This window comes from Schistosoma mansoni, chromosome 2 (assembly GCF_000237925.1).
Source record: "Schistosoma mansoni strain Puerto Rico chromosome 2, complete genome".
NCBI classification, from domain to species: domain Eukaryota; kingdom Metazoa; phylum Platyhelminthes; class Trematoda; order Strigeidida; family Schistosomatidae; genus Schistosoma; species Schistosoma mansoni.
In genome coordinates this window covers 17,428,508-17,500,596 of record NC_031496.1, presented here as the reverse complement: position 1 = coordinate 17,500,596, position 72,089 = coordinate 17,428,508, and the positions used below count along the sequence as shown (strand labels likewise).

At 35.8% G+C, this 72,089-nt stretch overlaps 4 protein-coding genes across 4 annotated transcripts in view; all 4 read right to left on the bottom strand.

Annotated features, from left to right (window-relative positions):
- Window positions 1–7,401, bottom strand: part of Smp_169020 (hypothetical protein) — a gene marked incomplete at both ends in the record, with an annotated part of 8,068 nt that extends 667 nt beyond the window's left edge. Inside the window, 3 exons of the mRNA XM_018795927.1 lie at window positions 699–861; window positions 3,402–3,535; window positions 7,341–7,401. Coding sequence (XP_018650191.1) covers window positions 699–861; window positions 3,402–3,535; window positions 7,341–7,401 — 358 coding nt within the window. The remainder of the gene's footprint in view (window positions 1–698; window positions 862–3,401; window positions 3,536–7,340) is intronic.
- An 11,361-nt stretch (window positions 7,402–18,762) lies between these two features.
- Smp_169030 (putative aspartyl-tRNA synthetase) lies at window positions 18,763–43,020 on the bottom strand (the record flags this gene model as incomplete). Its single annotated transcript, XM_018795925.1, has 4 exons — window positions 18,763–19,365; window positions 31,907–32,071; window positions 40,903–41,337; window positions 43,018–43,020. 4 exons carry the CDS (start codon window positions 43,018–43,020, stop codon window positions 18,763–18,765), a joined length of 1,206 nt encoding a protein of 401 aa, XP_018650189.1.
- Window positions 25,610–25,756, bottom strand: Smp_172760 (putative aspartyl-tRNA synthetase; the record flags this gene model as incomplete). The annotated part of the gene is made up of 1 exon (XM_018795926.1): window positions 25,610–25,756. One exon carries the CDS (start codon window positions 25,754–25,756, stop codon window positions 25,610–25,612), a length of 147 nt encoding a protein of 48 aa, XP_018650190.1.
- Window positions 43,021–48,376: 5,356 nt separating the features above from the next.
- Smp_086190 (putative progestin and adipoq receptor family member VI) lies at window positions 48,377–49,858 on the bottom strand. Its single transcript, XM_018795924.1, has one exon. The coding sequence runs from the start codon at window positions 49,744–49,746 to the stop codon at window positions 48,682–48,684; it is 1,065 nt and encodes a 354-aa protein (XP_018650188.1). The 5' UTR covers window positions 49,747–49,858; the 3' UTR covers window positions 48,377–48,681.
- Window positions 49,859–72,089: the final 22,231 nt, after the last annotated feature.

The following is a 72,089-nucleotide window of genomic DNA, read 5'->3' as shown; positions in this document are numbered from 1 at the left end:
AAACCAAAACATGTCATCAGAGTATGAAGTCACTAACTTCTAGTCTAAGCCATGTTGGTAGATGCAGACTACTTGGTTGGGGTCCGCGTGACTATCGTAAGCAATGGTTGGAGACTCTGAGTGACATGGCACAGAATCGATCACAATAGCGTAGGTGTATACACTCTTTATCTTCCCTTAACCCTTGAGATTAAAACTGCCTCACATTTGTCTTTCCTCTTATACTATATCCTTATATACAACCTTTCTTTTATATATTACCACCACTAAACTAACTACTTCTATGAGTTCGGTGTTGTGCTAACGAGGTATGGCAACTTGAACCGATGGATATATGTGCCTGGTCCTACGTTGCAGCTGACTGACTGACTGATTTTACTTCGATTTGATTACTTAGTCATTCTTGTTTAGCAACACTTCATCTTTGATGTGTTCAAAGTTAAATAGTGATTATTTAACAATAGAATTATGCAACTTTCTTAAGAAAGTGAAAAGAATTTATTTCGCTTTTTAAAAACGGCTAGTTATTTAACTATTATTTATTATTTTCTGTCACTTCCTAAATTAGCTCTATCTTTTTACTTTCGATGTTATTTATCCTAAAATTAATCACTATATATAGATGGTATCACAAGTAACGTGTAAAAAATATACTGCACATTATGTTAACTAACTAATAAATAGTAACAATAGCTTACCGTCGTCTTTGTCAGTAATACTGTTGATAAAGCAATGATAACTGTTATAATTGTCAATGTCATTTGATAAAACTTTATATGCGATGTTTTGTAGGGCATGATAAGCTGTATCGTTGATAGTAGACAATCCAATGTGTGGCGGAGACATTAAAGAAGAAGAATCCTGGAAATGCATGAAAAAGAAGGAAATTTAAAGTGAATATTTGTAAGTATTGAAGTAACCATTTAAAATGTAAAATTGGAAAGCTTTGTAACTATTAAAATATGAAATCATCATATAGTCGGTTGGGTAATATTTCTTTTCAATTTTTGATAGTAAAAATCATAACTTAAACAAAATATAAGATTATTCACCATAAAGACAGATATATGCTAAATAATAATAATGCATAATCCAAATTATTAATACAATAAGACTATCGGATGATCTTAATAGTAACACGTTCGTGTTCGTAAACATTAATCGCTGGTTAAATTCAAAAGTAAATTAAAAGTAAATGTTATGTAATGATTTTATAAAAGTATAGATAATACTTCAACATTACTTTCTATATAACATTTATTAGATTGAATTCAATTCACTTTCCATGAGTTCATTATGAAAAGGCTATACTATGCAACTTGAGAGTATTACATATTACATAAACAATAAATATGATAAATTTAACAGCGTTATCAGTCAATTATGAAGTGTAACGCTCTATATAGTGTTATAATAAAACTTGTCATATGCATTACAGCTCTCGGAATTAAAACAAAAAAAGTAAATCTAATTAGTTGGAAAACAAATTAGATGGTAGGTTTAATACAAAAATCAAAAGTACATTGAATATTATCTCAAATATAATTGCAAAATAATGTTTTCATTTTTTAATTTAAAACAAAAATATAATAAACCTACAATACCGTTTGTAAAACTCTACTAATCAAAATTTAATATCTAAACATGAACACTGAAAGAATTAAATAAGTCTTAGCTACATTCAATCTAAGTTAATTATGAATGGTAGTTTTTTTCATATTTAAAAAAATAATTCTTGACAACTGATGTATATTTTTTGTATATAGTTGAGGTCATGAGTCAATTGAAGCTAGACCACCATGAAAAACCTGGAAGCACTAGACGGTCGTTTCGTCCTATTGTGGGGCTCCTCAGCAGTGCGCGTCCACGATCCCGCCTCGCGAGATTCGAACTCAGGAATGATGTATATGTTAGATTGCTTTTTCAATAAATAGGTATAGCAAGTAAAATGATGCATATAAACATATGAGAACAATAACAGTATAAGATTAACTCAAGAAAATAATTTACTTAGTATAGATTAAGTTAGTAACGTACAAAAGTTCTAATGTTATGAAAAGAGAGCGTTAGCAGAAGTGAAAGTTCTTTTCTTTTGAAATAAAAATCAACAAAAGCAGACAATTTTAAAAAGCCTTTGGTCGTACAGCTATGATGTAATGACACAGTGGAATACCGAAATTCTGTGGTATGTAGTACAAAAAGTGTAAGGGACAATGATAAAAGTTTTAAAAATGAACTTGAAAAGTGTTCAACATATTCGATTGCGTAGATCACCCAATACTTGTAGTGTCTGTTTCTACGTCAAGCCTACATAGCTTATTCAAACTTCCGGACAGGCCAATTCATCCATTCTTCTTGGGTCATATTTCGACCTTGTTGATTATTCGCTTCGCCTCGCCTTCGCCTTCCTTCGCCTTAATTCGATTTGGCAAACATACCTTCTCCAGTCCGTTTCGCTTTGCTCTCTCTTCTTTGCTTCGTTTCTTCAATCGTCTGTTCTGATCAACGATTGTACAAAATAAACGTATTCAAAACTTTACTCTCGTACTTGACTTATATAATTCCGTTATTCACTAGCGCGAGTTAAGTCGATAATCATATGTGAGAACTGACTATATGCATATTTTGATAGCAATCAAAAACGATCCATTTAGAGTCAGATAAAGGGCAATTAAGTGCTCACTAATTTTCACGTATAAAAACAATAATATGACATGATTATTTAGAAGTAAAACCGGTGCTATTCTTTCACCCCGAAGTACTCTTCTTGAAGTTTTGTGACATAAAAATCGCTGTCAGAACATTTGATTTACATAATGTGAATCGGCTGTGGACCCACAATAATCAGCTCTTAAGTAAATTGGGGAGAGATGAGATCATTTACACGATCACATCACAGATGCGAATATATTATTAATTTTCACCACCTTGTAAAAGTGGATTCCACACTCAAAAGTTGGAACTTTGAAAGAAACACCTATTCATGGTTCCGAATGCGAATGAACGTCCAACTCTAAAGACTTATGTATATTGTTAAAAGTATACAAATCATATATGTTGGAGGCTGGTCGTCACAAAAGAGTAGAAATCAACCTAAAGTTTTAAGTTTACTCAATTTAATTTAATTCCTGTAGTTTAATTATTAGGATCTGTTTTTGTATAAATTATAACATCATTTACATAATGGTCAAACAGTAGTTGGGTAACCATTGCAGACTGAGAAAAGGGAAATAAAACACCAGTCTAGTTAAATGGTTGACCAACGAAGATTGTTTTGTACTGTAGATTACGGAAGTACAGCGATATCTGCAAGTCCCGTATATTGGCAAATTACATGAGTTCAAAAACCCTTTTTCAATGTTATTTATAAACTAAAAAAATTAATAAATACGAATTCTTACATGTTTTGAGTTGAAAATATAAAATCTTTGTTCATTCTCAAGAATAATGCAAAATTTTTTCACCCAAACAGGACTAGGAAGATTGTAAGCAAAGTACTTCCATTCAGAGTAACAGTTCTCAATTGAGTCAACATCTGTTAGAAAATTTCAAAATCATATTTATTAATAATATTACCCCAAACGTCTAGCCATGATTCAAGACGTGTAGGAAAATCCTTAAGACACGACATTGGATAGCTTTAGATACTTCTGCACTTTCTGTTAGCTTTGTCCGCAATCCTTTATACGAATTGAAACCTGATATGCCTACACAAGAAAAATTGAAAGTGAAAGGCAATGTGTAAAACTGATTCAGTTAAAACCACCAAACTATAATTGTGGCAGAGTGAAAAGCAAGACATTAAACTACTCATAATGTTAATTTCAGGTTCAGACTACATGCTTGATATTGTCTCTGTAAAAATCAGCAAGGCAAAACTAAATTGTTTACCAATCACTTTAAATATACAAATTATGTCCAATTTGGACTTTGTTTGTCATAGGTTTCAGTTAGACTGCGAAAACCGATTTGTTATCTAAAACCTGGAATCTGTATAATTTTAAACATCCTACAAGGGGTAAATAAATTAAAGAGACATATAGGCCTGAAGGTTTTGTTGGACATGTTTCTGAGGACCTAAGCCTAAGAAGATAGAACAAACATTTGAATTCTGGTGCGCGTTAGTCGCCGCTGATAATGTGATATAGATATGGTAGTTTAGCTTGACATTATTTAGACCTATATGAGCCATACAGGGCAAAAAATAATCATCTCCTATCAATGATTATGTATGCTTGACATTATTTCTTTTTGCTGATAAGGTACATAATTGTTAATCAAATATTCATCTAGCTGTCATTTGATTAAAACTAAACAGCTTAAGTGATACCAAATTCTTATGAAAAACATTCAGAATAGCCATATACGTTTGTCATCAATAGAAATTGGTTCAAAATATTTCTGTCAACATTGCTAAACGTAGCTGACGTTCAACTAACCCAAAAATACAAAATAACCACCCATTTAAAGTCGTAACAGGATGAACTTTTATTTATATCACCGATACTGTACAAATACTCCATAGTTAAATATCCTATAGGAATATGATAAAAAAAATGCATTGAAGGTTTTGATAGCATTTCGCCGAACACTGTTAATCTCTCTTTGAATTTGACATGGTTAGTAAGCTGCACAAATAATATTCAAGTACTGCAAGATACAGCTAACCTTTAAAGCAAGATGCTTTCAAAGGCTTTTCACTCAATATACCAACCAAAGACTTTCACCAACTGATGTACAACAGTGTTATGTGGGCTAAAATGTAATCGAATTCTAGTGAACATTCGGACTTGTAAGTCTTTGGCTCAATAAACATTTTGAGGATAGTCACCAACACTATCATGCAGCGTTGTGATATGAAAGCTAATGATAACGTTGTGCCTAGGTTGCCTTAGTCTGATAAGGCTCTGAGCAAACGTTAACAACAAAGTTTTTCGAATAAAGGCTGACTCCGTAATTTTTCGTCCTAAAAAAGTTGAGACACTTCAAATCTTCGCTGAAAAATAAACAGATCAACCTTGCAAAATATCAGTTTATTTTCAAAATACAAATGCTTTCATATATCTACCACCAAACTGTTTATAGGAGATAGCAATGCAATTTTGTTCTCATTGACTAAACATAGTTATATGAGGTGATAACAAATAAGAAACAATCAAACGCCTTCCACTAGCTGTCCATAAAAATGTACAAGTTAAACATCACAAGTAAGATTACGTTTAATTCTAAAATGTCTCAGCATGTGTTATCTCAGGTGAGAACAACTTGACCCCAACACGAAATCTTAGGGAGCAAAGTCGTTATAAATCACTGTTTCGAGAGAAAACTTGACACACGATGCGAACTGACGTTTCAAGAGTTAGCTATCCCGAGGAAAAGGTACTTGAGTATGTAACATTCCACTTTACTCTAAGGATAAACTGAACTCCATCTAAAGGAAACGCACCGGCAAGAGCAAAAACTGAGCGGGCGAAAGTATTTGAGTATTACTCTTAGTTGAAATAATCTTTATGGTACACCTTGTGGATACATTTTGAAACAAGTTCTACTACCGGTTGATTAAAAAGGGTTGACAATCAAAAACGTTCCCACTGCAAACAAATTATATGCATAATTTGATACAATTCGTAAGTAGTACGACAATATACCAACAGCGTCATATTATACAATTTGTCGGGATAGGAGAAACATTTAAAAATCATGGTTTTTGTCATGACATTTCAAAAGTTTATTGTCTACCGACAACGCGCCTGTATTTTCGACATAATCACACTGAAATAAAATAGGAAAATACTCAGTTACAGAAATGATTTCGGTATAAACACGGTTTCTACAACCAAATAACGCTTCACATTATATGACTCAGTTACCGTGATAGTTGTATCATTGAACGACCCTTTCAAGGTCACCAACATCAGGAATATGATAGACAATTACTTTAAAATCTACGTTTATCATGGTAATTTTTCGCCTTTCATTACTTGTTTCTTTGAACATTTACAGAAAAGACAACTGTCATTTTGTACGTGGTGATTGAATTCAAACTTATTACTAGCACATAAACCAAAATACCCTATAATTGTGTACACTGGAACATTAAATACCAATAATTTTTGATTAAATTTGGTCTGCTTCACACAAAATTCAAAGAGCTCATAGTTGAAATTTCTCAAGACAATATTTCTTGTTTCATTATCATCACTGTACTGTTTTTTTCAATTTTAATGACATGGTCTTTCGGAGATAAATATGTAGTTCATTTGTAAGAATTCGCCTTTAAGTCGGAACGTCCATAAGCCGATCGTTTCACTATTTGTGTTCAGGTTTTCTCTCTAATGAGAATCCATTAATGCATATAGACCATGGTAAATGCCACCAGTAAATTAACAACAAAAGTACCACCACAGGATCTGAAACGTAATGACGTACCTACTTACATACGCCTGTTACCCTTCGTGAGGGATTTTAGGCTGCCCACCAGTATTCTTCATCAAACTCCGTACTGAGCAATCCCTCTAAGTTGTTCCCAGTTGCTATTTGCTCTTTTGATATGTCCTCTAGATTTCAGACGCAATATAATCTTTTCAATCCTATGTCCTCTGTTTCCTTCAGGATTCTTAGTCAGAGCTTGCAGTTTGATCATTTCCACAATGCACGTCCTACCCACCACCAGTATTTTTTTGCTAACTTACTCTTCAGATGGAAGCTGGTTTGTTCTCTGTCGCACTAGGTTGTTGCTGTTGGTATCCGACCAACAGACATTGAGTATTTTGCGTTGAAGACTGTCTATAAATACTTGTGCCTTCGTGACAATGGTTGGATTGGTCCCTAAAGTTTCAGCTCAGTACAACAGAACTTTCTTGACGTTCGCATTAAAGATTCTGACTTTTGTGTCGACCGACAGTTGTTTTGAGTTCCATATTTTCTTCAGTTTTAAGGATGCTATCCTGGCTTTACCAATCCTAACCTTCAAATGTGCATATATTGTTTGTAGTTCTGAATATTAGAAGAGAGCATCGGCCTCTTTACTTCCGAAGAATATAGGCTTTCACCATGAGGAGTCATAATGCCTCTGAATGAAGTTCTTTCAACTCTCAGGTCAGAATTTAAATGATTTAAATAGTTTACTGTAGTTAGCTTTCCTTTAGCAAGGTTGTCTTCTACAAGACATGGTTAGTAACCTTATGCTCAGCCCTCCTCTTCTATCCGGGCTTTCAACCAGTAGTGTACCTGAGAGTGTTACAGGTGAACTAGGAACAATATGACCTGTCAGTAAATTCCAACTATGATTTTCAAAACGATCACCATTATCAAAGTTTGGATTTTTTTAACGAACTGACCAGTTACAGTCAAGGATTTGTAGCGAACTTTCCCTCCAGCAGGAGATTTTAAATCATCCATTTAGAGTAAACAAACTATCCTGGAGATTAACATGACTAGTTTCACCCTCATTAAACTGAGCAAATTAGATACCCGTTTGAGCTACGAGTACACAGACAAATTCATAAATAGAAGAAGTGACTTCTAATTACTGATATTAAACCACATAAACAACTAACGAAGTGAATTCGATTAGAAACACCTGAATATGTAGATCATAGAAATCCTCAGGTGTACAAGATATTCTGAAAACATAACATTCGTGTAAGTCTGCAGAATTGCGGTCTACTTTATTATTAGGTTTTTTCTGGTTAGCGTTTTTTAGCGAGTTTGGTTTTCTACGGAATGGGGTCGCTAACCCCATGCCCAACTCTTCCCCTTTACCCGGGTGTGGGACCGGCAGTAGCCCTCGGGGAAGCTACAGGCAAATGAACATATTACGCCGGGAGATTGAAGCGGATATGAAAAGGATGAATAAAGACTGGAAAGAACTGGAAAGGATTGCCCAGGACAGAGTTGGATGGAGAATGCTGGGGAGCGGCCTATGCTCCTCCACGAGGAGTAACTGGCGTAAGTTAGTAAGTCATTATTAGTACTGCTATGGTAATAATAACTTATTCTCAAATAACAGTTTGTTACATGAGGCATGCCAGTTTACAGGCAAGTTCAAATTTTTACAGAAGTTACAACTTTTACTGTGGTAAATTACTCAGCTGTGTTACTCAGCCAGTTTATTTAGCACCATTATGTCCTACAGTGTTAAGACAGTTTTCACAGTGTATGGCGTCACAAAATACTAGCCGTATATTTATATGGTTCAGCGAAATCAATTTGAGAAATACAGCTTTCATAATTGATACAATGCTTATGACTCCTATTGTATTTGGACAAAGAATTCCTAGTCACCCTGTGAACGCCACCTTCTTTGTTGAATATGCATTTGTATTGCTAGCTAAAATTTTACCAGCTCTACAAAGTGTAACGTTGATGCTGAAATAAACACCTAAGTGATCACAACACCGAGTTCCATCGTTTTATTGTTTTGGGATCCATGCTGTGATGGCATTAAATAAATTAAACTGTCATCACTAACTTAATTTATGCAGGACGTGCGTCTAAGTGAAAGAATACTTCTACATCAGCACTATTTTTAGGAACATATTGGTCCAATAAAAATTATTTTTTCAGGAGCAAGTAACTGAATTCTTAGGCAAAATGACACAAATTGACCCGAAATCAACTAAACACAAGGCGCGTTATCGGCATCCTTTACACATACTACATTGGTAAATATACGTGCTTAACCAAACATCTTCATGCACACACTTTTAGTTCTATAACAAGACGTTATTCCACACAAGTGGCTCGTCATACTTTGGACACAAACGTTCTGCTTACTAATAGTGTTTTGGCTTTTTGTCATATAGAATCGCCCTCACGAGGAGTTTGATCTAATGCTGAAGAGGAGTGACATATTATTCCAACAAATCGACTCAGAGACCAGTTCACAATATATTTTACAGGATCCGAAATATCAGTTCGTCTCACTTTATTATCTTCGTCTCACAAGGAAGTGCTTATTTTCACTCATTTTGTGAACGGTCGAATAGGCAAGCTGTCGACCATCTTCATTAAATTATCCTAAACTATTGCTGTATAACTCCCAACCCACCATTACGTTTCACTGCATTAAAAATGTATTTCGTCTGTTCGTTTTATAAGACACAAACCACCGTTTATTCTTACACTGTTTCATAAAAAATACTTATTGATAAATTTGAATTTTTCACTTTCCTTTCTCACATTTTTTAAAACTTGAAGTCAATCCAATATTCTATTAAATCCCACAGAAGCCTTTTAAGTGTGGCACATAATATTATAGCATATTAATTACGGCTCCTTATGTCTAGTGGAATTTCACGAACCAACGGTATTGATGAGAAATTATTCATGCAAAATACCACTTTAGATCATGTTAAAAAAAAGAAGCTAAATTGGTTCCACTTCCTACCGAGTAATCCTATTACAAGCAAACTAGACAATTGGCTAAAAACGAAGCCCACTCTATACCCTATAAAATCTAAAAACAAAAAAGAGAGTTCAAACAGCTTCGAAAAAAAGGGAGACAGCCATTTGTATCGGAATACTGTTTTCAGCACTTTATTTTATAATCACACAATTCCATATTTTCTTTTGAACTACCTTCATTTATACAGTTCCTTACCCACTCATACCTTGCTCACACTTATTTTTCTTTAACACATTAGTATGTTCTTACCTAATAAATACTTCAGTAACAGACAAATAGACTAAAAGGTTATACATTAACTATTCCTCCATGAATATTGTGTGCTCTGCTTTTCGTCCTTCCTTTTTCTTACACCTTTTTCAGCCTCCTCCACCGAAAAGATATGGCACGGGTGACTTCGTCCTACACCGTTATTAAAGCCTCAGATATTCCGGAGGGATATAAGTTCGAAACTTCTAAAAGCCCCCAACTTCGCATGTATCTATTCTCGACCATCAGTTGTATGTTGCAACGCTACCTCCATAAAGTGCGCCAAGTGTGATATTGACATGTTCCTTATGAAATCCGTTTACATTCATATCTTATGAAATATCAACCTAGCTGAGTAATTTTCAACAGTGAAAATTGTAACTTTTTTAACAATTTGATCTTGCCTGTAAACCGGCATGCCTCATGTAACAATCTGTTATTTGAGAATAAATTATTATTATTATTAATATTTAAACATTATTGAAACTTGTACGTAATTGTTTCGCTATCACACTTACGTATCAGTAAGCTGTTTTTGTACAATAGTAGTAATAGTAGTGTCGATAGTTTGACATATATCTCATGTTTACAGACAGTAAGGTCTTTCTATGTTTTTAAGAGACAGTAAGGAAAAGCAATAACTTTTCTTTAGACTTTCTTCATTTGAAGTCCATAATCATTGGCCGCTTCACATAGCCCATTGACAACCAGTATCCTTCTTATTTCATCGCAACGTTCACATGGTAGCAAACGTTCACAACTAATTACGCTTGCTTCTTCATTATTGCACTGTTCAGCTACTTACATAGACTTCATCTCTTAAAGCAATATATTATTAGATGGAATTACTCTTGACTGTTTGACGAGGCTTTTTGTTTCTATCGCATGTCAACACTAACAATGTAAACCTTATGACGACCAAATGGGTCAAAGTGAGTTCATCCAGCCTAATATATATCGACTAGTAGATATTTAAGCATCCCATTCAGCGATATGTAACCTTAGATACACAGGTGAGCTGGTGTTTAGAAATGTAGCCGACTGCTTCAATAGCGCAACAGAAATCCTTAGTCAGTTTGACACAAGGTCAAAACTGCGATTCTAGTCATCCAGAAAATTGATGATGTCAGAAAACGGGACAGAACCAAAAGAACTAGAGACAAGAAAATCGGTGATTATCACTGATTGAAGTAGGAATAAAATAACTAGTCGATATAGAGGGGAAATTATACAGTCCTTTGCAATTCCTTGATGAACACCAAACATTTCACTGGCTAGAAAGTGTGGTTTTAGAAGCAACATCAAACTGTAAACAGCTATTTTCTGAGGACATCAGGAATAGAAAATTTTTATCATTTGACATGTTATTACAACGTTTTATAAGGCAAATTACATAGTACTTACTCTTTATTGTATCGCTTCGGTCAATGACATTTTAATTCAACCAAGCAGAGATCAGTTGCTAATGTGTCAGTTATGCCGACACTCATCTTTTACTGACAAAGCAACCTTATCTAGTTATTTTAGTGCAACCTAAAATAGATAAGCAGTTATCTGTTAGCTTCAACAACCCTAAGACATTACCTTGATTTCCGTACTCAAAAACGTGCAGAAGGATAAGTGAGAAGACCTAAGAAACCATTTTGTAACTGATGACTACCTTGGTGTATTTATGTTCACTGATGTTTCTTCGTTATTTGGGGAAATGTCAGACAACAAGAAATCCGTAGGCTAGTCAAGCGAAAATCAAATTTATAACAATACATGTTTACCGCCTTTGATACTAGACAAAGATTGAAATTAACTGCAATAAAGTGTATCACATCTCCTCTGACTAAAAGAAATGTAACGCCCACAGCCCCGTCAATACAATCGAGGCAGTGGACTGTGTAAGTAACATTAACTCACACAAAATCACGGTATGTGAAACCTACACGCGATAGTAATGTATTTGGTTTGATGTTTTATGAAGTGTTTTCGTCCTAAAATATTTCAGCCATGACTGTTTGTGAACAATGAGAAGCTAATATGCTATTCTCTATCCTTCTTCACGCTGTACATAAATGTTGAGATACAGAAAGAGCATTTCTGAATTAGAACTGAAGTGTACAGTTTAAAAGATTGAGCGTCATGTGGACGCTGCGTTTAGAAAATGAATTTTCGGTAGTATGTAATTCAAGTGTTATACAATTCACAAAACAGACAACAGTTTGCAAGCATTTTATGTTTCTTCCTCCAGGTAGATGCCATAACCGCTTTTGTTGTAGGAAGGATTTCTATCGGAAGGATGAAGTAAAGAGTATTTCTGAGTCATGTTCCGGACACGTAATTTAGATCGTGTGTTGAGATTTTTCAGACGTGACATTATGTGCATCGTTTTTTAAATTCGACTGCTCTCATGGATTGTACAGGATCATCGCTGACATGTGGTCCGTAGTTACGATGACTAAGGTTGATGCTAATATCTATGATTTCTGCAGGAACAAGTGGTACAAATGGTCATGAGTGTTGCTGACGAAGTATAACCACAGTAATGTCTCATGTGTAGACATTTAGAAACTTCTCAATATTCTTTTAGACCTGGGAGACTGGGATCATTGGAGTTAACATACTGCTTGTAGTCTTCCAAGCATCCAAGGTTATTGTGCAGTGTAATACAAACATCGCTGGGGTATTTAGGTATATCACGTGAAGTATAGTATTTTTTTTGCACAGATCTGACTGTTTGTCTATGAAGTATATATTTACTTACTAATCCTGGCTTTCTGGCATTGATTTCTTAATCATAAGTATGGTGCTTATTCAGAGTTTGTGGGCAATGTAGAAATCAGTCATTTAAATCGGTTTTCGAAGAGGTGATTAATGGCACTGGATTGATGTGTTAAAACGTTTTATAGGGTTATTTTGCGCATCATGTGAGTGCTAGAATTGGCGTGCAACGCTAGCCAAAAAAGTTACTCAGCGATCTCTAGATGTTGGTTTAAATCATGAACAAAGTGGCTTACTGTATCTATGCGCACAATCTAGCTGAAAGTTTACTCCAATTGATAGAAAACTCATATGAGAGGAGTTTTCACCGTACATTAGATCTAGATTTCTGAGTTTTGACTTTGGTTACTTAGTTTATAATTGAGCGTGTCGGTGAAGCCGAACATTGTATTTGAGGGGTGTGGTGATTAGTATGCGAGCTTGAATTAAAAATATAATATTGAGCCAAACTTTCTTTTTCGAAGGCACTCCAACTCCTTTCTGTCACATCGTGAACATTAACTCTGATAGTAACTCATTGCTTAAGTCGATTCTGAGAAGAACCTCCGTAATTTGCACGTTATACGATGACTACTCAGTAAAAACGAACAATATTTGAGCACTAAGCGGATAACGGATTTATATAGCGTTGGCCTAGACTAACGCTCGTAGATATTTACAGCCCATATGTTCACACGCCTTTAAGCTGAATAATTTTGTTCGTTCCGAGAAGTTTATGTCATTTGAGTACCTTGAGCCAAGGTCTAAGACAGTATCATATTTGTACATTGGCCTACCATCAACTTCAAAACGAGGTCCCAGATTACTTCTTCCGACGCTAATGCAGCTGCAATTATTAATATTAAGTTGACGTCGGTGCTTTCCACACCACACGACCACCTTCTTTAATTCCTGCTGTATAAAGTAGGCATTGTTATACGCTTCTTGAGTATACGACCTTCATGTTATCAGCTTAAAGGAAAGTCATTCCAAATTCAAAACAGCTACAAACGCTTTCGATTTATTTCACGAATGAAAGGAACCCAAGCACACACCCTTGTATAACCCCACCAGTAAGCCAATTAGGCACTGATAGCATTGAGTTAAGTTTAGTAATTCGGTAGAGATCGTCTTTGAAAAAGTTAAGTCAGGTGAGTTAGGAGTCACAGATTCCTGTAGAATATAGTTTATCATATAGTACGCTGTGGAATACTCTATGGAACGCGTTACATATGTCAAAATAGAGAATTATAGCTAATTCTGTAGCTCGCGGGGTTGTGCTTTGTGGGTTTTGAATCAAAGTGTCGCGTCATGTACGATCAATCTGCCGGGAAACCGTATTGTGATTTAGAGATATAATTTCCAGTCACAACATTCTCAACGATTCAATTGTTTAGTGACAGGCTTATTTGGGGAGATTTGGAGCGTCTGCGATTACAAAAAGTATCGCGACATTAAGCTATGGTACCACCGAGATTCATGATGTCTTTGTTTACTGGCTTTTTTTGACAAAATGAACGTCAGTGCTCTGGTCATGTGGTGATTTCCACAGTATGATTTGCAGATGAAGCCAGTTCGTTCACAGCGTTTTTTTTGGAATGAAACGAGAACCACTTATACCTGTTGAGGAAGATTTGATAGAAGGGTTATCTAAAAAGGCTGTTGTCAAACTTTCCCTGCCTAATGAGTTCTCTCATACGTAGCAACATTTCTGTCGCCGAGCTGTGTTGCAATCCTCTATTGTGGAGGAGCTGTTATGACCTTAGTTGACTGGTTAGGTCTTCACATTTCAGCACAGCTCCTTCCAAGGTACTATGAGCTTCAGAAATATCACTAGTAAACATATTAAGTGAAGGGCACATGCTAAACTGTGCATTAGTACTATCGCTGCTGCGGGAAATTATGCGACTGGATTTGTCACGTTATACACGTGGAAGTCAGCTTCTAAGTAACAAAACTAGGCTTAGATATTATTACGTCAGAACAACATGACTTGAAAGTAGGGAGCGCAAGAGTTTCGACCTTTAATGTTTTGAGTGTCTGTCCAGTCGTATTAGAGATAAAAATTATAAATGGCGAAAGGGTCGAGAAAACGAAAACATTACGATATTTAAAAATAAACGCTGATATCTAAAGTTATAACAAGGTACAAACTCATTGGTTGTCGTTCGGTGTACCAGATCAAGTTGGGCTCATCGCGATGGATGTAACCATTCCCATCAACTGAATATCGTAGACATACGAGACTAGATATACTGAATGTGGATTTATTTTGATTTACGGAAACATTCTTCTAAATTATAGTATATCATAAGACGATAATTCTCTGAATATTAATTATTTTATCGAGACCTTTGGTAACAATATCCTGATAAACCCCAGCACTTTGAAGAACGCTGCTTACGTTAATCATCACTTTCGGAAAACTGTTGGACAACACTTCAAACCAAATGGAAGGTGGCTGTACTTGAATCAGCCAAAAGGAATGTTAATCGTCTCCAATATTGAAGGTGGATCAAAGGGAATCTCAAGATAAGTGCCAAGTAAATCATCTTTATAGAACACTTTGGAACCACGAATTCGACTAGGGGTACTTCGATTCTGAGGTATGATGTATATGTGCTTCAGTAAACAAGAATTCAATGTTAACTTATAATCATGACATATGAAAGCAGACTTCAAAAGTATGACAATACGAGTACCCCACTCTGAAGACTGAAGCAGTTAAATTATTCTTTCGTCGATCATCATTTAACGCCCTGTGTGCTGCTTCTCTATGACTGTAAGGGATTATTCATCTTTCAAGGAAGGCTAGATCACTCTATGATTGAAGTTCTGTAGACTGGATTACCATCACCCTACTGTACTTAGTGCATGCAGCTCTTAAAATACCGAATTTAGTCCTTTCCAAAATCATTTAAATCTAGCATTCACAGTCCATTTACACATAGCAAGAACTAACAAAATATGAATGAGGAATTATCGCCCTATGATAATTAGAACTAATCAAATCCGTGTACTAGGAATTACTAGAAAAATCTATTTACAGACAGACAGGAACTAGATAAATACAAGTGAATGTATTATATATAGAATTAGCCGCGGAATAAAGTACAATGGAAGCATCAATTAGTACAAACACCACGCCCCTCCAATAAGCGATTCCTTGAGTCCTCATATCGTCAGTTTGCGTTCGGTAATCACTATAACTGAGATTGTAGTCTTACGAACAGGTTTTCTGGTGAAAAAAAGGATTTAATATTTCCTGTCAGCAACAAAGTCGTGGAATAAGCAAGTGGAGGTACGTAGTCATTTTTGAATGTGGAAATTACTTTTCGAAATGGTGGATCAAGATAATCTACGATCACCAGAACCATACATTTGATTAACACCTGTAGTACGAGGTTTATTATCACTGGCAGTGAAATGAATAAAAGTACCACTCACCGACTTCGTATATACAATCTTAACATGAAGAAGAATTTAGTTTGATGAAATGTACACAATTTCTGAGAATGAAGCTTACGACAGGATGAACATTTACCAAAATTATGTCCATCTATACATGATGCTTGGAAACTCTTTACTGGCTTGCGATGCTCCCATGAGAATGGGAAAAAGCCAATAACCTCGAACTTGAGCGACGTTTACAATATAATCCATTGATAGTTGAATGGAGTATTGGGAATTGCCACTAACTGGAGATAAAGCTCATCCACACTCTTACAAATGACACGAGCTTTTTTAATTTCCTGAGATGGGCTTTGGAATCAACTCTTTCTCCAAATTCAGGACGCTAATGTGATAAATAGTAGTGGAGCTGAATATTATATACTAACTGGCAATTCCATGGAGTCTAATTTGTGATCTAGTAGTTACAAATAAACCAGTATCCAAGTCTGAAAGAAAGCTGTGAGCACACTGTATTGCATTTTATAGTTCAAATTAAGTATGGAATAATGTAGAGGCATTACTAATCAACACATACACTGTGACTATTCGGGTAGTTACATGCACTCATGCGCTATTATGTAGCGTATTTAATGCATGGTAGCAGACTTTCAACTGACTTACTGAGAATACTAAGTTGCAGTTAGGGGAGTCAAATAAATTGGGATTGTGCTTCACAACTTTAAATATAAAGAGATCAAGGTGTCACACAATTTCCAGCCCCCTCTTCTAAAATCTCAACACGTCTTTTAAAGTCAACGGAAGTCCTACTCTAAAACTTTATGAAGGAGACCGTTTCTCTCGTCAGACTTGCATTTTAACTTAAATTCCGTAGAAGTCAAGGGATACGCACAGTTAGGTTGCTTAACTATGTTGGTGTGACTGAAGTTGCGATATCAAGTTTATTTACACGGGATAAAAGTGCTTAGCTAGTTTCGCTTCAAGATAATCAATTGATGGGATCCATACAGGCTCCAACACTCAGTGTCTGATTCGACTTTATGCAATGAAAACTACAAGATATCCAGTTAATCATTTCTCGATAAAGTGGTTAAATAAAACAATATCATGCTAGCATTTATTGCAAAATCTATTATTTAAGGTTTAATAATACAAGGTTACTACTGTGATAGGATTGCTCCCTTATTTGTTTCTTTTTCTATGTACACTGAAAACCTGGCGCCAATAAAACTACAACACACCAGATTTTAAATCCAACTTATATTTTCTATATTATCTTTATTTACTAAAAAAGTAACTTCAAATGAAACCATTTTACATAAGATTGTTTTGAATGTAATGAATGGACTACCTTTACGTAGATACAAGGATCTCTTTGTACTTTTAAATAACTACCGTGCTTTAGTACGTCATAACCTACAGAATATTGAAGTTATTTCTAGTGAAAACAGATGTTTAGTCATTATTTGTATTTTATTAAGCCGGTTAACTTGATGTACTTAAGTACAACCTTGATCATAGTTCTATTTAGCCTACAATTATTGATTACCAAAAACAGAACAAGATACCACTAGTACGTTCAAAAGAATATATTCGGCGAACAACTAATAATGGAGATATAGACTAACGGCAAGACTACATGTCTGGCTTCCGTGGAATTCTAATTTCATGCACAAATGATCAATTAATATAATCCTTGAAAGTGTATGTTCGTTTGGTGATTGATGTGTTCTTTTCCTTAATACAAGGTTAGTCATTTGTTCATAATTTACGGTTGTAATTTATAGCTTTTCTGTTAGGAAAGACATGGAGTATTGGTTGCAAAAAGGCCTAATTCCATAGGATCCCTTGGTAATAAATGTTCATAAGGTATGTATCATCTCAATACTGAACAATGAAATTTGATTTAAAGTAACTCTGGGTATGACGCCATAAAGTCAAGAGAAATTACCGAATTCATAATACCGCGCTTGCTCGACAAACCAATCACCATAACTCATCAATAGTTACTGGATAATAATGTTATACCTAATGACTCTTAGCAATGATCGAGTTGCTTGTTATTGCACATGATCATAAAGCTAATTTACTAAACGTGATGTACTTCGTATTTATTTAAGATAAATGACGACTACCAGCTAAGTGCTAGTTGTCGTATCAGTTACACTGTTTTTATGAGGGCCGTTCGAAACAAGGCAGACTGGATTTGGCTTCAACCTATTACCCCGCAGAAAGTTGTGCGTTTTAGTTACTTGGATATCCAACAAGTAAATATACTTCGAAAACTTCTTTGCATCAATGATTGCTTATCTTTAAATAACTAACTATAGTATTGGAAGTGTCGAGCTGATTAGCGTAATCGAATGAAAGTCCTGGTTTTAAAATTTCTACCCAGGAACGAAACACATAACTCTGAGGTACCTCACACATTTAAAAACACAAATTAGTGAGGTTTTTGTTTCGAGCGGACCCAATCCCTTAGTGGTGATAAATATTAACTCACATGGTTACTATAGTTCAAAATCTATTGATAAAGCGTACCTTTACATAGTATCCTCCAAAATTAAACGGACATTCTACTTTAAAACATTTGAATATTGTAGCTTTCAATAAAGAAGAGCATCAGGATTGGGACAAACTATTTAAAAACATATCGGTGTTTTCTCTTTATGACAAGTTGTTGCACCGAAACTTTCACAATGTCTCGAAGATCGAATCAGATATGAGTTAAATTATAATTACCCCTCTGGGACTAAATTATCGGCTTGGTGCATTTATTTGAAGTACCTAGCAAAATTTAGACTCAATATTACTATACATAGAATGATTTCAAATTTGTCTGATAAGATCGAATAATAACCATCTGGTTTAACTGAATATGGAACTGGAAGAGACTTTAACGATTACCATTCATCAATATGTAGCTTTTAAAGTAAAAGGCATTTTTAGAAAATAATTTTATTCGTATTTCTTGGGAATGCTACTGTATCTCGAATGTTAGCTATCCCCAAAACAAACTGCATAAGGCGCTCAAAGCCAAGACCAAAACCACCATGAGGAACACTACCAGTACCACGTAAATTAATGTACCAATCCGACTGATTTGTCGAACGATTGGACTTCATGCGTGTTTGTAAACGAGAAGCAACATTCTCACGGACGCTGGCCCCAACTAGTTCACCGATCCCTGGAAATAACAAATCAGCACACTCAGCTTTAATACCGTCAACTGACTGACAGTAAAATGGTTTAAGTTCCATGGGAAAATGAGTAATAAAGACAGGACGATTCCCTCCAACCCAATCTAGGATTCTGTGCTCCTCTTTTTTGTTCAGATCCCGAGGTCTTGAAGTAGTAAGATCAACTGTATCCATTTCTTTATTCAAGTACTTCATGGCTTCAAAATAAGAAATGCGAATAAACGGTTGTTTCAGCATTGTTTCCAAAACATCTCTTAGCTCCAGAGCAGAATCAATTAGCAAACGTTTGCAATGACTATCAGATTCAGATTGACTACCAAGGAATGTTCGAATCAACAGTAAATCATTCTGAAAAGTAAGAAAATCGAAGGATCAGAAAATGAGAATCAACGAAAAATCAGCCCTGGAAAAAAAAGTTCCTTAAAAATCTTAAAACCCTCTTTGTGAACTGTATAAAGTTTCTGAGTCAAGTGTGTATATCAGTATAAATTGATAAAAAATTGCAATAATATTTTGTACATATCTAACTGATTAGTCCAAAACGTTAAAAAAATTATGAGTATATGAGTATATCCTTATCTTAGGGACGGAAACGTTTAAAATTAGGAAAAAAACAAATAAGCATAGATATAGAAATGAAAATTTAGTCGATGTTTCTATGGTTAACACAACAACCAATTATTATCAAAAATTATAACTGAGGTAGGAAATCAACATTTAGTTTCTTACATATCATTCACAATTTATAGTCACGGTTCAATCTTTCTGTCTAGAGGAAAATAACATGAAATAAAGAAAGAGTACACGGCTGCTTACACTAACAAATCTTTAATCAAGAGACTAAGTTTTACCATTGCGTAATGCATATATATATATATATATATATATATATATTCTGCAGCCAGACTAACAGGTTTCTTAAGTTTCCTTATATCTTACAGTTGTATTATACTAAAGTTAGTTTTATGCACATAGTTTCATTCAAATTTACACTTTAAAATAAATATATTCATACATTTAGATTTTTCCGTTAAAAGGCCATCGAAAAGTATTATGAAATTGAAAAATATGTGCTAGTCGACTCAACTTTCTAACGACATTTAAACAGGCGCTATTCTTGAAGATAAAGTAAATCATTACATTTTATATGGGAAAGACAATAAAAGCCATAAGGTATTATACTGTGTAACGGGAATTTATATAAAATATGACTGAATAAATAATAGCTAAAGTATATTTCACAGAAGCATAAGACACATCGATAGTAAACGTATTTGTACATATTCTATTCGGATTAAAACTCATAGAAATCAAGCATTTTAACAACCAAACTTTGATTATGTATAGATTATTTGGAGAGAGTACAATTTATGGATGTACCAGTCAAACCTAGGATAACAAGTCTTGGATTCTGGTGAGAATTTATTTATACATATGGCTTTTTCCAAATTTATTGCACTGGATTATACTCCTTGAACAACATCTTCAAACCCTTATCTTTCACATAATGCTTATACTCTTACTACTTTTACCACTATGGGATTTGAATCGACAACTGCATTTCTGTGCTAATGTGGTATGGTAACCCAAACTGATGTACGTACGTAGGAAGTTCTATGTTGTGACTGACTGACTGAAATGGCGTTCTGTCACTTTAGCTGATGTCAGTTCGTGATGAAAACCCTAAATCTAATTCCTAACCCTAATTATCAACCGTAAATCACAATCCTAAGACATCACACTGGTTTATAACCGTCATTTAGCTCTAGTAAGTAGATGAACATTCTCAAGATCACTTTAGCGTCCCTCAAATGTCGCCCATAAATTGTAGTCTCAACGATTACTTTTTCACTATGAAAATCACCACTTCCGCTGAAGAATACCAAGTTCATTCAAATAATGAAAAGACAAACCTGTTTGTCGAGTAGGGCTGATATTTAATGCATACTGTTAAAGAGCTATATATGTAGCACAGTAAAATTCTAGGCAATAACTTTTTTTCAAGCGAAGTACAGGCTGTTCGTACTGAGCTTTGAGTCATACAGTAAATATAAAAGTTAGTAACCAGTATTACCTGGTTATCCGAAAGAAATGGGCAGCATCATTGATGAACCCAGTGGATCAGATGCAGATGTGAGGGCGAGGATCGGCAAAGCAAGAGCATCATATTTACAACTGAAGAACATCTGGGACTCAAAACAATTGTCAACCAACACCAAGGTTAGAATTTTCAATACAAATGTCAAGACGGTTCTACTGTACGGGGCGAAAACCTGGAGAACTACGAAGGCCATCATCCAGAAGATACGAGTGTTTATTAACAGTTGTCTATGCAACATACTTCGGATCCGATGACTAGACACTATCAGCAACAAGTTACTGTGGGAGACAACAAACCAGATTCCAGCGGAGGAAGAAATCAGGAAGAAGCGCTGGAAGTGGATTGGGCACACTTTGAGGAAATCACCCAACTGTGTCACAAGACAAGCCCTCACATTGAATCCTGAAGGTCAAAGGAGAAGAGGAAAACCAAAGAACACATTACGCCGAGAAATAGAGACAGACATAAGAATGAACAAAAAATGGATAGAACTAGAAAAGAAGGCCCAGGACAGAGGGGGTTGGAGAATGCTGGTCGGCGGCCTATGCTCCAGTGGGAGTAACAGGCGTAAGTAAGTAAGTAATACAAACGAAGGTTTTACAGGATTCAAAGTCACAAAGTTCTCGACGATAACCGAATGATTTTCTCCCCAAGCTACGAGTTATAAAAGTTAAGTTTAGTACTTATTCATTGAATATAAACTTGCAATATTGAATTTCGTATAAAAACTAACTTTAAGTATGCATAAATCTATTAAAAATTACACATTTTATAAATCAGTAACTAACTGTTAATAATGATCATGAAATTAAAAAAAAGAAGAAACAAATACTTTTCAAAATATACTGTGAATTCCATTGTTAAAGAATAATAAAGCCATGTGAATTTAATTCTTTCATACAAAAAGCACAAAATCAATCAAAATATCTCCAATTTAAACAAAAGAAAAAAAAAAGAAACTATATCATATCATGTAAATCAATGATAATAAGCTTTGAGTAGTCGATAATGAGACTATACAGTCACATGAAATGGTAAAACATATTAATCTACAAACTGGATCAAGTAAATTCTGTTGCTCTTTTTATCTCCCTTATCTTAAAATATTTAATGTGATTATAGAATTAATATAAGGCATGTGGGATATGGTAAACATTTGTTCTACGGGAATAAAATACTACTACTACTACTACTAGTACTACTAATGATAATATTAACAATAATATTATCATTATTACTTGAATACAGAAATTATACCAAAGCATAAAACAAACGGATACTACATATTCCTATTAGAAACTTACATATTTACAAATGCCTAAAACTTTAAGTACAAAAACATACACAAGTATGCAAACTGTGTGTTGGATAAACAAAAATGTAACTAACAACTAATGTAACAATAAAAAAGAATGAATGAAATAAATGTAAATGGTAGAAAATTTCTATACAACCGACTAAAATATACAAAAAGTTTATTAGAACAAAACTATTTCATTATTAAACATTTAAAAATGATCAGAAATAGATTTTGAACATTTATTCATATGGATTAACTTGATAATAATTGATAAGCCTTGCTAATTGAACACTATATTCAGATCCTAAGCTAGTCTCGTCACCGTCAAGCTAAATCTACACAGCGACTTGAACACGAGAGAAAAGGCGCAAAATATACGAGTCCTTCTAGAATACTACTAAACATAGTAGTAGTGTAGTAATCAGTCAATCAGAAACTCTACATGTGACTTTTCATTTTCGCGATGTTTCTAGCAAAACTTATAATCAAACGCTGATTGGATAAAATGCTTCTTAATGTTTCCTGAGTCTTTTTTGTCTATTGCGAGAAGTTTTCAGGATCGCCCCAACAATAATAATAAAGGAATTAGAATAGCATTTACGTTTCATTAGAGATCGAATAGAAATAAAAGATTGCTTTTACTTCTTATAGTATGCACGGTTATGGTTATTGGAGGACAAACCAACAATAATAACACTCAAGATTATTCACAGAAACGGAGAACAATAAAAGTAAGCGAACAATTAATAGATAAATCCAAACTGGTAAAGTATGTAACGAAATAATTAGTTACTGGTAAATAATTTACACAGGAATTGTTGTATACATGCTAAACACCTGCTGAGGTATGAAACGAGAAAACTTTGTGATGTGTGGAGTCACTATTTTCTTACGGAATTCAAATCATGTTATTTGAACATGATGTTATACAGACTAAAGCCGAACGTTATAGCGTAAGTCTTACTCCGTTCACGATTAAGTTAACTAAATAAACAAGGCATAGAAAAGTAAACAAATCCATGTTCACTCCATTCAACAGAATTATTCAATATTTTGAAATGTCCATCACAGCAACGCAAGTTCTAGTAGAGAAAAGCACTCCATGGTTAGTCAAAGTATGTTCACAAGTTCACTGCATGAATCAGAATTATCCAGTTAGTAAAAAAATAGAAATAGATCTACTTCTACGTATTTAGCAACAGAAACTACTATCAATAGTTCCAACCGAAAATGGTGACCAGTACAAATGATCGGAAATTAATAAGTCCACTTAAATCTATACATCATCAAAAGATTATGTGATCTGACAAGGAAATGCTTTACTGTACAATCATTGTATAATTAATCTTCATTAAATTAAATATTTTCATTGGATTGTCGGACAGTAGGAGTGTTGAATAATAAAATTGTTTTATTTTGAAAACGGTTTCTGAAAAAAAACATGAACTAAAAGAACACAATCAAATACGTTCATAGATTTGCTGAGTCTCACACTACCATCTTACAAACCACTTACCTGACCTAGTTTGAGCATAACGAAAAAGTATACAAGATATAAGTAACTCGACTGGACAATCGTAAAATACAACCTCAGCTACTACATCAAGGTAGCAGTTACAGTTGCAATATTGTTGGTTGGTATTTCATTTATTCCCAATTATTAATAATAAACAAATAATTAGTTTTACTGACTGAATAATAAGATTGAACTCAATAGTTTAAACTGCCCCCCAGGAAATTGAACAATAATTCTTTGAAATAGATTTCTTTAAACTATTCAACTATGTATTTTAGTACTAGGCGTCAATTTTTATTTGTTGTGTGTATGTGTGGAATACAGCTAAAGTAGGAAGTCATGAATTATTCACTTTTGACTTAATTTAGTTGAAACCAGTAAAGCATAGCGCTACTAATAAATCTTACCTTTAAAAAAACATATTGCTTGTAGTAATAAAAGAAGGGACATAATAAAAAACAAAAAATACATATATGTATATATAATTATTAATCACAAACTAAAATAGATTTTATGCATAATGAAAGTGAAATGACCTGATGGAACTTAAGAATTATCACAAATTCATTGGGTTGAGAACAATAAGGAAACCAAGAAACTTTCAAAGGTGCTTTTGTACTAAAAACAATAGAAAGTACACAATATTATAATTCTTGTTTGTTGAAGGGGAAACAATTGTACGTATATAAATTTATTGGATAAAAAATGAATGGTTCTAGTAACTGAATGGTCAACCAATGGTGTCAGTGATTCTCATTTGTATTATGGTCGAGAATTTTCGTTAGAATGTCCTAAATTAAGATGAAATTAAAGATTCAGAATAGAAAACAATTCAAGATTCGAAGTTGAAATCATGAGTCAATTGAAGCTAGACCACCATGCAAAACCTGGAAGCACTGGACGGCCGTTTTGTTTTATTATGGGACTCCTCAGCAGTGAGCATCCACGATCCCACACTCGCGAGATTCGAATCCACGACCTACCAGTTTCGCGCGAGAGCACTTAACCGATAGACCACTGAGCTTCAATTGACTAATGATTTCAACTATGAAAAAAGTACTGAAATCTCCATAAAACCCCTTTTGATCTATAATCATATGCTCACTAGTGACTGACTTCAAGATACATGTCATGGAGTTCTAGTGGGAAGCAGTGACCAGTGGAGTTCAACCACGTCTGTTGTGAGATAACAACTCACTGAAGACATTTGGTGAACGGTTGCTCAAACTTCGTGGATCAGTTGAAGTTAGACATTAACACCGTTGAATGCCAGCTCAGTGGTTTAGTGGTTATCGTTCGCGCGAGACTGGTAGGTTCTGGGTTCGAATCTCGCGAGTGTGGGATCGTGGATGCTCACTGCTGAGGAGTCCCATAATAAAACAAAACGGCCGTCCAGTGCTTCCAGGTTTTGCATGGTGGTCTAGCTTCAATTGACTCATGATTTCAACCGGGAAAAAAATAATGAAATCTCCACAAAACCCCTTCTGATCAAGATTCAAACATAATCTCTGTCTGTAAAGCAAAACTACTAAACCTTAATCATAAACAACTTAAATTGAAAAATCACTTAACTATCAAAGTTTGTAAGAAAGAAATTACTTTAAAACATTTAGAAAATTTTCATTATAAACACCAAATATTCATAAATTTAATAAATAACACATACAGATGAAAATTAACTTACTTGTAAAGCATTGAGTTCATTACATTCTGAGATAGGATAAACTTCTAAACATTCATTTAATATCTTTTTAATAAGCATTTCAATTTCTATACATAATGAATCAATATTATCTAAGTAAATCGACTCTACTTCAAGCATATAAAATTCTGCAAGATGATATCTTGTATTTGAATTCTCAGCTCGAAATGTTGGATTCAATGTATAAACCTATTTATTTTGAATATAAAGAAAAATAAAATAATAAAACAACCAATGAGTGTGTAATAAAGAAAAAGTACTTATTTTTAAAATATCTGTAATTCTAGATAATGTAACAGGTAGCACTATGGATCTTTGTTGGATATACTGTTAAACTGCTGTATTTAAAGAGACCTTGTCAGTTTAATCGAGTCGTGAAAGAGGACAAATCTCCACCAACCACACGTCAACTTATCTTGCAAACTAACTAAAATTTGAAAACCTAATCATTAAATTTCAGTTGATTATTTGATTGATAAATTGCTAGTCAAATGAGACAATGATAGCAGATTCGGACAAATATAAAATCAAAGACTTATACTAGAGAGTCATGAAATGAAAAGAGGAAGATCTTTAGTTCTGGTCAACCGGGTGATCTTATGCTATGATGAAAGTTTTTTTAAAAAAATACGCTGCTCACGACCGTTATTATTTATATACATAACCTAAATGGTGAAAACTTTAACATGAATCGCAAAAAAGCCTCTCAGTGTTTATGCAAAAAAGCCCACGGTAAAAACTATGAAGAGCATCCATAGAAAGTAACAACCAAGCAATAATTAGTTTACTCAAATGAAATTATTGTAGGTCGGACCAGTGTTGTCACACCATATCAGTAGAGCGAGATAAAGTTATTAAGATAAATAACAAGCTAGAAGTAGTATCAGTAATAAAAAAAATGGTAAGAATAGAGAGGGATGAATTCATGGAATAAAATATATAAAATAATTTTAAAATAATTATCTACGGATAGACAAAAAGTGAAATATTTTACGTCCCATCATCTTATGTTTCCAACTATCCATTAAAATAATCGTGTAGAATTTGTTTGAAATGACCTGACCGTTGCTGCTACCTTGACGTGGTAGTCGGGCTTGCCTATATTGATGAACCAATCGGGCTATATTGGCCAGAACAATCGTTTCTCAAGGTCCTACCGTGCCAGACAGACCGGTTGAAGAGCGGTAAGATTAAAAGCAGCAAACCCAAGGTCCGAAGTTGTACTGCTGACTGTACAGAGGTGTAACGGCAGTAAGGTGTCTCCTTCAGACAACCAGCATAATAGCGATGCTGCCTTCCCACAAGGAGGAGTGGAGTTAGAAAAAGTCGATCCTAAAAATGCACACCTCGCCTTATCCCACGAATACCCGTCTCCGGCGGTAAGCTCCCAACAAGTACAGAGCTAACACAAAAACATTGTGTGTGACCGACCTCAAGCAGTTGTCCCTTGGGCACTGCGGTCACGCTTTCAGATCACTCACACCACTTCTGATCCAATTTTCTTTTCAGGTACCTCTAAAAGAACTCTTCCACGGTGTGGGCGACCGGGAAGTGATAACTACCCTCATACCTCTAACAACACTCAAGATCACCGTGTTCCTAATCAATCTCCTTCTTCAATTCCTATTATTCCTCCTACATCGACGTTCAACACTAAACTTCCTCTTCCTGCTTCCTCCTCAAGTGTCACCATGGCCAACGATTCTAGTGCGCAAAACACTGTGCCAGGTCTGCTAGAATCTCGTGCCATTGATGTATGCTGTCTCCGAAACAAGCATACAGGATCCTAGTGTGGTCATTCACTTGACCTCACCTCTCCAAAACGGAGAACCGACGAGATACACACTCCCGATGGCTAATTCTCGTGGGCTGGCAGGTGTAGGTATAGCACTTAGTACGAGAGCAGAACAAGCACTACTATAGTGGATCCCCGTTAACAGTCACCTGTGTGCTGTCCGGTTAAATGGCTCCGTAAGAACTCGGAAAGATAGGGACACACGTCGTTGCCTTTTCGTCGTTTTTGCCTAAGCTCCCACTGACTGCAGCCATGATGAAGTGAAAGATGACTTTTACAGAAAGCTCTATGAATTTATTCAAAAAGCTAAACACTCAGGCACAGTACTCGTAGCAGGTGACTTTGATGCCCAGGTAGATAGCTTAAATCAAACAGAAAGACATTTAGGTCGGTGTTTTAGTATCCCAATTCAGAGAACAGATAATGGTGATCGTCTGTTGCAACTATGCTCAGACAATCGTTTATTTTTTAGCAAACACTAACTTTGAGCATAACGAGAGACATCGTCTAACATGGCGACCACCTGCACCAAACCAACAATGAACTCAAATAGACCATATTGCTATCAGTTTTCGCTGGAGAGGCTCGACAGAAGATTGTCGCTCGTACTGGAATACATGTTTAGACTCTCATCACGCTTTAATATGAGCACGCATTTGTTTGCGCCTCACAAGACGCAGGAAAACCAGACCCATTAAAACTGAACTGAGTGACGAGAAAGTCAAAAGTAAGTTCCAGTAACAACTGAGTTCACATTCAGGCATTTCTGTAAACGAGACTGACTCAGATGCTGCTTGGAAAGACATACGAACAGCTGTGGAAACAGCAGTAACATCTATTAGTAATTTAAACCAAAGGGTTCCAAAAAACCAATGGACTTCTTCTAAGTCTGTTGCATTGATGGATTCGCGTAAACTTATCCCATCAGGCTCTGAACACGATGAACAGCGAAAACAAATCAGATCTAAGTTAACCAAAAGTCTAAGGGACGATCGTGAGCAGTGGTGGGCAACGAAAGCAAAAGAAATGGAAAGGGCATTGGCTGTAGGCAACACCAGGCAACTATTCAGACTAATAAAAGAAACTGGAATCAAGAAGTCAAGTGTAAGTGAACAATCTCGGAAAAAGACGGAACCCCTATCTGCTCTCAGCCCAGACGTTTAGAACGATGGGCAGAACACTTTAAGGAGCAGTTCAGCTGGCCTTCAGCTACTGCACAACTACCCACTATTCCTAAACAGTCTGGATGGAACATTGAAGTAGGTCCCCCAACTCTAGTTGAAGTTCAAAAGGCTATAACTAATGTGAAACGAGGAGGAGCGACTGGTCCTGATGGACTGGCTCCAGAGGTCTTTAAATATGGTGGTCCGATTTCAGCGATTAGGTTGACTGATATTTTAGCTAAAATCTGGGAGTTGGACGTAATCCCATCCAACTAGTCACAATCTCTGATTGTCCCAATATATAAGAAGGGGTCCAAATCATTCAGTGATAACCATAGAGGGATTAGTTTGACTAATATAGCATCTAAAATACTAGCCTCAATAATTATCGGGCGGCTAACTAAGACTCGTGAACTATAAACACGAGAAAATCAGGCTGGCTTCAGACCTGGTCATGGCTGTATCGATCACATATTCACTATTCGTCAGGTTTTAGAACACAGACACGCTTACCAGCGTCCGACAATGATAGTTTTTCTTGACTTAAAAGCAGCATTTGACTCTGTAAACTGAGAGGTTATGTGGCATTGTCTGTCATTGAAAGGTGTACCTGAGAAGTACATAAACCTTGTGAAGGCTCTTTACTCAAACACTACTAGTCGAGTCAGAGCTTATGGAGAACTGTCATCTGATTTTACAATTTCAAATGGTGTCCGACAAGGCTGTCCACTATCCCCATTTTTGTTTAACTACATCATAGACCTATTGCTGGAAATAACACTCTCATCGACTGAATTTTCAGGAATTGACCTTCTACCAACAGGGTCACTTATCGACTTGGAATACGCAGATGAATAGTCCTATTTGATGAAGACGCTGATAAAATACAGAGTCTTTTGGTAGCACTGAGTAACAATGCAAGGATGTTTGGGATGCGTTTCTCCCCCCCCCCTAAATGCAAGTTATTGCTTCAGGACTGGCCTGCGTCAACACCTGAACTAGAGATAGGGAATAAAGTAGTTGAACGCGTCGACAACTTCACTTATCTTGGAAGTCTGATCAGCCCTAATGGGTTGGTGTCTGACGAAATCTCAGCACGGATTCGAAAAGCTGGTTTGGCTTTTGCCAATTTACGTCACCTATGGCAAAGGCGAGATGTCCGTCCATCGATCAATTAAGGGACGAGTAAATTGCGCAGCAGTTCGCTGTTCTACTTTATGGCTGTGAAATGTGGTCATTAAGGGTAGAAGATACTCGTAAGTTACTAGTATTTTATGACAGCTGTCTTAGAAATATTGCCAGCACCTGTTAGGATCATCGGGTAAGTAATAGTGAGGTTAGACACAGGGTATTAGGGAATGATAGTAAATCAGTTGATGAGGTCATGAATCTTCATCGACTGAGATGGTTAAGCCACGTGTTACATATGCCTGAACACCGATTACCACGATGCGCTATGCTGACTAGTATTGGCGATGGTTGGAAGATAGTTAGGGGCGGCCAAACCGAAACGTGGCATCAGTGCTTGAAGTCACTAACTTCTAACCTGAGCCATGTTGGCAGATGCAGACTACTTGGTTGGGGTCCGCGTGACTATCATAACCAATGGTTGGAGACTCTGTATGACATGGCACAGAATCGATCACAATGGCGTAGGTGTATACACTCTCTGTGTTCCCTTAAACCTTGAGATTAAAATTGCTTCATAACTTTCTTCCTTCCTATACTATATCCTTATTTACAACCTATCTTTTATATACTACCACCACTAAATTAACTACTATGAATTTGGTGTTCACCTTGTTGTGCTAATGAGGTATGGTAACTTGGACCGATACATATGTGTGCCTGGTCCTACATTGTGGCTGACCGACTGACTGTTTGAGATGGTCTCATGTGGGCCCCGACCAAGAACTCTTAGCCTGACAATTAATAGTCAACGATTTCACTGACTGGTGTCACGTCTAGGTTTGATCACCCCTAGATTTATTACAACTGACTGACGGCGGCCAACATTCCACGTCGAAGTAGGTGATGGGTTGACATATATAGCACACGTCCCAGTCATCTTAGTCAAAAATATTCAAAGCCTCACTAACCAATTAACAACATCTTTTTTACCTCAGGAACTACTTTAGTTATACATACAATATCCTACAGACATAGTAGCTTAAAAATAATGTGCTCAGACTCGACATCATAAGACACTTCCGGCAAAAGTTCTAGAAAAAAGGGGGAAGCTAATTTATTGCTGATCATCTATTCTAGCTGATGTATAAACTTTCAAATAATTGAAATCTTTGCCAAAAGCACTTGAAAAAAATTATTATAAATAAACGCAAACAGTTCAGATTATCATATACAAATTCAGTGAGTCTGTACATTCTAATAATGTAACTTCAAGGTTACGGATGGGACGTGAGAAAATAAACTGTCTTTGAACACTTGGTTTGATCCCCATTTTGATAACAGTAATACCCTTGATAGTCCATAGACGAATTTATGTCATTTATGATAAATGGTTCTTTTTAAATCATATCCGGATTAAATTGTCTAGAAAGGTAATGAAAACTTCAAGGATAAAACATCCAGCTCAGAGAACAAAACGCATTTAAAATCCTCTCCCTAAGCTCAAAATCTCTATCATCTCAAAATGGTCTGACATTTTAAGACCAAGAAGTACATAACAATATTAGAAACACTTATAATCTCATATTTACCTGAGTAAACAAAGAATTAACATATAAACTAAACTATTAGAATACAATCAATTAAGCATATTTAAGTAAACAAAATGTAGATTGGTAAAAACATGGAGTACAATGTTGAGATGGAATTACATAGCAAACTTCAAATAACCGGTCTGTTACTGGATAACATAAACCACAAGATCTACAACAAATAAAATCTTGCACCTAAAAAATAATAATAACTTGGTGAAATTCCAAACTGGTTTATACTATGATGCTACTCGTTTAATGTCAAAGTCAATCCCATAAAACATGACGAATAATGTGGAATCCGGATTTCTTCAGAATATTGATAACAGCTTGATTGAGAGTATCAAGTTGGTACTATGTAAATTACTGGTTGGGATACGATCACTAGCGAAGCTCATATCTTAATTTAAAATCTTGAATTTACTTCGCTCTCCTTCTATATATATATATATATATATATATATTGAGATGGTGATTTGTAGCTCAGGTGGATGATTTTGATGGAGTTTTGTTCTCTGAGCTGGATGAACAAAACCAACGTATAACAACAAGATTAAAATGTCGCAAAATAGAAAGTGCAAGTTTTATTTACCTTACTTAAACCCAAAGCAAGAGATTCCAAATGCATTTGAGCACTACCGGTTAAATATACACTTGAACTATCAGATTCCCTAGTCTCATTAAGTGCAGGTGCTTGAACTTCGAACATCTGACCAGTACCTTCACAATCTGTTGAAGTGAGGATTGGAGTATCAACCTGAAATGTAGAAATGTTACTTTAAAAAGATACTGAGCAAAACTTTTAAGCTTTTCTGTACATTTCAAACTTGAAAATTAATGACCCCATGCAGTGATTTAACATTTTTAAGGGACCAAACGGAAATCCCACCACAAAAATTACAAGTAGATTTATAACATCAAAATAAATTTTGACAACTGAGCATATCAACACAAGTGTTATGCTGAATTAACTGGAAAGAACTTGACAAATTTATCCTTTCCAAATACTGAGTTTATGTAATTTTGCAACAAGTAATTTATCGGATAGGCAAATGAATTATTCACTAAGTTTGAGTGTCAATCTACATGAAAGCATAGTAAGTCTCATCCTTTAAATGTAAACATTTACACAGGTTAGTGAAGACAAAAAAGTGACTAAAACGTTGCTCTCTAAAAATTATTAAACGCATAAGATGATTGATTTACAAATCCCCGAGTCGGTTAGCAAGCACTACACACTACACTACACTACACTACACTATTAACAAATAATAGTCAACTTCAAATAGAATCCAATAAAAGAAATCAATAACACACACACGCAACCATTGAGAGATATGCATAAATACCATAAATACCAAAGTTTTTCTTCTAAAAAACCACCGAAACGAGAAAAAGGTTAACTCAATATTATTCTTTGTCAAACAATGTGAATTTTGTACTTTTAAGAAGGAATTTAAACTAGTAGATGGGTATTTTATAGGAATTAGTTTTGCTGTGTATTAACATAAATCAATTATTACAAATTACAATAATTGTCTTATGGTTCATTGGTTTAGGTACTCAAATTTCAGCAAATCAATGATTTATATGGTTTGAAAACAATTCATCAAACTAATGCAATTTGAGCAATCGGGTAATTTGATTACGCAATAGACATACATGAATGTGTGTAAGTTTTCAGAATTGTGTCATTATTATTTTCTTAGTGGAAACAAAAATTAAAATGCATCAAATCATATTGTTATGAAACGGTTTTGATTCAAATCTTCATTTATATAAGTGACTGATCACTGGATGGTGACCAATGTCATGTTTGTCTAGTATTTTATTGCTGAGAAAATTTTATCGAGAAAATTGTAATTTAACCAACAGAAAACACAAACAAAGATTTGGTCATTACTCTGGGATCAACCAACGGAACACGTATAAAGTACCAGCTACCCGAATACCTAAATCAATATTTTCATCAGACCAAGCGAATCCACAGTCAGATGTAATTACAATGACAACAAATAAATGTTCACATGAAAAGATTATTTGTCAAATTTTATGACAGTCAGAGAGGTTAATAAGCGAAAAGACTGATTCTCTACTTCCAATAATCATTCTATAATTCTTCATGATGATAAAAAAGCAAGCAAACGGTCTCACTGATTCAAGGCATATATGGCATTTATAAAAATTATGAATATAAAAGACTTTAAGATAAATAAACAAATACAGCAGTATTTAGTAATATTAGTCATTACTGTAGTTGTGTAATTTGGTAGGAATAAGTTAAATATCAACACAGCTTTTGTTCCGGACCGAGATATCAGTCAATGAACTATTGGAAGTTATAGGAAACAAAACAGCTATTTCTATCTCGACTTGGGACTATTTGGTAACGTATAATTATGAAATTAAACATTAGCAATCACATTTGGCGGCAACCACATATTACTTTAAACAGCTGAGAACATTGATCACTGTCACTGGAAAAAACCCATTCTTACCTAGTGTTCCGTGCTGATTGGTAGAATCCTAACAATTAAACTTGAAATGGTGTTAGTGGACTAAGTATAAAATATTAAACATTTCTATCCTTGTCAGCTGAATGTAACTGCATCCCAGAGTTGATGCTAACTCTGAAACTCAAGCTCCGTAATATTCACACCAAACGCCATCAAGTTATTCACTCAACTACTGAGTCCAGATACACACCGGCTTGTGTAACGGGATGATTTTGATTCATATATATTGATTATTTGGATCTTCCTATTAATTTTTAAGACTATGATTGATCAATCTCCTTTGGCAAATGGAAACCCCATGCGAACTGCCTCAATAATATCACTAAGTTACAAGCAATAATGGTGGAAAAGGCTGCAAGAAAAGGAAACATGAGACAATTGTATGATACAACAAAGCTCGCTGGAAATTATCGTAAACCAGAACGACCAGTGAAAAGCAAGGAAGGCAAAATAATCACCAACATTGAAGAATGGAGAAACAGGTGGGTAGAGCACTTTAAGGAACACTTAAATCGACCAGCCCAATTGAACCCACCCAACATCGAAGCAGCACCCACGAACCTCCCAATCGATGTTGGCCCAGTAACAATTGAAGAGAACAGCATGGCCATTAGACATATCAAGAGAGGGAAAGCAACGGGACCAGACAACATTCCAGCAGAAGCACTGAAAGCAGGCGGAGCAGTAACTGCAAAGATACTCCACATTCTTTTCAGCAAGATTTGGGATGAAGAACAAGTACCAACAGACTGGGAAGAAGGACTTCTGTTCAAGATACCAAAGAAAGGTGATCTCAGTAAGTGTGATAACTACAGGGGCATCACTCTTCTCTCAATACCAGGAAAAGTCTTCAACAGGGTATTGTTAAGCAGAACGAGGGACTCCGTAGACACCGAACAAGGCTGAATTCCGTAAGGATCGATCATGTACAGATCAAATCGCAACACTACGGATCATTGTGGAACAATCAAGTGAATGGAATTCATCACTCTACATCAACTTCATTGACTACGAGAAAGCATTTGATAGCGTAGACAGGACAGCACTATGGAGGCTTCTTCGACACTACGGCATGCCTGAGAGGATAGTCAATATCATACAAAATTCCTATGATGGATTGAACTGCGAAATCGTGTATGGAGGACAACTCACTGACTCGTTCGAAGTAAAGACAGGTGTCAGGCAAGGTTGCTTACTCACACCCTTCCACTTTCTCCTGGTGATCGACTGGATCATGAAAACGTCAACATCTGGGAGAAGCACGGGACACAGTGGACAGCTAGGATGCAGCTGAACGATCTAGACTTCGAAGATGACCTAGTTCTTCTATCGCATACTCAACAAAAAATACAGAAGACAACCGGTGTAGCAGCAGCCTCAACAACAGTAGGTCTCAACATACACAAAGGGAAAAGCGAGACTCTCCAATATAATACAGCATGCCCCAATGAAATCACACTTGACGGAGAAGCTGTGGAGGATGTAAAAAGCTTTACATATCTGGGCAGCATCATTGATGAACACGGTGGATCAGATGCAGATGTGAGGGCGAGGGTTGGCAAAGCAAGAGCAGCATATCTACAACTGAAGAACATCTGGAACTCAAAACAACTGTCAACTAACACCAAAGTCGCAATTTTCAACACAAATGTCAAGACAGTTCTACTGTATGAGGAGGAAACTTGGAGAACTGCGAAAACCATCATGCAGAAGATTATTAACAGTTGTCTACGCAACATACTTCGGATCCGTTGGCCAGACACTATCAGCAACAACCTACTGTGAAAGAGAGCAAACCAGATTCCAGAGGAGGAAGAAATCGGGAATCGCTGGAAGTGGATAGGACACACATTAAGGAAAGCACCCGAGTCACAGAGCAGGCCCTCACATGGAATACTGAAGGTCAAAGGGAAGAGGAAGGCCAAGGAACACATAACACCGTCCCATCCACTTCCAACGTCTTTTTCTAATTTCCTCTTCAGCTCGGAGCTGATATGTTATCTCCCACAGCAGGCTGTTGCTGATAGTATACGGCCAGTGAATGTTGAGTATTTTGCGTAGACAACTGTTTATAAATACTTGTACCTTCTTGACGATGGATGGAGTAGTTCTCCACGTTTCAGCTCCGTACAGTAGGACTGTCTTGACGTTCGTATTGAAGATTCTCATTTTGAAGTTAGTTGACAGTTGTTTTGAGTTCCGTATGTTTTTAAATTGTAGAAATGCTGCCCTTGCTTTGCCAATCCTCGCCTTTACATCTGCATCCGATCCTCCTTGTTTATCAACGATGCTTCCCAGGTACGTGAATGTTTCCACCTCTTCCAGAGTTTCGCCATCAAGTGTGATTAGGTTGGTGTTCTCCGTGTTGTATTTGAGAATATTGCTTTTTCCTTTGTTGATCTCGAAGTTGGGCGTCTACTGCGTCTTTCATCCGGTTCAGCAATACTCTGTTGAAAACTTTTCCTGGTACTGACAACAAACTGATGCCTCTGTGATTCTCACATTTGCTCAGATCTCTTTTCTTCGGTATCCTTCTTTCCAGTCCGTTGGCACTTGGTCCTCTTCCCAGATCTTCCTGAATAGAAGGTGAAGCATGTTTGCACTTACTTCAATGTCTGATTTCAAAGCTTCAGCTAGTATATTGTCAGGTTCTGCCGCTTTCCCGCTCTTGATTTGTCTGATGGCCATCTTGAAATCTCTCTGCTAGTTTCTTCGTTGTATCAAATAGTTGTTTGATATTCCCTTTTCCCGCAGCTTTTTCCGCTGTCGTTGCTCGTTGTCCCATGTATTTCTGCTTGACGGCTTTAATACTTTTTCTTCAGTTCCTTGTTTGCCTCTGCGTACTCTGCTTGCGCCTTGACTTTCTCTGTTCGTGTTCGACTGTTTTTAATTGCTGTCCATTTGTTCTTTCTTTCTTCAATCTTGTCCAGGGAGGGCACCAGATATATTTATTTGAACACATAAATATTGATACAAAGGGGCACCAGATACATATGCGCCACACAAACCTCATTTGATTTGCGTGAGGGCTGTGATACCGTCCGGGTTCCCAAACCGAAGCAGGTGGTTTTCTTAGGGGGCGACAACCGGAGCCTTTGACCTAAAGATCTGATCCACAAGGCAGTGGAGTATGGTAAGGAGATGCAGTCCCATGGTAGCCGATGACCAACGATTGATTCATACGCCATTTGTTCCCTCAGAATACTGGAGTCTATGTGCACCATTTGTTTGGAATCAGGGTTTTCCAACTCCCCTAGGTGAATCCTCCGTGTCTACTAACCCGGTTAAAGCGCCGGACATTCGCTTTTTGTCCTCTCAATTTCGTAAACAACACCCCCGCCACGAGAAAGCAGTGAGTAGGACTTCCCTGGCAGAGGCTATATACGCGTGGCCATGTGAGAGCATTTGGAGAGAGAGAGCGGACTCTCTCCACTCTCAGCCGTACCAGTGTATTTAGGGGCAAGGGTTACCATAGAGATTTATTCCTTATGATGATGCATTTTGCGGCCCAGAACCTCTTAACACGTTGAAGTTACCACTTCTTTGAACCCTTTTTCCAGTTGTCCTCCATCGTACTTTCTTGTTCTTTCAGTAGATCCCGTACAGCTTGAAACCTGTTGTTGAGAGTTATCTTGAATTGGTTGAGTTCGTATTTCGAAAGAAGGCTGTATTTAACCTTTGTAATGTTGTTTTCCCAGTTTTCCAGTGTTTTTTTTAGCTTCATTTTCATCTTGGCAACCACCAGTTGGTGGTGATATGAAGCTATATCAGCCCCTCTCCTGGTTCTTACATCTTACATTGTCCTTCTGATTTTTTGTTGATACAAATATGATCTATCTGGTTCTCTGTGGTGTGGTCCGGCGAGATCCATGTAGCCTTGTGTGTGTGTGTTTATGTGGAAATATTGTGCCGTCTATAATCAATTTGTTGAATGCATACAGATTTGCAAATCTCTCCCCATTCTTATTTCTCTCTCCTAGTCCATGCCGTCCCATTATATTTTAATATCCTGTGTTGTCCACTCAGACCTTAGCGTTTAGAGCTCCCATCAGGATGGTCAGGTCCTTTCTTGAGCACTTAGCTATGATTGATTGCTGCCTCAAGTCTAACAGATCTTTGTCGTCGTCGTTGCTATCATTGGTGGGTGCATAACATTGGATAATATTCATTGTGATCCCCTCCTTCTTTGTCTTGAATGATGCTTTGATAATTCTGGATCCATGAGATTCCCATCCTACAATCGCATTTCGTGCTACTCTGGACAGCATTAGAGCAACTCCTTGAGTGTGTGGAGCATTTTCCTCTTCGTGACCGGAGTACAGCAGCAACTCTCCTGTATCTAGCTTTCGCTGTCAAGCTTGTGTCCAATGGGTTTCGCTGATTCCAAGTACTGCCAATTTGTATCTCCTCATTTCCATTGCTATTTGACTGATCTTCCCAGTCTCCCACATTGTCCGGACGTTCCATGTACCTATAAAGAGTGTTGCTCTGGCTGTTAGAAGGGGCATCGGCCTCGAGACTTCCGAAAAATCTCGGCTTTCATCATGAGGCGTCATAATTCTTCTTTCAACTCCCAGGGCAGAGTTTAAATGGTTTGAATTATTTTTTCTGGTTAGCCTTTTTTAGCGAGTTAGTTTTTCTACGGGATGGAGTCGCTAACCCCATGCACAACCCTCCTCCATTACCCGGGCTTGGAACCGGCAGTAACTCGAGAAGAGCTACAGGCGGAGTTAAGTAAGGAAGTAGGTAATTATAATTAGAGATCGATGGTGGCTAGCAGCGGGATCCGGGATACGAGTTTCTTCCTAGATAAATGGATAACGCGATGGTGTTTGGGCCAAACAGTACTGGGCATGTTGTCGTGTGGTGAACAAGCTTATCTTACTGTACCTACATATTTCAATCAACACATGTTGACCTCATTCAATATCCGTACACCCCCATTGATGAAAGAAAGCGTGAAACATGATTGTATGATTTATCAACTTAGCAAGAAAAATGTAAATCATTTCTATCTAAATATCTTTTTAATATTTTCTGTTCCAAGTTCAGTTTAAAAGCTTCATAGATTATTATTATTATTATGACTACCATACAATAATAGCCTTCAATGTAAAACATTTTTGATATATTTCAACCTTTGATGATACATACCTTTTATTTACAAACAAAATTACATTGCACATATTCAATACTATTTTGATTGGAAACATTATTAGTTGTGGTAGGAGTAATAACACAACTCGATAAAGCTTCATAGACTGAAGATTTTCGATTAACCTAGTTAGTCAGGTTCTTCAAGAAACCAATTTTATTGATAAAGAAAATTTTACAGCCGAGATGAAAAGATTTGCAAAGTCATATACCATCTATATACTTTTCCATAATAGTATATTTTCTTCACACAACTCATGAATTGTAAACATGTACCGGAACATGATAAGTTGCATTTATTATGATGATCGACTTATTGACCAAGTACACATATATGTACTCCATTTTGAGCCACGCCATTTGTATGAGCAATTGCAACATTACCCAACTGCCCTAATCACAGAAGGTGAATTGAGGTATGAATCTGGGACCTATTGGTTGAGATCCAAATCCTTTAGTAACCAAACTACCGCTTCACGATAAGAATCAAACAAAATATATGGCTGAATGAAACCGTTTAGGCATTTTCTTCTCTTATAAATGAAAGCAATACAAGCAAAGCCGTATCTCAAGACGTATACTATCTAGATTATTAAGACAGAATTTATAGACAAGAAGCTGTACTTATTATGTAAAATTAACTAAGATTGAAGTATAAAATTTTACCATAAATTTTCCTAGAATAATATTTCCACACTAAAAAGTAAACAGACTGAAATAAATCGATCAAAGATGATGTCCATCTTGTTAAAAACTCCAAATAAAAAAATGTACTTAAATAATTGATAATCCTATTTGGTGAAAGATTAGTCAACAATATGTAGTAGGATACTATAGCAACTCACATGCAAGTGAGTTTGTCCACATTTAAATTGAGTTAAGTCCTTTTGTTAACTTATTTAACGGACAGAGTCATTCGTACAATAACAACTTATCTATACCATTGTACCTTCATTATTGTTGTGCTTGCATGAATATGTATGCTTGAGCATTGCTTACCGCCTACATGTATATTCATTCTGCTAGCTTTAATGTTAGTCGCTTAATTGATTCAATGATTTACTCATTTCTCTATGTATATGCGTGTATATCTTAATCCTACTCATTGGAACTCACTAGCGAACCCGGACGCTCACTCGCTCGTTTGCTTTTCGGCACTAACCTTTCATTCTTGTTTCGTGTGCTGTGGTTTCGGTGATCTGTGCGTCGTGCAATAATAAACGTGATCAACACTTCGCACTCGTCTTCTGATTTATACACCGTTTGGGACATTATATAGTAACGGTTATCAGGACGAACTGTTTACGAAGTTTAAAGATTTTTATCGAATAAAGACCACTACAACACTACCATATTACAAATTTATGCATACAAATTAAGAAAGATCTTCTCGAAATACGACACATCAACTCTGCGATGCAGGTACATCCAGCTGACGAGTTCGAAATAGGACGAAACGCTCATCCTGTATTCCACTGCTAGCCACTATTCATTTTTGCTTAAAAAGCTTGTGATTTAAGGCAATATCGAGGCAATCCACGCAGGATGCACATATGCCAGAAGAGACTGATCAATTGCAGTCCTAAACAACAATGGGAAGATACAAGCAAGCAACACCAAGTGAATTTTGATACATATGTATGTTTTAAAATTAAATTTTAGAAAAGTGATTGCCTTGAATATTTACCAGTGTTGTCAGTGAACCGTGGTGGATTAGAAGTCTAGACTACTTCTTACTTTAGACTAACTGAATCCTAAAGAATCTCTTATCAATATGAGTTCCAGTGTATACAACAATACGCAATTTTGAATCAACTGAACGATTAAAAATACGTAGAAGTGTCATATTTCAACCAATCAAATTAACACATGATAACTAATGAAATATTTATTATTATTAATTTATCACAAAACATACCTCTAAATAGTCACATGAACTCATCACTTTTCTAACTATTCGCTTAATATGGGCACGCATTCTAAGCATTGCGCCAAACTCAGGTAGTCGATGACGCATTGATAATGCTTCAACTGAGCGTAAAACTCCTAAATCAGGTCGTGGACTATGCCGACCGAGTGAACTGATCCCTTGATTTATTGTGGGAACACTGTGATTAAAAGGAAGAGAAGCACTGTTAATTGACTTTTCAGGTTGTAATTCTCCAAGTTGATTCTCAGTATCCAAAATACTAACAATCTTAGCGCGTAATTCACCATAACACTGAACAGTAGGTTTATCAATTGACAATTGAGATGTTTTTAGAATATTCGGAATATGATAGATGTCACCTTCAACTGACAAAGCGCAACCAACGGTTATCTTATCAGTAATTTCACTAGGCAAAATAACAACCTGAAATGCAATATTGGATAGACAATAAGTACAAGAAAAGTGAATATGTAAAATAAAACTGCATAAATACCTTGAAATAAAAATCTGTCAAGATTAAATGAACATTTAGGTTAAGGTTCTCACTCAACTACCAAGAGGATGAATTTATACTATTTATACATAAACGAAAATAAATGAACTATGATGTAGATAGAAAACGCTACAAATATTACTAAAAAATTTAGTAACCGTATTTCTATTAATAAACTGTCTCTTGACTATAAATATTATGTAAAAGTTGGTATTAACAAAGATAGGATCAAGTTATGCACATTAATGAAGTAATGGTTTAGTGGTCAGAGCCATTAACTCACACTTAGTGGGTTACATGGTCTAACCACGCTTCACCTGCGTTATTTTGTGTAACAAGATGATATCACTAGCCATAAGCTGAATGATGCAGACCATAGCTGATTGCATAAATCCGTACTTCACAAACAAGTATCCAAACTTTAGTGTGTGAGGTGGAGTTTAAACACATGTCTGTACAACTGGAAATCGATTACATCATTAGTGAGAACCAAGTATCTGAAACTTAGCTTTACTTCGTTATCTGACATAAGTTCTGATGCATACCAATTAGACAAAAAAGTTAACAATGGTATAATATGACAAGAAAAATAATGAATAAGAAACTATACCTTACTTGCAAATCATAAGGTGAAGAACCATCCGATATATTACAAAATACACAAGATTTATGCTTTCTAACAGATTGAACCCATCCAATTAATTTGACATTTTTACATATCACTTTATTCTCATTACATTTTGTCGTATCCAATAATACTATTGAGTGAGCATCTTTTACTTTAGCTGAATAACTAGATCTGCATTGAATATTTGGAAAATTTTGTTTATGTCGATTTGAGACAATATTTTTGAAATACAAGCGATAATTGTTGTACAATGATGTTGGTAAATTAAATTTTCGATGGATCAACATTAAGAAATAATGGAGAAGTTGTAATCCTATTGTAAAATAAGTGGGTAACATACACAATAATAATGGTGATAATAATAACAATAATAATTTTATATTACACACACACTAAGATCTTCAGCATAACTAAAGGTAAACATATAAAGTTAATAACAAGTGCAAAATAACTTAATTTCATTTAGAAGTTGGTAAATTTTCAAAATAATTTATACACAGTACATTTAGTAATGGGCTTTGACAATATGAATAATCTAGACAGTTAAACAGTATTATACAATGAATACATACATGGAATTGATTGTTAGTCGATTCACTATAGCATAAATGGTATGATTAAATAAAATGAAAGTAATGAAAATAGTAATAATAAAAGTAAATTAGCACATGTTCTCTTTACAATATGTACTTTATTTTCTAGCTACCTCAAAAACGATTAACAATTGATGCATGTACACGTATGTGAAATTTACAAAATAACATGTTAACAGTATATGATTCAAACTATACAGAAAACACACAGTTGTATAGTTTCAAATGAAACTACAATCAATAGTTATTAATGTGACTCTTGATTTTAAAATGTTTAACAACAGATTATTACAGAAAAGAGAGTGGGAAACTTTGATAAGTACCCAAATATATATTTAATGTATTCAAAATTACTAACAATTTTTCAACGTTCATTAAAATAACCTTACCATGGAAAGTATAATAAAAACTGTTATATCCTAACGAAGAATAAATGAGTGGTAGCTGCTAAGAATCATTTATGGACTATTATTACACATATTCTTCTACATATATTCTTATTGGATAACTGTTAAGTAACTATATTATAGGTATATTTATATTCTTCTTATTATATGCTTACTTTTGACTTATTGACTACCACTATATGATTTACTCTTCTTAAGTTAATCCCAATTTATTAGTTACAGTCTCTTACGATCACATCCACTTTTTGGCTTGATCTTGTATAATTGCCATTTCCTATTTTACGGTATAATGTGGTCAGGTTTGTTTGTATATAAATCAAGTATGTTCGAAATACACGATTGATTTAGTGGAAGCTGTTATATGGTGTTATGGACTAAACCGGCTAGGTTAGACGAGAAGAACCAATAAGGAATCAGAATTGACTGATCGACACGTCATTGGTTTGACACAGGGCCAAGGTCGCATAAGTCGGTGTTGCGATTGACGATCTTACCGCGTGATAATTAACAGAGCATAAGAACATAAAAACATTTAAAGTGCGAAAATAAAGTAAATAAGTTTTGAGACTACTGGAATCGATCATAGATGTACTTTGAACCAGTTCGTCGGAAACAATACTAAACGCAGTTCAGAACCGAAACCGAAAGCTGCACCTGTTGAGAGGAACACATTGCCGAATGAGGACAAAAACAAAATTCAACAATTATCAGTCACTACCAATAGTGTATTGATGCTTCCACGACGATTTTAAAATTTAGAAGCAATGTTTATACAAACAAACACTGAAACAGAAACATCTACTGAAAACACAGGACATTTCCAAGTATAATAAGCACAATACGGACCTGAGCCCTGGATAATGGGAAGTCTACTTATTATGTACTACTAGTCGGGGTATAACCAGGTACTGTAGGAAGATGTCTGACAAATGAAACTAACTGAAATATTATATGGCCCCCCAACCTCCTAAACAATTATGTACAAGGCTAAATGCCACATGTGCAGTGTAAAAGTTAACAATCCTTATATATTTAGACAGAAATGAATTAAGAAAAGATGGATGGTGGCTAGCAGTTGAATTCAGGACGTGCGTTTCTTCCTGGCCACCATCCATCTTCGCTTATAAAGCTTGTGACTTAAGGCAATATCGAGGTAATCTGCGCAGGATTCACATATGCCAGCAAGAGACTGATCAATTGTAGTCCTAAGCAACAATGGGAAGATACAAGTGAATTAAGTTTGAGATTATGATAAAACTCAATAAAATCACAGTTCTTTGACCAGGTTAGCCAAAGCATCATAAAACTTAGTAATAATAAGAACTTTGTTGGACGACACTGATAATAATATTCATTTGAACATAGTTGATACGTCAGCCACTAATTTACAGAAGTTTAACATTACAATATTGATATATATGAGAAACCAAGTGGCAGTAAAGTAATCGGACAAATTTAATTTTTCAAATAAAATAATAACAATAACAAACTAAATAACGTAATTTTAGGTATTGTTACTGGAAACTGCACGCCATGTCTTTCTCTTGTTCAAACATAAAATAAATATGGAAACAAGAAATTTCAATCACATTAACTTTTTTACGCTATTATCTTCAAGTTGTCATACGATTTTAAAATGTACAACAATCAACGTTTATACATAATCGCGTAAAAATTTATGCTTAGCTAAAAGTAATAGGGAAGGATGTTTTTATTGAAATTTAGTGGGAATTATCTACTGCTCATAATGAATTAGATAATTACTACACAAAGGAATGAAGTGAAAAGTGATGGATTACAATGTTGAAAAAGCCAAATTCAAGATTCAATAGGAGAATTATTTTTACTAGATATCATTTAAAAAGATAACACGATATCAAACCTAACCACTTCAGATAATAGTATACAATGATTGAATTCATTGTGTCAGAGAAGACTAATCAACTAGCTTTATGGTAGAAATTAAATATAGGTATCAGGATATAGACTACTTGTACAGATAAGTCGATATCTTGTTAATATTATTTCCTCGCCTTGACTCCACAACGTGATGACCCGTTAACTGTGTATTTATAAGCGCGCTAACTCTCAGTATCGCTATGCATTTGCTTGAAAATATTCAGGAGCTAGAGCACTAGTTGTGTTGGAAAAGTGTGTATTATTAATAATTAATTAAATTCAAAAGCACACGATGAGCAAGCAAATTGGAAGGTGAGCGAGTAGAAAGTGAGGAAATAACCTCAACAGTCTCTAGTCACTAAAAGTTTAGCATGTTTTCAGATTGTCACAAGTAGTGTGGTGCAGAAGTGGTGTTTCGTTCCATTTGAGATTCATTAGATGAACTTACTTGTATTCTTATCAATGTAAACGGTGAGACTCAAATTCATCACAATTTACAAAAAAAAAACATATCAAATCATTGAGGATTTTTATTTATTTATTTAATCACATATATATTGGTACAAAGGGCACCGGATACATATGCGCCACACAAAATAATGCGAATAAGAGGAGAAGGAAGAAGATGCGTATATACAAAAGAAAGAAAAAAAGAAAAATCCTGCTTCGGTTTGGGCACCCGGGCAGTATCACAGCCCTCTCGCAAATAAATAAATGAAATCATTGAGGAAAGATACTTATAAGGAATACTTAATACAATCCACCTTCAACGAAGATTACGATAGTCGTAAACACGCGTAGTACACCTCATGTTTCATGAGAAGACAAAAGTCCCCGGTAGAATACATCCCTGTTGACTTTCAGTTTAAAAATTAAGGGGAGATCAATAAGCGGCCAGGCATAAAACCTGTCAAACAGGTTGAGAATAATCTCATCACTTGTATGTGAAGATATGTCAGAAACTTTTACTTAACATTTGCAACCAACGAACTCAACATCAGTTCACAGCTTCTGTTTCAACAGTAACTAGTGAGTCTAGAGTAGCTGAAATTCAGATCTTGACACAAAAACAATCTTATTGAAGACCTAACACTGATTCCATAAATCACGAAAACGTAAAACTACGAAATACTAATAGAGCTCTGTTGATACAACATAAGGCATCAAATACTCTAAACAGAAATAAATTAAATACCATAGTTCTATGATTCGACCTAAAAGAATGTAAAATAACGAAAGGTAGAAATGATCAGGGAAATTACAGTAAACTTTGGCATTCGTTCTTTACTTGACCATTCGAAGTAAAAGATAGTAGACGGTGATATAACAAGTTAAAAGCACTCGGACAGTTTATGCTGCAGAACTGATTGCCAGAGCAAACCAAATTCGGGACGCTGAAATATTTTATACGTTTGAAAAGTACTTCGAGCAATGTCAGATATAACTCGAGACGTTAAGAATACGACACTTGTTTTCCCTTTTTGTTTAGTGAGAGAAAATTGTTTTAAACTAACTACAGATATATCGGTGATAGGTTGCAAACGGGACAACTTATGGCAGTACGGGGCATTTTTAGGAAAACGACTAGCAGCTCATATTATACACTTACGATGGCACCTAGTTCAGAATTAAAAACGTGAAGCTTCATTGAGTAGATATATCAAATTATGAATGTTTGTAACCATTTTAAGAAATAGTAAAGGATCTGGTATAAATGTTTCAATAGCTTTCGTCACATTGTATCAAACGACAACGTGACCATCAGGAGAGGAAATCATGTGAAAAGGATGACAACTAAAGCGTTACATAGATAAATGCAAGCAAATCAGAAAAGTATAGAGTAAAATAATTATGACTGAAAATAATGTAAGAAAAGGGTTCAACTGTATCACTACAATTGACTAAAATATATGTAGTCAGGACCCCACCTATATATTCTTTCCTTTTATCAAAGTGTGCACAATAGATTTTACTTAATAAAAATCGACTGCAGAAATATAGAGAAAAAATACTGTAAATCATAATACGCCAAAATGATAAAAAGCTTTTCTATGTTTAACAGTGGTCAAATTACTGGAAACTAACATCTATTAGCAAAATCAGTGACCACTGAACATTTTCAAAACTGAAGATAGATAGCTCAGCCTTTATTTATTGAGTGCAATTATAATTAATATGTTACGCTTTGAAAGATTGACTTGGCAAAAGATATTAAAATGGATTTTTATCAACTAGTTTTTTAATTTGTGTGAGATTTTCACATTATATTTCAGTTGCCGCATCTTTACCAATCGCAAAAAATGGGCATTTACTAGATGAAACGCGCAGTTTGGTCCCGCCAAAACTATCCTACAAATTCATCAGAAACTCAGACAACATAAACTTTAGATGTAATTCATTTGTCAAATGGAGACCTATACACTCGGCTTAGAGGTTCTTTATTTTTAGTGAAAAACTCAAGAAATATAGAAAAATGCTAAGGAGGTGCTCAGTCATTAAATATCCACATAGCATGGAATTCCGTAAGATATATATATATATATATATATATATATATACTTATAACTAATCAAACTATGCCATATGTAGCACAATGCTGACCAATTTCTCTTAGTCGAGGAAATATTGAGGTAAGTTTGTTGGCTTGGTTGTTGAATATTCTAGTCAAAAAGTGCTAGTTCGCTAATCAGAAACACGATGTTTTCTGATTTTCTCACGGCTGACTAAAAACTTACTACAGCAATAGGAATTAAGGCTGAAAATAGCAGTGATTTTGTTGTAAACTAGAAGCACGATTTTTGACGAGATATGTGCATGTATGATACAATGTTTAGAGAAGTTTGCAACAAATGGAGGTTTCATGATGATTTCAATAACTGGGAATCAATAAATAGACTTTGACTCAATTCTTTGAAGAGAACTGAGTTATGCGATTTTAAGCAATTGGTTTATAAAACTTCATATTCTAAGCGAACAACCTAATGACATCCGGTGAGTAAAACATTTTATAATACCAATCTGTTGTGTATTAAGTAAACAACAAGCATAACAGCGATGATAATGCTTAGTAACATCCACGAGATAATCAACAATTTACATTTAGAATAATTCACCTGCAAAACGGTAAGGATGTTCTGTCGAATTATTGCGCTAAAATAAAGTGAATTTGCTTTAAACTTTGACTGATTTGAGTATTTTAAGTGGTGGGGTTTAATTGCAAAGCTTTCACAGTCTTTCTAGACAACATCGCCAATAAAAACGTCAGATGGAAATAAGAAATTCGAGCCTATTCACATATTTAGTTAGGAAATGGTATGGTAACTTAAGATGGCCTGTTTGGTAGGACCAGCTAAATTTAGTTGGGCCAAGAGAAACAGCGAAAAAAATGTTTGAGCTGCGCCAACTCTCATTACATCAAGACTTGCCGCATCAACATTCATATCTTAAAACAATATCTTACGTCCAACCAAAAAATCATTGAAAACAGGAAGTTTATCTGAAAATAATTATCATTTGCAATGTACATGTGGCTTGATCGATGAAATAAGCTATTTTAATCCAAAAAGGCAATAGTTCAAGTGACAAGTGTAAAAAGCAGGACTTGTAGAACGTTTATGTGCTGGAAAACAATGAATCCCTTAGAATCAAACAAATCGGTCAAGAATGAAAATATGGCAAACGATGAAAAAGCTAAATTGAGATACAGAGGTCTGAAAAGTATAGCACAAAGCAGCTACATAAAGATAATTACAATCTTTTGCGTCCTGTGATGATACCAAGACGTTTGTAAAACTTTAGAAAAATAATAAAATTACAAAACACAACCAAACCGAGACAAAACAGAGACAGAGGAATTGAAGGTGCATGCGACATTTGTCTTAATTTGGCGTTACGTTCCTGGAGGTCAATCCTAAGTGCATAATATTGTGTAATAGAACCCAATGCACCGAAAATGTGAAATATTTGATGACTATGACCGAAAACATCGAACCTTCCAGGAAAAAGCCTTTCAGGAAAGTGTGAGACAAACAAAAATCCTGCAGAAAGCATTGACATGAAGTGCAAGTTCCAATAATAAAGTGAACTACATTCAGAAGACTCATATTCACTTGCCATGTACTTACAGGTATATGAACGCCACAGAATCGGAGTCCCGACGTAAAACAAAATAATTCCGAATGCTCCCATCCTAATGATGTTACGAAAAATTGAAGGCTTCCAAAACCTGGTCTTACATGATAAGTATGTACCACAGATACAAAACAATGTTGAGATAAACAAGAATATATCACTAAGATTAAGACCAGAGATAGGTGAAAGACGCAACAAGCCGACTGGCAGAGCAAACGCATAGTAGCAAACAGTGGAGCCACAAGAATAAAGTGATATTCCAATATAGTCAAGAAAGAAACATATGTGCCGAGCTCTAGGGGACAAACAACTAAATGTGTGGGCGCAAGAACTTGTGAACAGGTATGTGACGGCAGTAATAAGATATATAAGAAGAAAACGTTCGCCAACGTGGAAAAAATTCAGGACTAGTTCGACAACAAAATAAATGGTTGGTATGATTTGCGTCCATATATTCAAAGTTTCATTGTGTATTTGAAAAACAGACAAGATACCCAATGCAAGTGACGCTGATGGCTTGCGATAACCTGATAAAATCCCGACTTCGTGAAATTCCGGTGGAACTTGTGATAATGAAAGAATTTCCAGTTTGTCGTGAATCGGTTTTCTTGATGACCGAGAACCTCCAGGACCCCTGTGACTGGCATTTTCGTCGTCACTTGTAAATGAATGATGACGCATAAGTCTTATAAATTTTTAAAAAGACTGTTTTGTAAGTCAGGACTTATGAGTATATCGCAAACCTTGATGGACTAAAACAAAACTACCACCACAGCCAACCATTTTATATTACGCTCCAAGGCCACGAGATCGAAGTCCTCGAAGGACGCTACATTGGCTCAGCATAAAATCTGTGTGTTAGTATTGATAGAATGTCATGAAGCCTTTTAAAATAACCATATCCATGGAACTAAATTAAATTGTCGAAGTCATGTGGAACCAAATGGCAGATGATTTAAATATTGAAATAAGGTTAGGAATTAGTGTTTGGAATTAAAAACAGGTTTCAGAGCTGGAACCCTAATCAGAAATTGACATCATCCACAAAGATAGAACACCAAAGTATATCTTGATTTTAACTTATAGCGTGATAAGTCACTTATATGCCCCTGTCGTCTCCTAATTACCTTTCTGTGGATATGGTTAACAATTGATAACTCCTTAAGGAGTTGTTTTGTAAATCATGTTTGTTATTTTTCACATTTTTCATAACTTCACCTCTTTCGTGCAATCAGTGTCAATGACTTAAAAATTTTTAGCTAAATCTACATTTGCCTTCCGTCACCGTTTTTCCATGCTTACATGGCTCTAATCATTGGTCATAAATTCACTCCAATCTACAAACACTACCTGTCAGAACCTGATTAGCCGACATATTAGGAGATCCCTAATATAATGTCCACCTACGTTAACAGATCATATCTATATCCTCATAACTCAATTTTTTGAGGTACAAACTCCCTTGGATCACGCATATTGTATTTTGGAATTATTGATTGCGTCTTATAATGCTGTATTTTGTGACCGAAAACCTAAACACACTTCCAACTGACAATTTTTACATGTATTTATATTTCTTTGTGTGACTATTTGTTACTATACTTTTAACAATGAGTTCATCACTATTTTGGTATTGATATGTTTAGTCCGCCACACCCTCAATTCCTAATTCGTCGAAGTCTTTAGGCAATATACTTTGCGTTCACTTGGTATTGTTCACCTAAATCTTCAGTGGGAGGATTCAAGTAAACAACGTCAAGTGAGTTAAAAATTCACCCCACTGCGAGAGTAAGTGGCTATCATGACTCAGTAGCTATGTGGATAACGCGATGGTGTTCGACCCAAACGAAACTGGGTTAGAATTCTATAATGAATATCAACTCTGAGATGCAGATACACCTGACTGACGAGTTTAAAATAGGACAAAAAGTGTGTCATGAATTCCACTGCTAGCCACTATCCATCTTTGCTTATGGTATACTCCACGCTTACCACCGAAGCGAAAATATATTTACCACTGTTAGTACCATGGGGCGCTTCTCTAAAATGTCTTTACGTGTGGGTTCATTTCGATTTTTGAGAAAAATTAAAGTTTCAGGCGTTTGTGGAGGAAGCGAAGTTATAGCTTATCAATTTTTTCAAATCGATTTTAGTGGATCAGCGATAAAGCAAAGATTAAACTTGTGAATATGAAAACATTTGAAAGGAAAGGAAATTTACTCACTTAGTAGAGATGTTGAAGCTCTTTCTTTGATAAGGCAACACGTTTTAGCCAGAACAACACTTAGAATACTGTAGTAACTAAATCCACACATCTAGTAGCGAACGTCAAATAGTTTATTTGAATTGTAAGCTAACTTCTGTGGCAATACGTTCTTCTTGCCGATCATCGTTCACAATACGAAGTTCGTCTTAACTGATTTCTTTCTCTCGGTTACAGTTATTCTTCTGGAGGCGAGACCTTACCTGTCATCACAATTTGACGGCTTTGTGCTACTTCAATATTTTGACACAACTTTGTAACATAGATGCGTAGATCTTACATTTAGTCGTGCTATTTTGCAAATAAACAATTGTAGATTTTTTTACGGTCTTGAACATGGATACTTTCCAAATGTTATTAATGTGTAGATGCAGTTATTTTTAATTCGTTCCAGTGTTAGCCTACGATATATTTAGATGTTTCGTATTCATTTAGTCATTGTTATCGTTACGTCCTCGATCTGTCTACCCACTTTCATACCGAGTACAACTTGTCTAATGTAGATTAAGACCTTGATGCGACAGGCTGACTGGCTTAACCTTGAGGCTAGTATGCGTGAGTTCGAAGTGGGGGTAGAGAGACGAAAACTATCCTATCCCTGATTGTCTGACAAGCACGAGAGAGAAGATAAGACAACTGGAACACTAGTCCCGATCCGGTATTCGAATTCCGAATTCAGATTAGCGTAAAAAGATACATGAATAAATAGATGACTAACTTGGCCACAACGTAAAATAATTAGGAAAATACAATTATGTCCAAAACTGGAGGATTAGAGTAGAAAATAGAGTACAAAAGGTTACGTCTAAACTACAATAGCTTTGGAACAGAAAATGCTATGGCAGTGAATCATACATCAAACGAATAGACTAGGGACAAAAGTAAATGTTACAGTTTTACAAGCTTTGAATTAAATGAATTAACGTCCCCCAAAATAGCTTCCGTAGTTTGTTAGGGCTTCTTGTTTCGCTGTTCACATCAGTTATATTCAGTTTATTGTGTTTCGCTGACAAATCAAAATGGTCAAGAGGGTTTTTCCTTCGTGAGGCCTATGAGAATATCCCACACTCAGCCAGCAAGCTGACCAGAAAACATGGTTGTGAGGAGATAGCTTCAATCTACCCATGTTTGTAGGGCAGGACATTATGTTAAATTACGGCTCCTTATGGTCTAGTAGGTCCTAACTAACCAATGGTATTGACTGTGCAAAATACCTCTTTAACCTATGTTTGTAACTTTGAGTTGATCTCACTTCCTTCCGAGAAATCCTATTCTAAGAAAAACTGGACAATTCGCTAAAACGAAGCAATCTCATGATCCTATAAATCTATAAAAATGAAAACGAGCTGGAATAGCTTTGATGAGAAAAGGGAGATAGTCATTTGTGTATCAGAATACAGTTTTCATCACTACATTTTTAACTACACATAAACCTGTTATTTCAGCTTATTTCTAAGCACCTTCGTTTATACACTTTTTTGTCCATTCATTATCACATTTTCGCTTGTTTTCTCCAACCTATTAGGGTGCTTAAAAACTACGTTATCAAATAAGAATATGACAAAGTAACCATACCTCAATTATTCTATCACAAGTGACTCAACTTCACCAGTCATGAAGATTGTCTGTCCTACTTCTCGTTCTTCCTTTTTCTTACCCACTTTTCAACCCTCTCTAGATATGTCACCGTAAACCTATACGGAACTGATGGCTTCGTCTTGTATCAGCATTATCGCCTCAGATGTTCCAGAAGGATGTAAGAGTGTGGTTTCTAGAAGCTCAACTGCATGCGTATTTGTTCGTGGCCAACAGTTGGACGTCGCAAGGCAACCTCCATGAAGTGCGTCAACTCTCATATTGTCAACATGAGTCCTACTAAAATTATTCACATTCATAAGTGAGAAGTGTTATTCCCTTTAATATTATGACAGATGTGCCTTGCAAAATATCAAAATGACGGAGCAACCTACTACACTGAAGTCTGTATCATCTGTAACAATTTGATATTACCTGTAAACTGACATGCCTCATGTAGCCGACTGTTATAGGACAAAAGATTACTATTACTAATTATTGTGAAGGACTAAACCCTGATTATCGCTCAGCAATTCGTCACTGCAAACGAATTAAGTCTACAGAAGATAAGAAGTAGCTAAGAAATCACACATATGTGAGTTCAACACAGAGTATCAACGAAAATTCACTTTGTTGGTGATAGCTAAAATGAGCGGCATCTAAGTTTGGGGCTTTTTCTACAGTCTTTATAACGACCAAATACTCGTACGTTCATTGTATAAGTTGCAGTCAAGCCAGTGAGTCAAATATGGCTTTCCATATTGACTATAGATGGCACACACAATATAAACGTCCTAAATCAGCCTTGGTGATCAGCAATGTATTGGAAAACCTATTAGTCACAAGCTATGAACCGCTTAGTGTAGTGTTTCTTAAATATCAGGTACAACAATTATTCAGTTTGCATAGCCAAATTCTAACAAACTATTATGTTTTTAAAATTTAGGGCTCTGGTTCATCATCAAGCATTACAGTTCGACAGTGTTATTGAAGTGTTCATCGCGAAAAAAACACATGATATTCCTCGTATTCATCGTTTTCGGACCCAAACTGTTTACTTTGTCCTCACTTGATTTAATGTAAGCAAGACACGCAAACAAGGCCAACAAAAATGCTCGATTTTGACCATTATAATTTATGTATTTGTTAATTACTGAAATGCAAAACCTTGAAATTTTACAGCAGATTGTTATCGAAATTCTAGTAAACCATATCTGAAAGCTGCGAGGCCTCCTTCAAGTTTTAACGTTGCAACTCTCCTTCATGTTTTCGTCTTTCAAATCTACTTGAACGCTTTGCCACCGGAAATATTACTTTGTTCAGCACTTGGCCTCGCGCTCAGTGTTTCGTTCTCACTATAGATATAAGTTCGAAACTTCTAAAAGCCCCCAACTTCGCATGTATCTATTCTCGACCATCAGTTGTATGTTGCAATGCTACCTCCATAAAGTGCGCCAAGTGTGATATTGACATGTTTCTTACAAAATCCATTTACATTCATATCTTGTGAAATATCAACCCAGCTGAGTAATTTTCAACAGTGAAAATTGTAACTTCTTTAACAATTTGATCTTGCCTGTAAACCGGCATGCCTCATGTAACAATCTGTTATTTGAGAATAAATTATTATAATTATATTATATGATGTAGTTTTCGGATTGAAATGATGACTTGGAGGAAGAGGTTGTAAATGGGGCTTGCACGTTGGTGACGTTGGTTAAAATGGTGATATCAAAAACTCATGTAATCGAACTCATTCACCAATTTCCGTTTGCCCAGTTTGTAACCGGTCAAACTAACTAACAGTAGGATACTTTCAGAGACTATGTGCGCCATACGAACTTTAACCAAGACTTTTTACTCAAAGCTGTTTTAATCAATCTCGCATCACCTATTTTGTTTATTTCAGTGTCAGCACAAGACCTGGAGAAACCACCATCTGTGTTTTAAACAATGTTCATGTTTAATTCAATAAAAGCACAGCTACCTTAAATACCAAAAGCCTGGATAGACCTTAGAGCATGCTCAACCTAATATAGAGAAATGATTCGTCTTGACGCAAGTACCTCCCTACTGTAGAGAATAAAGCTCTGGGAGTACTCAACTTAAGCCTACCCAAATGTTGGCCATAGAAATCACCACTGAAGTCTAATTTTTCTGACACAGCCACGTTCGCCACAGTTACCAGCAACCTTTCTTACTGTTACAATAAATAAAACTATCTATGAAAATATATCCAACGTTGACCAACAAGTATCTATCCACTACTAATCTCACATGCACTAACACCAAACAGGTTATTCTATGCTGCGACTCAAGTAAGTGACAATATCTCAATTGACCTTCTCTAGATTCTCCTCTATTTGGTGCGTCATGGCGCACCAAATGAAATAAATAAAGGCGTTTAATGCAGTGAATACAGCAAAATTTGTGGCAATGTAATCTCTCCAGTAAATTGGCCTACCTCATATGGATTATGGCTTGTGTTAATAGATTATTGTTATGTTATACAGTACTCTATAAAGAATGTTGATACTTATATATCTAGAAGATAACGTAATATTTCAGCAAGTTGCGAAAGAATTAGGCTACAATCCGCGTCATACTGGAGTGCAGAAGATTGAGTGATTAAGTGGCTAACTGGAATTTTGCCCAGATGTTGAGGTAGTATTTGCAAACGGCTGTCCGAACAAGACTCTTTTCAGTTACCTTGAAACTTGAAACTATACGAACATTGCACAGTACGTTCACCACCAATACAAACTGCCCAAATACAATACTTCAGTACTACATAATCGAAGCAAAGCCACACGGCTAATGCAAATTAGGGTTAATGAGTATATCTTATTGTCATTATAACCACCAAAGACTTGACCGTTTCGAAATAGGACGTGTGAAGTTTAAACATGTTTTCATTTGCAGGTTTATAAATGGTATTCTCCACTCTCCAGGATCTACGTTTTCGTACTCCACCTTAATATCACACAATCTGTGCAGCAAGAAAACTATCTCAACGTCTCCAAAGTCACATACAAACATACGTCCAGAATCGTTCGTTCATCGTCATACAAACTAGAATAGCACAAATGAATGAATCATATCTGATATTTTTAATTAGCGCGCAATCAAGTGAAAAGGATTCACCAGTTGGTACAAATGCCATAAACTCTGAAACTTAAGTAGAAATCGAAATTCTTGTAGTTGATTGTATTTCTCCTGCTTAGGTTAGTCATGTGTCTGTCCAGTTGTGTATCGGTTATCGATTCTGTATTATCTGGAATGTGTTCACTATTATTAGGGTTAATAACGGAAATTGAAACAGACCTTCCTAGCCCGTGAAATTACACCGAAATAATATATAACAGTCCTCTTCCAGACCCTATGCGATATTATGGAATCTGCTTGGAAGGGTAATTTTTCCACCTATGACATCTTCCACAACCGTTTACTGTGTGACTTATATTTGCATTTATCTCCAGCCACCAACATGTTGGTCCTGGAGAGGATCTCATCTACTTATCACCCAAACGTCCATTATGAAGATCAGTGATCTACATTCTCGTTCGATAACTGCAAAATTATCCTCGGGTGATGCATCAATAACAAGTATAGACTGTAAATTACTGGAGCAAGTTCAAAGAAGAACGTCGCTCTGAAGAAACTTTGATAGATTTTGTAAGCATGAACCTTGTTCTGCACCCCCTATTTAAATGAACTGGATGTCAAGATTATAAATAAGCAGTTAACAAAACAAGAAAAACTAGGAATGAAAGTGAAACAAAATTGGTAAGCACTCGCTAGTGAACGTAGTTGTGTAAGATTTGTCGGGATCGGTGCATTCGGCAGTGGAGCTAGTCACTTCATATCTGGTTTAAAGCCGTTACCGTCAACTGTATATCCAAGACATTCAAAACTAGACGCACAAAATGGATTCTGTAATATTCTTAAATAAGCGACACAATAGAACAGTTGGTCTCTGATCATAAGCCACTTTACTTGAACTATGAATACCAAGTTCATCTTAATAAATCTCAACACATGTACGATCATGGGGTACATTATTCATCCCGTCCTGAAATATGGATGGATTGCAACTTAAACCAAAGGGAATGTAGTTGTATTCAAATAAACAAAAGTGTATAATTGATGTTAAGTAAGATAAAAGTTGATCGAAGGGGATTTACGGATAATTGCCTTTTAAGACAACTTTTGAGAACACCTTGGAACCATGAGATCAATTAAGATCATCTTCAGCTACCATCGCTGCGTACATTTGCTTTAACAAACGGTAGCTCAGTCCTCATCATTAATCACTACATATTGTAGGGGTCTTGCTACCAGACGTCAAGCGCGTGACTAAAAGAGTACCCCATGCTCAAAACTGGATAGGTTTAACTGCACATTTTGCACACAAATTTCTTCTGCTCTGCCTATCGAAAGCTGGGAAGAAATATTCGTCTTTTAGGAAAAACTGGATCACCCTGTACTTGAAGTTTTATAGGATGAATCCTCACCCCTCTTCTGCACTTAGGACACACAGCTATCAAATCTTTAGGTAAAGCACCGGAATCTTTTTTAGAAACAAATAAAGACAAATCCAAGCTCTTTCAAATCTTCCCAACCCTATACTGACGGTCCTGTTTAATTAAAACTCAGGAGGGATATATGAAGAATTTTCATCTCTAATTCGAAGTTCACAGCATCCCCATATGGACATTCATGAAATGAACCAAGGATAGGTCTATAATCGTTCCTAAATACGGAAATTACCTTTTGAGATCGTGGACAAAAACAAATGGAAATCAGAAACACCCGACTTAATAAAATCTGAACTACATGTTTTGACATCACTAAACGAGAAGTATTGTTTTCAGGCTGGCTTGATGTGTCCCAGTTTACCACACTTAAAACATTTGTTATGACGAAAGACACCCGAATCACATAGGTGAAATCTACCCCAGGGTTAACACTTTCCGAACATGTGCTCGCCTCTGTAACCTGCTATGTAACTTCTGGATGAATTGTTAACCGTATTTTCACGTGAACGAGGAATGTCAGTAATTAAACGCCTACCTGTACAACCTTAAGTACGCATCGGATTAGAATAAGTGGGTAATGTTGTTCTGGAACTTAACTTCATCCACTACCTCATAATTCGTATACGCACTTCTAGAATATTGAAAAGAACACTTTGACATTTATATAAGCCCTCCGCATTGGGTATGTTAATTCATTCAATTGATAGATCACGCAGCTGGATTTAAAGTTGATCACCGAAATTATACTTTGCGGTTTGCCTCTGCGATCAGAGGATAAATTTTCTAACATTTTGATTGTCCTGACGAACTATTTTACGAAAGTTTTCTCTCTCACAGCATTCGGAGTTAGTACACTTTAGACGGTTTAGTAGTCGTTCTTTGTGAGTTAAGTATGGAAGTCAAATATGCTTATCTGGGGATGACAAATTATTTATTCATCTCTGGGCATCCTTTCCGATTAATATGCGTAAATGAGCCACAATTTTGTCATCCTTGACAACTTCCTTGGTCATACTCCAGATTTCGAACCTTCCCATGTAATCTTATAAAGCTTCAGAATTTGAATGTTTATCCAACTATTCAACCATAGGTTCCATCGTGACTCTAGCATTATAATTAGGAGCATCCGAATAAATACGTTAACCTAGAATTCCAGAATGACTTCAATTTAAGGCAGGCAGGACTAAATGAGCACAAGTGAACGTGTTATATTTTGTATTCATATGAAAACCAGTAAGATCATTTTTAATCAAATAAACCATGTTTTCTGTCTTTTATGAGTATGAACCTTGGCTTTTTTGCTCCTGAGTACCATTTACTGAATGTCATAGGTTGACCCGTTTGTTGAAGTATCTATTAAGGCCGAATAAGAAAGCAATATAAATAAAACGTTATGTTCTACACTTGATTATGGCAAGTAAGGCAGACAGCTATCGTCACTCCAGAATGAAACATCTCACCGTCTCAAATCAAAGACGGAAGAAACAAGGGAAGAAATTATCGAGTAAGGGCCAAAAATGTGCAGGAAAACAGAGGTATTTGTATTTTTCATCATGGGCTATAACATCTTGATAATCCAGGCAAGTCGCACAGTTGTCCGACCATAGTGTGCCACCTTGATATTATATAAGATTATATCAAGTCCTGATTGCGTGGAATGTCTTCGGTATCTTTAGAACATTTAGAGACTTCTATATAAAAACTCTCGTCTAAATTAGAGCGAATAGTTTCACAGTATTTAAGCGCCGATTTACTACAAATTCATTCGCTGAGATCTTACAAATATATTATTCCTGTTTAATGATTTAGAGACTCCGTTGTGCCTTTCGGAGGCGGACCCAACATAAGAATAACCGCATAAGACTTTAGAGATCTATAATCTGTATCTCGTCATTCTGTTCGAGGTCATATATAAAATATCTGACATTCGATGAGTTTGGAACTGGTGTCTTCTCCCATTGATATTAATGGTACCTTCTGTTCTGGAAGTGTTATAGATGTTCTTCAACAAGCATTTGTTTGTTTTGTTAAGTACCAAATCGACGCCACTTCATGTGCTTCTTGTTCAAGGAATACACTTGTCAACACGACTGATGCGTTAAGTTTTATCGCAATCAGCAGACAGTTCATGATTTGTGCGGAAACATCGTAAAATGACTCATAACATGTAGGAGAAACATAATTTTATGTCTTTTCGACTACTTACACCCACTAAATGAATATAGGGTGTAGCGCGTTAAACGATATTAGACTTTACTTTGTGTTTGTTGTTGTTCAAGCACACTGGCCGAAAATTTAAATCTCAAGGATTGAGAACTGTAAATCTCAAGTGACATCTCCAGTCTACGTTCCTGTTCCAAGTGATTATATAACAAGATGGATACGTAATAACAACATACTTGTGTAGGTTCGTGATTAATTCAAGATCCAGACACGAAAAATTGGTTTTAGAGGATAAAAAAATCTAAGGCCAATACAGATTCAGTAACCGTCTCTAGATCAGATGATTAAATTTGTCACATAGCGAACAGGGTAAGAGATCGCTATGTAATGTGTTTGAAGACAATGAGATGAATTTGTAACCAAAATTTGTTTCAGTTGCTACGACTAAATCGCATTAGATTAACGATATTCAGAGGTTTTCGATATTGCTTATACTTACAACACTAATCATAAGAAAAATAGAAGCTGTCTGATGACTTTTTCTGTGTAGGTATCCATTATTTCAGCTGATAACTTCGACCGCAATCGTTCAATTTTATTTGTATGGGCACGGACAAAAAGGAGATTCGATGTTACTGGGATATTAGATCACTTCATATGAATGATGAGTGATACTTTAAGGACAAAAGCGCCCTCCATGAATTGTGGGCGGGCGAAAATCACCAGTCTAAATATAATTTTATGAGGCTTTCATATGTGACGGGCTTTCATTGATAAAGGTGAAAGCATACGGACTAATATAATTGTAATTAGAACAGTAATAGCATATCAAAGTATTATCTTTGTCACCTGGTAAAGGCTGAAACTGTCAAACAGTAATGTCTACAGCACCTTAGTTTTTTACATTTAGTCTACATCTTGTAGCTACTGATCAAAGAAATCGATGTTTAGAACATCATGTGAGTCTATTCTGGCACAGTCGAAAATCTATGCGTGTTGAAGTTCTCAATAGGTACATTATGTGTAATAATTAGAAGTATTTGAATTAATATACAAACTAGGAATCCCCAAATTAGTGTAATCTAAGTAAATAGAACTAGGTGAGTACAAACGAGCGTATTGTGTTTGGAATTTGAAATCAGACAGGTATAGTGACCTACTTTTCATGACGAGAACGCGATCGGTATAATGGAAACAATTATTATTATAACCCGTTGCACCCCATCTGGACAGGTATAAAGAACAAAGGAACCATTAGTTCATACAAACACCACATAATGACACTAGGAAACAGCACGAATAATCGTGACGAGTCGAAAATCATCAATTAAAATGATTTGTGCAGTGAAGTGATTTTTTTTACAAACACCTATTGAATGTACACAGATGGAATGACATGAAATGTGCCAGTAAAAGCTATGAACACCGCATATCTGTGACTAGACGATATAAGTAAAGGCACCTAAGCTATTACTACCACTGCTTGAACAGCTAACTCTGAAGCGGAAAGTAATGCTGAAATTTAAGATAAGCTGTGTGCACGTGAAATACGACACTACTGATTAGGTGTTTACGGTGGATCGGGAATTGCTCTGTTTGGTAAATTTAAGCGATCGTCGATATCCATGTTATCACGTACTTCTTGTACGCTTTGAGAAACAAACATTTACAGGTTTTTATTCTGCCAGTTATGAAGTACAAACGTTTCGGCAGGCCAAGTTCTGAACTACTGAGAGCGCTAGAAATTTCATACCTCTCTATCCTCTATTAGTACAACAATGACATTTTTCCTTCGACAAAGCAGATAGTGTGTGTCATGGGTTTGAAAACAGAGATTATATCAACGGTAAATTGCCGATAGAATTGATAATACTCGTAAACTTGGGTTTGAATGGAAATCAATTAATTATACCCTCTGTTTTCAACAGTTATCAACTATGTTAATTGATTCATAGATGAATACTGGCAAGATCTCAGCTAAACACGAAACTGAAATGCATCATCAGCATCAATTCACGACATTTCAATATATCTGTGGTGGACCAGACAATATATAAAAGCAAAAGATATCAACAAAGTTAATAACAACCAATAGTAATATTAATATATACAAGTTAAATGTTACAAATACAATAAATAATGGGACTTTACTTAAGTTCACCCAAAATGATGCGTGTTCGGCTTTGATCTGGTACAATAAATCCACAATTATAGATGCTTAGTAATTCCAAACGTATCGATGATCTCCCCAGTATTGTAATCCAAAGTAAGATATGATGTATTCACTTTCTCAGTCTATGAATGTAAATAATATTTGTTTTAGAACTAAGTTAACTCAACCTCGAATGAAAACAGAACGAGGGATGTGTGAGTATTAATGTATTTGTTAGCCAGAAAGATGATGTCACTCTATGTTGGAATCACAACGGAAAGTGTCTTCAAGGTCATTGACTAAAACAACATGTACAGTCATTTAATGATGAATGCACATACAGTGAAAAATGTGACAAAACAAATACAAATAATATTAAAAACTATTTACAAAATAAGCTTGTCGGTCTTATCTCCACATAGCTCCCCCAGAGTGTCCGGAGGTAACACTGGTTACAATAACAATAATAAAAATTTTATACAAAAAGAAATAATATTTACAATAATAACCAATTAACAATGTGGAGATGCGTATGACATGTATGTTAATAATATACAGTGTGTTATTGCGTGAAAATAGCGGTGATGTGGCATAGCATGACAAACAAAAGTAATGAGAATACCGTCATTTAAAATCTTGGTTTGCTAACAATGATAATAATGTGTAAAACTGTTAATCACCCACACACACACAAAAAAAAAATTGAACTGTTTATTTTTGTGTACAATGAATAAATAATTAAATAGAGTTTACTCGTTTATTATTGTAACAAATTTGTTTGAAAAAAAATGTGACAAAACGAATAATTGTAGACAAATGTGATTATGTACACTGTAGAAAGGAAAAGTTTTTTTTTAGATAAGATTGATAGTGTAGGTCCTCGATAATTGTTTGCTCTGATTGTTTTAGTTTTTTTTTTATATGGCAAAATGTACATAACGCTTTGGTTTTTTTATAAGTCTCCCAGATCGTGTTAAACAAGAGGGTGTAGTGCTAAGTTTTTCCTCTTCCTCTTGTTTTTTAGCAATTGATGGGAGTGATTGTTTGTTCGCAGTATTGTCGTCTGTGGCTTGAGGGGTTTCGTAGAAAGCTGGTTTTATTCGGTCTATGGAAATTGTTTCATTGTTCCCGTTTTTGTTGATAATGAAATATTTGTGAGTGCGTTTTATTACTTTATAAGGACCTTCATATGGTGGTGTCAGTGGCTTTTTCACCGCGTCTACTCGTACAAAAACAAATTTGCACGTTTCTAAATGTTTATCGAGATGGACTGGGTTGTTGTATTCTCGAGGTGGTATTGCTCTAATGTTCTGCATCATTTGTAATAGGCGACTTGCGAAGTGAGTAGAATCCCCGTGCGTTGTAGGTTCATAGTTGACTAGTTGGCCGGGTAACGTTAGAGTTGTACCATAGACTAACTCGGCGGCGGTACATCCAATGTCTTCCTTTGTGGTTGAACGAATACCGAGGAGTACAAGCGGTAAGGCATCGCTCCACTTTGATGAGTCAGCTTGCGCCATCAGTGAGCTTTTCAATTGGCAATGGAATCTTTCAACCATGCCATTAGCTGCTGGGTGGTAAGCTGTGGTTTTAATATGGTTGGCCCCTAGAAGTTTAATGAACTCCTGGAAAAGGACAGATTGAAATTGGGGGCCGCGATCCGTTGTGATTATTGATGGTACTCCATAGTTAGTTATCCAGCGGTCGAGGGAGACTGAAGCGACTGTTTCTGCTGATGTGTCTTTAATGGGGCATGCTATGGCCCACCTTGTGAACCTATCTATTGCGGTGAGGATATGTGTGAAAGAGTTTGATGGTGGCAGAGGCCCAACTAAATCCAAATGCACGTGCTGGAAGCGTTTGTCAGGGATAGGAAACTTCCCAATTGGACTGTAGGTGTGTTTTTGCGTCTTACTGCGTTGGCACTGGAGACAGTTACGTGTCCAACGTTTAACATCCGAGTTGATTTTAGGCCACACAAAACGTTCTGTAATGAGCTTTGTTGTTGCTCTGATGCCTGGATGTGAAAGACCGTGCAAGTGCTGAAATATTTTTCGTCTGCAAGCGTGTGGGACAAACGGACGATTGTTGCTTGTTGAAGTGTCACACATGAAAAATGCATCTGAAAGAGGAATTGGTACTGGTTTGAAATCTAAGCTAGACTTTTCTTTGCAGGCTTTTAATTCTGCATCGTCTGCTTGTAACTTAGCCAAGGTTTCAAGGCTGATGTCATGATTGAGTACCACCGTATTGATATCCCTCCTAGATAGTGCATCAGCAACAATGTTCGTGTGACCTTTGATAAACCTGATGTCTGTGGTAAATTGGGAGATATAATCAAGTTGTCTTGCTTCTCGTGGGGAATGTTTGTCATACGATGTGCTAAAAGAATGGCAAAGGGGTTTGTGGTCTGTCATAATGATGAAATCACGACCCTGTAGAAAAAAGTTGAAATGTTTTACTGATAAATACATAGCTAAGAGTTCGCGTCCAAAAGTACTATAACGTTCTTGTGCTGGCGATAATCTCTTGGAGAAAAAGGCAATGGGGGTAATCGTGTTGTTTACCCGCTGTTGTAATACTGCCCCGACGGCTTTTTGTGAAGCATCCGTGCATAGGATCAACAGTGTTGTGGGGTCAGTATTCAGGTGTTGGAGCATGGTAGCATTAGCAATCATGGATTTAGCTTTCTCAAATGCTACTTTGGCATTGGAAGGTAACTTGAATATTTGGTTCTTTTCTTTCTTGGTACCTGATTTATCGTTTTTCAGTAAATCTGTCAATGGCTGTAGTACATCGGCACAATTTGGTAGAAATCGTCGATAAAAATTACATGTTCCAAGGAAACGACGCAGTGATTTTACTGAGGTTGGTTCTGGATAGCTGGTGATGGCTTTGACTTTATCTTCAAGCGGTTTAATTCCTTGAAAATCAATGTGGTGTCCCAGGAATTCCAGAGATGAGGCGCCAAATATACACTTCGAAGGGTTGATTACAACACCATAACTTTTGAAACGTTCAAAAAGCGTGTGTAAGTGTTGAACATGTTCTTCAGTGGAAGAACTAGCGATCAAAACATCGTCGATATAGACAAACACAAAATCTAAGCCTCTAGTTACTTCGTCCATAAATCTCTGAAAGGTTTGAGCGGCGTTTTTTAGTCCGAAAGGCATCCTCAAGAATTCAAACAAGCCAAAAGGTGTGATTACGGCTGTTTTTTCGATATCCTCAGGTGCCATCGGTATTTGATGGTATGCTCGGACGAGATCTAACTTTGGAAAAATCTGTTTTCCATGTAGATTTAAAGAAAAATCATGTAGATGAGGGATTGGATACCGGTCTGGGATAGTCTGATTATTCAATCGGCGATAATCTCCACATGGGCGCCAGTCTTGATCTTTCTTGGGAACCATATGCAGCGGCGAGGCCCAAGGACTGTTAGATTGTCTGATTATTCCAAGTTGCATCATGTGTTCGAATTCTCTCTTAGCGAACTGCAACTTGTTTGGAGGGAGTCTTCTCGCCCTGGCGCGAATGGGTGGTCCGGTGGTAGTGATATGGTGTTGCACCAACTGTGGGTTACCTTCCTTTTGGTAATCTGATTTCGTAATGCACTGGTATTCTGTTAGAATGTCGTTGAAGATGTTGTTCACAGGTTTCATTATTCGAACACCATGGATTTCGTTGTCGTTGGAGAGTGTACCATTTACCTGTAAACGTGTGTTTACGTCGATTAATCTCTTGTTGGTCATATCTACTAACAGGTTGTACGCACTAAGAAAATCGGCCCCGAGGATGGGTCGTTTGACTTGAGCAACTATGAATACCCATGTGAATCTTCTGCGGAGCCCGAGGTCTAATATAAGAGATTGCTCTCCGTAAGTTTTGATAACTGATTCGTTAGCCGCTATTAGGGACAGTTTAGTGCTTGTTGTCTGTTGTCTGCGGGAGAGATGGAGTGGAATGATGCTGATTTCTGCTCCAGTATCGACTAAAAAATCCGAGCCAGAAATGCGATCCCAGACGTGAAATAGGCGGCTAACATGTTGGCCAGTAACAGCTGCCGCCATTACTGTCTGGCCACTTCGTTTCCCTGATAGTTTGGGTTGTTTGTCTTAAAGTTGCACGGTTTTGTGCAACGACGTGCTTTCTCACCATAATTCGAATGATACCAACAAATTCCGGCTGCCCGCTTAGGTGACCTAAGACGGTGTCTGGATACTGATCTCCTTCTGGACGTAGATCTGGGAGGTCGAGAATGGATGGTGGAAACAGTCGCCTGCAGTGATGCTAGCTGCTGTGTTAACAGTGTTATTTGTTGTTGGATGTTGGGTGCGTCGCTCATGTTTTCTCTACTTGAGGATTGTATCGCGCTAACGCCGCGACTATCGGGATATATTTCTATCATCTTATCGGCCATGTCTGCTAACTCATCAAGACTGACAGAGGCTCCTGATATGCTGAGGATTTGTCTGACGTTATGTGGTAACCTTTGTAACCACATCTGCTTAAGTAATGCTTCGTCTAACTTGTATGAGCCTGCTAGTTGTCTCATATGTCTAAGCAACTGTGAAGGTCTTTTGTCCCCTAACTCGCATGCGGTGAGTAGTTGCTGTAAGCGTTTTTCATCAGACTGCGAAGTACGGTGGATTACTGCGGCTTTTATTTTGTCATAGGGGTCCGTTTCTGGTACATTATCTATCAGGTCACCGACTTCCGTTGCTACATCTGTAGGTAGTGCGCCGACGATGTGGGCATATTTAGTCGCCTATGAACGTATACCCCTCGCCAAAAATAATGCCTCAACCTGTGCAAACCAGATCCTGGGATTATTAACACCGTATGTTGGTAATCTTAGTTCAGAAATAGCGTTGATTGAGTTTAAAACATTATCTTCTGGCTGTGATGAATGAAAGGGGTTGGTTGATGGGCTATCAATATCGATAAGTTTATTAGGGGAGTCCATAATGTCAAAAAAACAAAAAAAATGGTGTTGTGCCAATTAATAATAATAATAAATTATGTAGATATATATAGTAAATGTCTATAAAAAAATAATCGAGGCTCACCAAATAATTGTGGTGGACCAGACAATATATAAAAGCAAAAGATATCAACAAAGTTAATAACAACCAATAGTAATATTAATATATACAAGTTAAATGTTACAAATACAATAAATAATGGGACTTTACTTAAGTTCACCCAAAATGATGCGTGTTCGGCTTTGATCTGGTACAATAAATCCACAATTATAGATGCTTAGTAATTCCAAACGTATCGATGATCTCCCCAGTATTGTAATCCAAAGTAAGATATGATGTATTCACTTTCTCAGTCTATGAATGTAAATAATATTTGTTTTAGAACTAAGTTAACTCAACCTCGAATGAAAACGGAACGAGGGATGTGTGAGTATTAATGTATTTGTTAGCCAGAAAGGTGATGTCACTCTATGTTGGAATCACAACGGAAAGTGTCTTCAAGGTCATTGACTAAAACAACATGTACAGTCATTTAATGATGAATGCACATACGGTGAAAAATGTGACAAAACAAATACAAATAATATTAAAAACTATTTACAAAATAAGCTTGTCGGTCTTATCTCCACATATCCATAGATCGAGGTTCATTGTTGTGTTTAGGTGAGACAAATAACCGATGGGTGATTCAATAGAACGTTAAAAGTCACATGGGAATTAATTTATCCTAGGATTGAGAACGTCTTTCAGTGACAAGCACTAGCTAGGAATCCCTAAGGTAATAGGGAAAACAGGAAGACCAAAGAACACATTGCGTTGGGAATCAAAAACAGACATCAAAAGAATGAATAGAAACTGGAAACAACTGGGAAAGAGAGAACAAGACAGAGTTGATTCGAGAGTCCTTGTGGATATATTATACCTCCCCAATGAAGGATAACAGACGTAAATAAGTAAGTGGATATCCCAACGTTTCGTCTGCGGAAACTAATTGTGTACATTCAACATTATCTTGCTCATATCAATTCATAAATCTTTTACAATCTATTGTTATACAAAACGCAACAAAATCACATTTAATTTATCATAGCAGTTTATATAGGTTTCTCTACAACCGTCTTTGTTTACAACAAATTTTTATCTCAAAACTGACCGGAAATGTTTTCTATTGATTACTTTCGAACAATTAGTGACAATTATATTAAGATATCTCAATACATTTTTGCCGTTATTCCCATTTACTTACCACCATGAATACTTGTCAAATCACAAATACATCTAGAGGTGATCTCACAAGGGGAAATGAAAACATGTTTCAAAGGTAAGTCTAATTTAACATTTCTGTGGTCGAAAGTAAACTTCAGATAACCACTGTTGTAGTAAATTCTAGTTGTCTTTTTGAATATTAACAAATGTAATCCATAATAATGATGAAGTTGTTGAAATGTATCATAATTTACGTTGAGAATTCCTTAAAATGTTAACACATGTAGCATTCAATGGAATATTTTAAAACATGATAAGTTGAAAAAAATCTACCATTTGCCTAATCCATAAACATCAGTACGTGTAAAGCTGAATGACTCAGTAGTCCTTTGAAATGGGTGGGAAGTTCAACTCGCCATATGAAACTAGGACGGCATGGTCGAAAAGTCATATCATTGATTCTCGCTCGCATGTTACATGTTGTCGCGGACTTTTAATGTCGTTTTTTATCGGCTAATCACAGCATTTTTCCGTCTCATGTTAATTTTTGTAATATTTATACTTGTTACATGGCATTTATTGCAGTCTATTGGTTTCCTGACGTATTTGGAGCTGACAACCTAGATGAATGTTTAGTCAGCCTAATTTGGTAATTTGTAACAATGCAAACTCAGGCAAGTGAAGTTCATCATTTATCAAGTCAAAAATAGACCGAAATTATAGTTTCAAGCAAAAACAAGCTGTAAAATAATTTACATATGGCTCACCTCCCTTATTATGGTAGTGATGAACATGGGTGTTGGTAGTTGTTTATAAATTGTAGATTGAAGCAATTGAGAGTCAAACTATTCATGAATCTTGTAATGGTAATAATAATCAATCCATGCGACGTTTCTAACTAGGACTAAATAAACTGTGAAACTGTAAAAGTCAGGTTTCGAATTTGTTTGGCTACGTTCCTATAACTATGAAGTATGGATTATTAAAGGGTTATCATTATACAAAAAGTTATTTTAATTTTCTATTTGTTTACCAGACAGATATGAACGTTATATTTTGTTATGGTTTGTGAAGCTTTACTTCTTGTATCAATATAATACAGGCAATTACTAAAACGTTTCTCATTGATTTTATAAAAACTAACTTGAAATCAGTCACTTGGTCACTGAAAGTTTGTTTTTCATGCATTCAAAGATGCTCTCTTATTTTTATTTCCATTCTAGTCTCAACTACACTCTTTTTCTTTTATCTCTTCATAAATCTTAATGTGTATTATCAAAAAGAGTATAATAGTAGCAACAACAATGATATATACATGATTCCTTTTAAGTTCAAAAGTATCATATGAAAAGAAAACACAATTTAGTTCTATTATTGGGTCACACAAACAGGTGAAAATGATATATGGATATGTGTTGTTTAGTTTTTCATATTTGTTGAAAACTAAAGAGTCACTAATGAACAGATCTGGTGATGAGTATGATACCTTTAGTTTAATTAGTTTGATTCAAATGGTCTGTACTTTCAGCTTTAATTACTTATTTTTGTTAATTATCGATTTATACTAGTGGCAATACCTGTTTCATTTCTAACATGAATGAAATATATCGATCATAGTGAGAGACTTATTTTAAATAATGATGATTTCTTTGTAACGTGTTACGCGCTTAATTCTAATTTTAATATACAACACATTCGAGCAAGCTTTTTGTGTTCTCTGTTTTTAGCTCTGGACCAATCGTGACTATTAGAGTATGTACTGATTAGGTCTGATAATGGCTTGTCTACGTATTAGGTATTACATTATCCATACTTCGAGCCATCTTACATAGGTTATACTATGAACTAGATGCTGCCTAACTCGGCAATAACATAAGCGACTGAATTTGATATACCATTAAAGCAACCGAATGAATTGATTAATATATAATATTTTTTATTTAAATTTATATTACGTAAACATATGGAACACAAAACGATTCATAAAATTATCACCTAAGTTTATCAAAGTGTTTAATCAACAACCATATCAATAAAACACAATAAACAACCATACCTCATAAGTAAACATACATATTAATAGTTAAAAAAACAAAGCAAACAAACAACTTAACTATTGTTGATTTAAACTTCATTTAATTGTGATTTCATAAAAATTAATCAATTACTTTAAAAGTTTCTTTCATTTCTAATATAAATCAATGATATTGGTAAGTGTACTAAAACACTTTTAAAAAGATTTTTGAATAAAAATGATATCATTATTGATTACATATAACTAATAGGTCAATATTTATTATTTAGTGATTTGTTGATTCTGATTGAGTTACATAATCAGTAATATCATAGGGGTGATATCACTATTAAATCAATAAACGAACTTTTTAATCAATAACTAGATGGAATTTCAATATTGAATTTGAGGGATTTATCATTATCAGACAATTATGCAAATACTAAATCTCAACAAAAATCCCCATCTGATTATAATGAAATGAATATTTTTTGAGGATAGTTTGGTAGTTATCTCATGTGTTTGGTCGAACTAGATAAATTACAATGAACATTATGCATGTAACAGATCATGTAAATGCTCTATAATACCCTGTCTAATTTCAATATATAATGTGTAAGTTATATTTGTACTTATTTATTAACTTACGTCTGTTATCCCTGTTATATCCTAGCGAAGACATAAGTACGGGTAGTTTCCGGGACCTATCAATGGACTATTATTCTATATATATATTCTTATTGTCTAACTATTGAGTAATTAGATTGTCTATATCTATATTCATCTTATTATAAGCTTCATTTTGACCTATGAATTATTACTGTACAATTTACTGTTCCTAAATTATGCTCAGTTTATTGATTATTGTCTCCCACGTTCACAGCCACATTTGACTTAATCTTGTACAAATATTATTTTCTATTTTATGGTGTGATGCGGTCTATCTGTCTATCTAGTATATAAACCAAGTATGCTTGAAATAAATGATTCGCATAGATTCGTATAGGAGAAGCTGTAATTGGTGTTCTGGATTCAATTGGAAGGCTAGACGGACAAGGGACCAATAAGGACGCTGGACTACTCATACTGGTCGAACGTAATCGAGTGCCACAGTATTGAGATTAAGAAAGTCGTATTCCGACTGGTGAATAATTCACGTGATAAAAGTCGGACATAAAATCAATAACGACTCAGCATACGTCCTATATTTTTTATAAAGTCATAACAATCCCTCACTAGAGAAGCATGAGCCACCCACCAGGATTATGGAATCAACTCTATCTTGTTCTCATTTGTTTCCAGTTCCTATTCATTCTTTTGATGCATGTCTCCGATTCCCAAAGCAATGTATTCTTTGGTCTTCCTGTTTTCCCTGTTAACTTCAGGATTTTCAGTCAGTACTTGCATCGTGATGCAGTTTGATGATTTCCATAATGTATGATCCACTCACCTCCAATGTCTTTTTCTAACTGCCTCTTCAGCTTGAAGCTGGTTTGTTCTCTACCACATTAGGTTGTTACTGATGGTGTCCGGCTAACGGATTTAGAGTATTTTGCATAGACAACCATTTATAAATGCCTGTCCCTCTTTAATGTTGGTTGTAGTAGTTCTCCAAATTTCAGCTCCGCACGATAGAAGTTTATTGACGAGTGCATCAAGAAAGATTCTGACATTAACGTTAGTTGACAATTGTTTTAAGTTCAATATGTTCCTCAATAATAGAATGCTGCCCCTGCTTTCCCAATACCTGCGTTTACATCTGCATCAGAACCTCCTTGTTCGTTGATGGTGTTGTCCAGGTACATGAGAATTTCGACATCTTCCAGTGCTCCTCCACCAAGTGTGATTTAGTTGGTGCACTCTGTGTTATATTTGAGGATCTCACTCTTTCCCTTGTGAATTCTGAGGCCTACTGCTGTAGAGTCTGCTGCTACACTGACTGTCTTTACCTTCATTTATTTCTGTGTGTGGGTTAGAAGAACTAGGTCGTCTGCAAAGTCCGAATTGACCAGTTACATTCAAGCTGTCAATTACATTTCTTGCTTCACTTTAGATGTAGAGGTCTTGATTGGATTATGAGGACCTTCATGTTCCAGACGAAGCTTGGATGTAACTGGTCAAATTGGAC

Bases quoted from the DNA above. Each gene is read 5' to 3' on its own strand.
- Smp_086190 (XM_018795924.1), bottom strand. From the start codon at position 49,746: ATGCGTCATCATTCATTTACAAGTGACGACGAAAATGCCAGTCACAGG.